The sequence below is a fragment of the Mustela erminea genome, chromosome 2 (genome assembly GCF_009829155.1).
Source record: "Mustela erminea isolate mMusErm1 chromosome 2, mMusErm1.Pri, whole genome shotgun sequence".
Classification (NCBI taxonomy): domain Eukaryota; kingdom Metazoa; phylum Chordata; class Mammalia; order Carnivora; family Mustelidae; genus Mustela; species Mustela erminea.
In genome coordinates, this window is record NC_045615.1 from 153,237,608 (window position 1) to 153,309,696 (window position 72,089).

The following is a 72,089-nucleotide window of genomic DNA, read 5'->3' on the forward strand; positions in this document are numbered from 1 at the left end:
CCTCCATGTGAGGAAGGAATCCATTAAAGTCCTTGAGGAGAACACAGGCAGAAACCTCTTTGACCTCAGCCACAGCAACTTCTTCCTAAAAACATCATGAAAAGCAAGGGAAACAAGCCAAAAGTGGACTTGATCAAGATCAAACCTTTTTGCACAGCAAAGGAAACAGTCTACAAAACCAAAGACAACCAACAGAATGGGAGAAGATATTTGCAAACGACATATCAGATAGAGGGCTAGTATCCAAAATCTCTAAAGAACTTATCAAACTCAACACCCAAAGAACATATAATCCAATCAAGAAATGGGCAGAGGACATGAACAGACAATTTTGCAAAGAAGACATCCAGTTGGCAAAATGACACATGAAAAAGTGCTCCACATCCCTTGCATCAGGGAAATACAAATCAAAAGCACAATGAGAGACCACCTCACACCAGTCAGAAGGACTAAAATTAACAAGTCAGGAAATGAAAGACACAGGTGAGGATGTGGAGAAAGGGGAACCCTCCCACACTATTGGTGAGAAAGCAAGCTGATGCAGCCACTATGGAAAACAGCATAGAGGTTCCTCAGAAAGTTGAAAATAGAGCTACCCTATGACCCAGTAATAGCACTAATGGGTGTTTACCCTTAAGATACAAATGTAGTGATCGAGTGGGGCACATGCACCTGAATGTTTATAGCAGGAATATCCACAATAGGCAAACTATGGAAAGAACCTAGATGTCCATCAAAAGATGAATGGATACAGAAATGTGGTACATATATACAATGGAATACTATGCAGCCATGAAACAAAATCTTGCTGTTTGCAATGACATGAATGGAACTATAGGGTATTACGCTGAGAGAAATAAGTCAATCAGAGCAAGACAATTATCATATGATCTCCCTGATATGTGGAATTTGAGATGCAATGTGGGAATTTGGGGAGGTAGGGAATGAAAAAATGAAACAAGATGGAATTGTGAGGGAGATAAACTATAAGAGACTCTTAACCTTACCAAACAAACCAAGGTTTGCTGGGGGGAGGGGCGTAGGGAGAGGGTGGATGGGTTATGGACATTGGGGAGGGTATGTGCTATGGTGTATGCTGTGAAGTGTGTAAGCCTGACGATTCACAGACCTGTACCCCTGGAGCTAATAATATATGTTAATTTAAAAAAATTGAAATGAAATAAAATGAGATAAAATAAAACAAAAAAAAAGTTAAAAAAAAGTACCTGTGGTTTGTAAATTAAAATATGTAAATATATATATTGTTCATAAAAATAGATACAAAAGAAAAAGTGCGATAGACATTCATCTCTAATATCACATCCACTCAATAATCATTAATAACTTTTTTAAAAGTTCTTATTTATTTATTTGACAGAGATCACAAGTAGGCAAAGAGGCAGGCAGAGAGAGAGGAGGAAGTTGGCTTTGTGCTGAACAGAGAGTCCAATGTGGGGCTCAATCCCAGGACCCTGTCATGACCCAAGGCAAAGGCAGAGTCTTTAAGTCACTGAGCCACCCACGCACCCAACCATTAATAACTTTTAAACTTAAGCCATTACAATATTTAACATGCATTTGTTTACTCTGTGCAGCTGCAAAAGTAATGAATGCAAATGTAAAAACTGATTTGGTCTCCTCAATCAATTAATCCTACCACACTCATGGAAACACTCTCTCCCAGAGTGCTATGGTCTAGTTTCTTATAATTTAGCAAGTTATTTGATCCCAGATTTTCCAAAAACATTGTGAAGTTTTTGAGAGTATGGCTCTTACTCTATCAGGTTCATGTTAAGAGCTTAATAATATTTGTGCATTAAATAAAAATATTTGCAAAAGTAACTGGAAATTATCGTAAAGTATGGAAATAGATATGTTCACCCTTCATTTTGGTTCATTTTTTCTTTGATGGAGAGGTGTTATTTTGAAAAAATTTAGACTAATAACATGTGTGTCCATACTTCCACAAGGTTTGTAAGTATTTAGTTAAGGAACTTGCAACCATGAGTAACTTCAAATTATAGGTTCCTGAGTTTGGGATAGAGCCTCTATACCTTTCAGTTCCGATGGAGCCTTCAAATAATATGGCAAAACAGTTTAATTTTTAAAGGAAACTAAATAAGGGGGAAACAATTTCCTTCAATGCTCCATGGATAGTTGTGCTAGAAATATGTAAATCTTAAGTCTAAATGTTTGCTTTGATAAAGATAGTTCATGAAATTTCCAATGCCTTCCATAAAAAAAAGTGTGGTAAAATTTATATGTAGAATGACTAGAAAGAGCATAGAGAATTTTTAGGGTACTGAAACTACTCTGTACTGCACTATAGTGGTGAATACATAACATTACTCATTTGTCCAGACTTATCAAATGTACAACCCCAGGAAGGAACCTTAACATGAACTATGGACTTTGGAGGATAATGATCTGTCCATTCAGTTTAATCAGTTGTAACACATGTCCTCCTCTGCTGGGAGATGTTGATAATACAGGGAGGGATGAATGTGGGGGGACAGGGCATTTAAGGTGAATCTCTACTTAATATTGCTGTGGACGTAAAACTCCTCCTTAAGGTAAAGCCTTATAAACAAATGAACAAGAACAAATACGTGATTGCTTCAATTTGTGGTTTATACTTGGAGTGTTTTTGTATTAGCAATGGGCAACAGGGTCTTAACTGACCTTATAATTTAAGCATTCCATAATACCTTGTGAGATTGACAGATCATTTTATCTGTTTATCTGTTTTCATCATTTTACTTATAAAAGACAATTTCCTTTAACTTTATACAAAGTTGCCTTCTGAGCCGCTTAGAATTAAGACTTCATGCTACCAGTTAAAAACATGACTTACCTAGTACTTCACTGTAAGACTGATCCCAACTCTTCTCATTAAATGTTTGGAACCAAAAGTCAAAATAAAGCACATATATCATACTTTCTTCTCTCTCCATGAGTGTCCTTTGCTCACTTAATTCTTATATAGTACCAGGTACATAAGATGGAGTGAAAGGAAATCCTCCTCTATACTTTTCAAATGCATACCCGGGAGAGAAGCAAAGACTGTGCACTAAAGATATTTTAAGTAGCTTAGCCAGGAGCACACCACAGGGTCCAATGGCATCTGCAAGAATGACATCAAATCTTGATTCTTATAGTTTTGTCATAACTTCCTTGTTTAAACTCTGCATCTTTTTTAAAAAAGATTTTACTTATTTATTTGAGAGAGAGAGAGAAGAGAATGAGTGAGCATGAGAGGGGGAAGGGCAGAGGGAGAAGCAGACCCCCTGCTGAGCAGGGACTCCTAATGCGGGACTATCCCAGGGCTCCAGGATAATGAGCTGAGCTGAAGGCGATTGCTCAAGCAACGGAGTCCCCTGGGCACCTTAATCTCTGCATCAAGACAGTGAGAACATTTCCAAATGGCTTCTTGCATTAGTGAAAAACATGTCCAAAATGTATATTTTGGTGGATCATATAAATCCATTTATTGACCAGTTGCATCATAGAAAACTCAGTATCAGATTTTTTGTTGGGATCAATAAGAACAGAACCTGAAGATGACATAACCATCACTTTCCGTCACTTCATGACCTCTCTGGACAAGTTCAACCAGGATTTTCTTTATATGGATCCACTGGCTATATTCTGTGGGTCAGAGCAGCACCTTTCCACAACTCCTAGAGCTCAAGTAACAGCTATAGCAGCAGCAGAACTGAAATCCTTTCCAAATCCTTCTTTTCAAATTCAACTTCTCTGTTGCCATTACTTGTATTTATATCCAAGGAGAAATCAATCAGGAAGTTAAAATATAATTCCTACATCTCAAAGTAAATACATTATATAAACTGTTTTTTATGGCAGGTGGAAAACTTAATATGTAAAAGGTAGATGTAAATGGTGTGTGTGGGCATGTTTTTCTTTCTCTTCCATTTATATCTAGAAGTAGAATTGTTGGGTCATATGGTAACTCTACGTTTGATGACTGAAACAATGTGAAAAAATTCCCACCTGTAACCTTCAGTGGTTTCAATTTTCTGTATCTTGCCACCACTTATTATTTATCTTTGATTATAGGCCTGCCTGTGGGGATGAACTCATATCTCATTGTAGTCATGCTTGTGGGATTTTGAGTTACTTTTCCCAGATGCCTCCACCTCCCCTCCCTTGAGAATGACCAATTTGCTCTTCTTTTTTTAAACAGTTGATTTTATAACCTGCCACTTTACTGAAATCATTGCTTAATTCCAAAAGTGTTTTCATAGCTTTTTTGGATTTTCTATTTTTAAGATCATATTATTAGCAAATAGTGATAATGTTGCTTCTTCATTCTCAATTTGGATGCCTTTTATTTCCTTGGCTGGCTTAATTGCTCTAATGAGTACTTCCAGTACTCTGTTGAATAAGAGTAGTGAGAATGGGCGACCTTGTCTTACATTTGATCACAGAAAAAACCCTTTCAGTTTCTCTCCATTGATTATAATGTTAGCAGTGGATTTATCACAAATAGCTTTTCTTATGTTGAGGTACATTCCTTCTTACTAAATCTGCTAAAGGTTTTTTTTTTTAATCAAAAAAAATTGTATTTTGTCAAATGCTTTTTCGGCATCTATTGAGATCATCCATTGCGTGATTTTTATCTTTTCTTTGTGATGTGATAAATTGCATTTATTGATTTGTATATGTTGAACTACCCTTACATCCAGAGATAATTCCCAGTGCTCATGGTGTATAATTCTGTTAATGTGTTCTTGAATTCAGATTGCTGATATTTTGTTGAGAATTTTTGCATCTATATTCATCAGGAATGTCAGTGTATTCTTTTATCTGGTTTTGGTATTAAGGTATTGTTGGCTTCATAGAAAGAGTGAAAATGTGTCCTCTTCTTTGACATTTTGCCAGAGTTTGAGGCTTGGTAGTCAGTTTTTAAATGTTTGGCACAATTCACCTGTCTGCCTCTGGAATTTCTGTGTTTAGAGCTTTTTGATTACTGACTTAATCTTTTGACTCATTATTGATATCTTTTCTTAATTTAAAACTCAATTGTCTTATTATTGAATTGTAGGTTTTCATATAGCCTGATATAAATCCCTAATGAGAGGTATAATTTGCAAATACATACTCAATTCTGTGGATTATCTTTTCACTTTCTTTGTGGTGTCCTTTATAGAATAGAAGTTTTAAAATTTGATAACATCCAATTTCTCTATTTTTGATTTGGTTGCTTGTGCTTTTGGTACCATATCTAAGCAAGCATTGCCAAATCCGAAGATCACAGTTTTAACCCTATGTTTTTTTTTTTCCCTTAAGATTTGTATAGTTCTAGTCCTACATGTAGATATTTAATTCATTCTGAGTAATTTTTGCATATGGTTTGATGTAGGGTGTCCAACTTCATTCTTTTACATATGGATAATCAGTTTTTCCAGAAGAATTTATTTAAAAGAGTCTTCGGGGCACCTGGGTGGCTCAGTGTGTTAAAGCCTCTGCTTTCCGCTCAGGTCATGATCTTAGGGTTCCTGGGATTGAGCCCCGCATTGGGTGCTCTGCTCAGAAGGGAGCCTGCTTCCCCCCTCCCCCTGCCTTCCTCTCTGCCTACTTGTGATCTCTGTCAAATAAATAAATAAAATTAAAAAAAAAAAATAAAAGAGTGTTTATTCCCTTCTCAAAAATGAACTGGCCATCACTGTGTAAGACTATTTCTGGTTCTAAAATCTATTCTATTGATCCATATGTTTATCTGTATGTCCAAGTCACACTTTCTTGATTACAGTCATTTAGAATTTTTTTTCTTCCAAGTTTTATTTAAATTCCAGTTCATTAACATACAGTATAATAGTTTCACATGTAGGATTTAATGATTCATCACTTACATTCAACACCCAGTGTAGTGTAATTATTTTTAAAACCAGTGTAATTCTTCCAATTTAAAGATTGTTTGACTTTTTTTGGTCCTTTAATACACCTATATAAATTTTAAGACTGGCTTGTCAATTCATGTAAAAGAGTCAGCTGGGGTTTTGATAGAGATTTTGTTGAGCTGTATATCAATTGAAAAATTGCTATTACAAAATGCTATTTAAATCCATGGATATTAGAAGACTTCCTTTTATTTAGAAATTTTAAAGTATCTTCCTGCAATGTTTTGTAGTTTCCATAGTATACATTTTGCACTTTCTTGTTCAATTTATGAAATATTTTGTTCTTTTGATGGTGTTGTAGTGGGACTCTTAATTTCATTTTAGATTGTTTATTGCAGTTGTGTATTATATATTATCCAGAGTATTTCCCCATATAAGATCATGGCATCTGCCCATTTAAATAGTGCTATATCTTCCTACCCAATGTGGATTTCTTTATTTTATGTTCTTGCCTAGTTAGTTGTTTTGGTTCGAACCTTCAGTACGATGCTGAAAGGGTGAGAATGGATGTCATAATCTTGTTCCTTATCTTAGGAAGAAAGCATTTAGTCTTAAGCAGGAAGTATGATGTCAGTTGTGGGTTTTTTGTAGATGCCTTTTATCCATTTGAAGAAGTTCCCTTCTATTACTGGTTTACTGAATATTTTTATCATGAGGGTATTTGTCGCTCTCGACCCGCAAGAATGACCCGTAGGCGAGGTGAGTGGCAAACTTCTTTATTCACAATCTTCAGCCGGGGACCCCTCATCCAGTCTAAGACCCCCAAGTATATATCCACCAAGTGCGAACTATATCCAATCAGAGTATACCACGACTAACAAAACTACCAATCAGAAGGACTATCTATGTGCATGCATCGTGCTCGTGAGCACGTACGTGACTCCATAGGTTTTCTTTGTTCTACAGATCATGCGCCTTTCCCTTGACTCCTGGTATCTATCAAACGTCACCCGCGAATGCACTCACAGTCCTTGGGTTAATCTCTCACTCCTCCCACTCCTCAGGCCTCGCTTAGTACGTGACTCCTTGCTCCTGCTGCATGGCTCTCCACAGGTATTGAATTTTGTAACAATTTTCTGCATTTATTGAGATAACCATGAAGGGTTTTTTTTTCATTCTATTGGTATGGGGTATAGTAATAATTGGTTTTTCAGTTGTTAAGGCAACTCTTGCTTTCTTGGGATATATCCCAGTTTTTCTTGGTGTATAATTCCTTTTGCATGTCCTTGGAACTGGCTAACTAGCATTTTGTTGAGGACTGTTGAATCTATATTCATAAGAAATATTGGTCTGTAGTGTTTTCTAGTGATGTCTTTATGTATTGGTAATATCAGGGCCTTATTGAATATATTGGCAAATGTTTACTCCTTTTATATTATTTGGAAGATCTTTTTGAAGAACTGATACTGATCCTTTAAATTCTTAGAATTATCAGTGACATCATTTGGGCATGAAATTTACTTCCTAGGTAGATTTTTGATTGCAGATTCAATCTGTTTTTGTAATAGGCCTATTCAGATTTTCATTTTCATCTTGAGTCTATTTAATAGTTCATCTTATCTGCATCTACTAGCATCGGAGTTTCTGTTGAAACTAGTTGAGTGTGTGATGAAAGAGTGGGTCGTATTTCAAATGCTGTAGGTCCTTGCTGATCTTTTCTTCAAAGTTTTTATTTAAATTCCCATTAGTTAACATAGAGTATAATATTAGTTTCAGGTGTAGAATTTAGTGATTCACTGCTTCCATACAATACCTGGTGCTCATCATATCAAGAGCCCTCCTTAATGTCCATCACGCATTTAACCAATTCCCTACCCACCTCCCCTCATAACCATCAGTTTTTCTTCTGTAGTTAAGATTCTGTTCTCTGGTTTGCCTCTCTCTCTCTCTCTCTCTCTATCTTTTTTTTCCCCTTTCCCTATGTTAATGTCTTTCATTTCTTAAATTCCTCATATGAATGAAATCATATGGTATTTGTCTTTCTCTGACTTATTTTGCTTAGCATACTACTCTCCAGCTCCATCAATGTTAGTGCAAATGGCAAGATTTCATTCTTTTTTATGGCTGAGTAATATTCCATTGTATACATGAATCAGCTCTTCTTTATCCATTCATCAATCAATGAACATTTAGACTCTTTCCATTATTTGGTTATTCTTTTTTTTTTTAATTTTATTTCTTTTCAGAGTAACAGTATTTATTGTTTTCGCACCACACCCGGTGCTCCATGCAATACGTGCCCTCCTTAATTCCCACCGCCTGGCTCCCCCAACCTCCCACCCCCATCCCTTCAAAACACTCAGGTTGTTTTTCAGAGGCAACAGTCTCTCATGGTTCACCTCCTCTTCCAATTTCCCCCAACTCCCTTCTTCTCTCTATCTCCCCATGTCCTCCATGTTATTTGTTATGCTCCACAAATAAGTGAAACCATATGATAATTGACTCTCTCTGCTTGACTTATTTCATTCAGCATAATCTCTTTGAGTCCCGTCCATGTTGCTACAAAAGTTGGGTATTCATCGTTTCTGATGGAGGCATAATACTCCTTAGTGTATATGGACCACATCTTCCTTATCCATTCGTCTGTTGAAGGGCAACTTGGTTCTTTCCACAGTTTGACAATGGTGGTCATTGCTGCTATAAACATTGGGGTACAGATGGCCCTTCTTTTCACTACATCTGTATCTTTGGGGTTATTGTTGATAACAATAAACATAGTGGTGTGTGTATTCCTTCAAATCAGTATTTTTGTGTTCTTTGGGTCAATATCTAGTAGAGTAATCCCTGGATCATTGGGTAGGTCTATTTTTAACTTTCTGAGGAATCTCCATATTGTTTTCCAGAGAGGTTGCCCCAGTTTGCATTTCCATCAACAGTGCAAGAGGGTTCCCCTTTCTTTACATCCTTGTCATCATCTGTTGTTTCCCATGTTGTTGATTTTAGCCATTCTAACAGTTGTGAGGTAATATCTCATTATAGTTTTGATTCATATTTCTTGATGGTGAGTGATGTTGAGCATCTTTTCATGAGCCTATTAGCCTTCTATATGTCTTCTTTGGAAAAATGTCTGTTTATGTCTTCTGCCCACTTTTTAACTGAATTACTTTTTTTATTGTTGTTGTTTTTGGTGTTGAGTTGTGTAAGTTCTTCACACATCCTTCAGTTCTTCAATTTCTTTCAGGAGTGTTCTATGGTTTTCAGAGTACACATATTTCACTCATTTGATTAGATTTATTCTTAGGTATGTTATAGTTTTTGGTGCATTTATAAATGGAATCGATTCCTTGATTTTTCTTTCAACCACTTCATTATTGGTGAATAGAAGTGCAACAGATTTCTGTACATTGATTTTATGTTCTGCAACTTTGCTGAATTCATGTATCAGTTCGAGCAAATTTTTGGTAGTCTTTTGTGTTTTCTCCATAGAGTATCAGTTCATCTGCAAAGAGTGAAAGTTTGAATTTATCCTTGCCAATTTGGATGCCTTTTATTTCTTTTTGTTTTCTGATTGATGAGGTTAGGGCTTCTAGAACTATGCTGAACAACAGTGGTGAGAGTGGACATCTTTGTCATGCTCCTGACCCCAGAGGAAAAGCTCTCAGTTTTTTCCTATTGAAGATATTAGCTTTGGGTCTTTTGTCTATGAGGTTTATGACGTTGAGTTATGTTCCATCTGTATCTACTTTGTTGAAGTTTTAAAAATGGTTGCTGAATTCTGTCAAATGCTTTTTTTGTATCGATGGAGAGGATTGTGTATTGTGTATAATATTGATTGATTTCAAAATATCATGCCACCCCCGAAGCCCAAGGAATAAATCCCATTTGATCATGGCAACTAAATCTGTTAATGTGCTATTGGATTTGATTTGCTACTATCTTTTTGAGAAGTTTTACATCCATGTTCATCAGGCGTATTGGCCTGTATTTCTCCTTTTTAGTAGTGTCTTTGTCTGGTTTTGGAATCAAGGTAACGCTTGCCTGGTAAGATTAAGTTTGGAAGTTTTCCTTACATTTCTATTTCATAACAGTTTGAAAAGAATCGGTATTAACTCTTCTTTAAATGTCTGGTAGAATTCCCCTGGGGAGCCATCTGGCCCTGGCCTTTGTTTGTTGGAGAGTTTTTTTTTGTTTGTTTGTTTTTGTTTGTTTGTTTTGTTTTTTTTTGCAAGTGAGATCTGGCTTTATTGGAAACTCAAGCCTTAAGAATCTTGAATTGGACCTTATTAATTTTCTGACTTGTGCTTTTTTTTTTTTAATAAACATATAATATATTTTTATTTTTATCCCCAGGGGTACAGGTCTGTGAATCACCAGGTTTACACACTTCACAGCATTTACCAAAGCACATACCCTCCCCAGTGTCCATAACTCCACCCCCCTTCTCCCAACCCCCATCCCCCAGCAACCCTCAGTTTGTTTTGTGAGATTAAGAGTCACTTATGGTTTGTCTCCCTCTCAATGCCATCTTGTTTCATTTATTCTTCTCCTACCCCCTTAAGCCCCCATGTTGCATCACCACTTCCTCATATCAGGGAGATCATATGATAGTTGTCTTTCTCTGCTTGACTTATTTCACTAAGCATGATACACTCTAGTTCCATCCACGTTTTTGCAAATGGCAAGATTTCATTTCTTTTGATGGCTGCGTAGTATTCCATTGTGTATATATACCACATCTTCTTTATCCATTCATCTGTTGATGGACATCTAGGTTCTTTCCATAGTTTGGCTGTTGCGGACATTGTTGCTATAAACATTCGGGTGCATGTGCCCCTTCAGATCACTACGTTTGTATCTTTAGGGTAAATACCCAGTAGTGCAATTGCTGGGTCATAGGACAGTTCTATTTTCAACATTTTGAGGAACCTCCATGCTGTTTTCCAGAGTGGTTGCACCAGCTTGCATTCCCACGAACAGTGGAGGAGGGTTCCCTTTTCTCCGCATCCTTGCCAGCATCTGTCATTTCCTGACTTGTTAATTTTAGCCATTCTGACTGGTGTGAGGTGATATCTCATTGTGGTTTTGATTTGTATTTCCCTGATGCCGAGTGATATGGAACACTTTTTCATGTGTCTGTTGGCCATCTGGATGTCTTCTTTGCAGAAATGTCTGTTCATGTCCTCTGCCCATTTCTTGATTGGATTATTTGTTCTTTGGGTGTTGAGTTTGCTAAGCTCTTTATAGATTTTGGACACTAGTCCTTTATCTGATATGTCATGTGCAAATATCTTCTCCCATTCTGTCAGTGTCTTTTGGTTTTGTTAACTGTTTCCTTTGCTGTGCAAAAGCTTTTGATCTTGATAAAATCCCAATAGTTCATTTTTGCCCTTGCTTCCCTTGCCTTTGGTGATGTTCTAGGAAGATGTTGCTGTGGCTGAGGTTGAAGAGGTTGCTGCCTGTGTTCTCCTCCAGGATTTTGATGGATTCCTTTCTCACATTGAGGTCCTTCATCCATTTTGAGTCTATTTTCTTGTATGGTGCAAGTAAATGGTCCAATTTCATTTTTCTGCATGTGGCTGTCCAATTTTCCCAACACCATTTATTGAAGAGGCTGTCTTTTTTCCATTGGACATTCTTTCCTGCTTTGTCGAAGGTTAGTTGACCATAGAGTTGAGGGTCTATTTCTGGGCTTTCTATTCTGTTCCATTGATCTATGTGTCTGTTTTTGTGCCAGTACCATGCTGTCTTGATGACGACAGCTTTGTAATAGAGCTTGAAGTCCGGAATTGTGATGTCACCAACTTTGGCTTTCTTTTTCAATATTCCTTTGGCTATTCGAGGTCTTTTCTGGTTCCATATAAATTTTAGGATTATTTGTTCCATTTCTTTGAAGAAGATGGATGGTACTTTAATAGGAATTGCCTTAAATATGTAGATTGCTTTAGGTTGCATAGACATTTTCACAGTATTTATTCTTCCAATCCAGGAGCATGGAACATTTTTCCATTTCTTTGTGTCTTCCTCAATTTCTTTCATGAGTACTTTATAGTTTTCTGAATATAGATTCTGTGCCTCTTTGGTTAGGTTTATTCCTAGGTATCTTATGGTTTTGGGTGCAGTTGTAAATGGGATTGACTCCTTAATTTCTCTTTCTTCTGTCTTGTTGTTAGTGTAGAGAAATGCAACTGATTTCTGTGCATTGATTTTATATCCTGACACTTGACTGAATTCCTGTACAAGTTCTAGCAGATTTGGAGTGGAGTCTTTTGGGTTTTCCACATACAGTATCATATCATCTGCGAAGAGTGATAGTTTGACTTCTTCTTTGCTGATTTGGATGCCTTTAATTTCCTTTTGTTGTCTGATTGCTGAGGCTAGGACTTCTATACTATGTTGAATAGCAGTTGTGATAATGTACATCCCTGCCTTGTTGCTGACCTTAGCGGAAAAGCTTTCAGTTTTTCTCCATTGAGAATGATATTGCGGTGGGTTTTTCATAGATGGCTTTGATAATATTGAGGTATGTGCCCTCTGTCCCTACACTTTGAAGAGTTTGATCAGTAAGGGATGCTGTACTTTGTCAAATGCTTTTTCAGCATCTATGGAGAGTATCATATGGCTCTTGTTCTTTCTTTTATTGATGTGTTGTATCACATTGATTGATTTGCAGATGTTGAACCAACCTTGCAGCCCTGCAATAAATCCCACTTGGTCGTGGTGAACAATCTTTTAATGTACTGTTGAATCCTATTGGCTAGTATTTTGGTGAGAATTTTTGCATCTGTGTTTATCAAGGATATTGGTCTATAGCTCTCTTTTTTGATGGGATCCTTGTCTGGTTTTGGGATCACGGTGATGCTAGCCTCATAAAATGAGTTTGGAAGTTTTCCTTCCCTTTCTATGTTTTGGAACAGTTTCTGGAGAATAGGCATTAGTTCTCCTTTAAATGTTTGGTAGAATTCCCCCGGGAAGCCGTCTGGCCCTGGTCTTTTGTTTGTTTGGAGATTTTTGATGATTATTTCAATCTCCTTACTGGTTATGGGTCTGTTCAGGTTTTCTATTTCTTCCTGGTTCAGTTGTGGTAGTTTATATGTTTCTAGGAATGTATCCATTTCTTCCAGATTGTCAAATTTGTTGGCGTAGAGTTGCTCATAGTATGTTCTTATAATTGTATTTCTTTGGTGTTAGTTGTGATCTCTCCTCTTTCATTCATGATTTTATTTATTTGGGTCCTTTCTCTTTTCTTTTTGATAAGTTTGGCCAGGGGGTTTATCAATTTTATTAATTCTTTCAAAGAACCAGCTCCTAGTTTCTTTGATTTGTTCTATTGTTTTTTTGGTTTCTATTTTCTATTTCTATTTTTCATTGATTTATGCTCTGATCTTTATGATTTCTCTTCCCCTACTGGGTTTAGGGTTTCTTTCTTGTTCTTTCTCTAGCTCCTTTAGGTGTAGGGTTAGGTTGTGTACCTGAGACCTTTCTTGTTTCTTGAGAAAGGCTTGTACTGCTATATATTTTCCTCCCAGGACTGCCTTTGTTGTGTCCCACAGATTTTGAACCATTGTGTTTTCAGTATCATTTGTTTCCATGATTTTTTTCAATTCTTCTTTAATTTCCTGGTTGACCCATTCATTCTTTAGAAGGATGCTGTTTAGTCTCGATGTGTTTGGGTTCTTTCCAAACTTCCTCTTGTGGTTGAGTTCTAGCTTCTCAGCATTGTGGTCTGAAAATAGGCAGGGAATAATCCCAATCTTTTGATACCAGTTGAATCCTGATTTAGGACTGAGGATGTGATCTATTCTGGAGAATGTTCCATGTGCACTAGAGAGGAATGTGTATTCTGTTGCTTTGGGATGAAATGTTCTGAATATATCTGTGATGTCCATCTGGTTCAGTGTGTCATTTAAGGCCTTTATTTCCTTGTTGATCTTTTGTTTGGATGATCTGTCCATTTCAGTGAGGGGAGTGTTAAAGTCCTCTACTATGATTGTATTATTGTTGATGGGTTTTTTTATTTTGTTATTAATTGGTTTATATAGTTGGCTGCTCCCACATTGGGGGCATAGACATTTAAAATTGTTAGATCTTGTTTTTGGACAGACCCTTTGAGTATGATATAGTGTCCTTCCTTATCTCTTATTATAGTCTTTGGCTTAAAATCTAATTGATCTGATATAAGGATTGCCACTCCTGCTTTCTTCTGATGTCCATTAGCATGGTAAATTCTTTTCCACCCCCTTACTTTAAATCTGGAGGTGTCTTCGGGCTTAAAATGAGTTTCTTGTAGGCAACATATAGATGGGTTTTGTTTTTTTATCCATTCTGATACCCTGTGTCTTTTGATTGGGGAACTTAGCCCATTAACATTCAGGGTAACTATTGAGAGATATGAATTTAGTGCCATTGTATTTCCTGTAAGGTGACTGTTACTGTATATTGTCTCTGTTCCTTACTGATCTACCACTTGTAAGCTCTCTCTTTGCTTAGAGGACCCCTTTCAATATTTCCTATAGAGCTGGTTTGGTGTTTGCAAGTTCTTTCAGTTTTTGTTTGTCCTGGAAGCTTTTAATCTCTCCTTCTATTTTCAATGATAGCCTAGCTGGATATAGTATTCTTGGCTGCATGTTTTTCTCATTTAGTGCTCTGAATATATCATGCCAGCTCTTTCTGGCCTGCCAGGTCTCTGTGGTTAAGTCTGCAGCCAATCTAATATTTATACCATTATATGTTACAGACTTCTTTTCCCGGGCTGCTTTGAGGATTTTCTCTTTTTCACTAAGACTTGTAAATTTTACTATTAGGTGACGGGGTGTGGACCTATTCTTGTTGATTTTGAGGGGCGTTCTCTGCACCTCCTGAATTTTGATGCTTGTTCCCTTTGCCATATTGGGGAAATTCTCCCCAATAATTCTCTCCAGTATACCTTCTCGTCCCCTCTGTCTTTCTTCTTCTTCTGGAATCCCAATTATTCTAATGTTGTTTCGTCTTATGGTGTCACTTATCTCTCGAATTCTCCCCTCGTGTTCCAGTAGCTGTTTGTCCCTCTTTTGCTCAGCCTTTTTATTCTCTGTCATTTGGTCTTCTATATAGCTAATTCTTTTTTCTGCCTCATTTATCCTAGCCGTGAGAGCCTCCATTTTTGATTGCCCCTCATTAATAGCTTTTTTTATTTCAACTTGGTTAGATTTTAGTTCTTTTATTTCTCCAGAAAGGGCTTTTATATCTCCTGAGAGGGTTTCTCTAATATCTTCGATGCCTTTTTCGAGCCCGGCTAGAATCTTGAGAATTGTCATTCTGAACTCTAGATCTGACATATTACCAGTGTCTGTATTGATTAGGTCCCTAGCCTTCAGTACTGCCTCTTGTTCTTTTTTTTTGTGGTGAATTTTTCCACCTTGTCATTTTGTCCAGATAAGAGTATATGAAGGAGCAAGTAAAATACTAAAAGGGTGGCAACAACCCCAGGAAAATATGCTTTAACCAAATCAGAAGAGATCCCAAATCGTGAGGGGAGAGATAGTGGATAAATAGAGGTTCAGAAAGAAAGAAAGGAAAAAAAAAAAAAGAAAGTTAGGAAGAAAAGAGAAGAATTTAAAAAAGAAAACGAATTAAGAAAAGTATAAAAAAGAAAAAAATATATATATTAGATAAACTAGTTAAAAATGTTAAAAAGAAAAAGGGTAAATGTTAAAAAAAAATTAGCAGAAGAAGAGAAAAAAATGAAAAAGAAAAAAAATTAACGGCAAGACTAAAGAATCATAGGGAGAAAGTCATGAGTTCCGTGCTTTGCTTTCTTCTCCTCTGGAATTCTGCTGCTCTCCTTGGTATTGAAACTGCACTCCTTGGTAGGTGAACTTGGTCTTGGCTGGATTTCTTGTTGATCTTCTGGGGGAGGGGCCCGTTGTTGTGATTCTCAAGTGTCTTTGCCCCAGGCAGAATTGCACCGCCCTTACCAGGGGTCGGGCTGAGTAATCCGCTTGGGTTTGCTTTCAGGTGCTTTTGTTCCCTGAGCACTTTCTGTAGAGTTCCAGAGGACAGGAATACAAATGTTGGCCTCCTGGTCTCCGGCCAGGAGAAGCTGAGAACCTGGGGCCCCACTCCTCAGTGCGCCCTCAGAGAACAGCGCCCAGTAACTCCCGTCTGCCTGACCTCTGGCTGCGCTCTGAGCTCACCAAGCCTGTGACCGGTTCAAGGTAACCCCGAGCTGTGAGCTCACTGTCAGCTCTGTCTCTGTAGCCAACTTCCCCGTTCTAATACCTGTAAGCTATGTGACACTCAGACACCCCCAATCCTTCTGTGACCCTGCGGGACCTGAGGCCACACTGACCCCGCATGGGCCTCACCCCGGTTTAGCCTCTGGAGCAATGTCCCTCAGTGGAACAGACTTTTAAAAGTCCTGATTTTGTGCTCCATTGCTTCGCTGCTTGCCGGGAGCCGGCCCCTCCCCCCGGGTTCTATCTTCCCGTCGCTTTGGATTCACTTCTCCGCCATCCTACCTTTCAGAAAGTGGTTCTTTTTCTGTTTCTAGAATTGCTGTTCTTCTTCTCTTTGATCTGCCGATGGAGTTGTAGGTGTTTGCAATCTTAGATAAGTTATATAGCTGATCTCCTGCTAGCTGAAGTAGTCTCAGCCTGCTATTTCTCTGCCATCTTGACTCCTCCCCTTGTTGGGAGAGTTTTGATTATGATTCAATTTCTTTCCTGGTTATGGGTCTGTTCAAATATCCTACTTCCTCCTTTTTCAGTTTTGGTAGTTTGTATGTTTCTAGGAATATATCCATTTTTTCCAGATTGCCCAACTCGTTGGCATATAATTTTTCATACTGTTCTCTTATAATTGTTTGTATTTCTGTGGTGTTGGTTGTATCCTTTCCCTTTCATTTGTGATTTTATTTATTTATTTGGGTCCTTTCTCTCCTTTTTTGATAAATTTGGCTAGAGGTTTATTAATTATATTAATTCTTTCAAAGAATCAGCTCTTATTTTCATTGATTTGTTTTTTTCTATATCATTTATCTCTGCTGTAACCTTTATTATTTCCCTTATTCTGCTGGCTCTAGGCTTTAAATGCTCTTCTTTTTTTATCTCCATTAGGTGTAAGGTTAAGTTGTGTGTTTGAGACTTCTCTCTTTTCTTGCTTCTTGAGGTAGACCTGTATTGCAATATACTTCCCTCCTATGAACTGTTTTACTGCATCCCAAAGGTATTTGACTGTTATATCTTTATTTTCATTTTTTTCATCTAAAATGTCTTATTTAATTTCCTCTTTGACCCATCCTTTCCTTAATAGCATGCTCTATAACTTCCATGCATTTGTGGTCTTTCCAAAATTTTTCTTGTGGTTGACTTCATGTTTCCTTGTATTGTGGTCAGAAAAGATCTCAATCTTTTTGTACTTCTTGAGGCCATATATATCACCTAGTATGGGATCTTTTCTGGAAAATGTCCCATGTGCAGTTGAAAAGAATATATATTCTGGTGCTTTAGGATGAAATGCTTTGAATATATCTGTTAAGACCATCTGGTCCATTGTGTCATTCAAAGCTGTTGTGTCATTCAAAGTGTCATTCAAATCTCAGCTCTTGCTGAGCTTCTGCTGAGGTGATGTGTCCATTATTTGTGTGTGGGATGTTAAAGTCCCCTACTGTTATTGTTTTATTATCAATGAGTTCCTTTATGTCTGTTATTAGATGTTTTATGTATTTTGGTCTTCAAAGTTAGGGGCATAAATATTTACAATTGTTAGATCCTCTTGTTGGATAGCCCCCTTTTTTATGATATATTGCCCTTCTTTATTCCTTGTTACAATCTTTGGTTTAAAATCTTATTTGTCAGGGCGCCTGGGTGGCTCAGTGGGTTAAAGCCTCTGCCTCAGCTCAGATCATGATCCCAGGGTCCTGGAATCAAGCTCTGCATTGGGCTCTCTGCTCAGCAGGGAGCCTGCTTCCTCCTCTCTCTCTGCCTGCTTCTCTACCTACTTGTAATCTCTATCTGTCAAATAAATAAATAAATAAAAATCTTTAAAATCTCATTTGTCTCCTACATGTATTACTACTCTTTTTTGTTTTTGTTTCTATTTTTTCATTCATTTGCATGTTTTTTTAAAATTTATTTTCAGCATAACAGTATTCATTGTTTTTGCACCACACCCAGTGCTCTATGCAATCTGTGCCCTCTCCAATACCCACCACCTGGTTTCGCCAACCTCCCATCCCCCACCCCTTCAAAACCATCAGGTTGTTTTTTACAGTCCATAGTCTCTCATGGTTCACATCCCTTTCCAATTTCCCCCAACTCCCTTCTCCTCTCCATCTCCCCTTGTCCTCCATGCTATTTGTTATGCTCCACAAATAAGTAAAACCATATGATAATTGACTCTTTCTGCATGACTTATTTCACTCAGCATAATATCTTCCAATCCCATCCATGTTGCTACAAAAGTTGGGTATTCATCCTTTCTGATGGAGACATAATACTCCATACTATTTATGGACCACATCTTCCTTATTCATTAGTCCATTGAAGGCCATCTTGGTTCTTTCCACAATTTGTTGACCATGGCCATTGCTGCTATAAACATTGGGTACAGATGGCCCTTCTTTCCACTACGTCTGTATCTTTGGGGTAAATACCCAGTAGTGCAATTGCAGGGTCAGAGGAAGCTCTATTTTTAATTTCTTGAGGAATCTCCACACTGTTCTCCAAAGTGGCTGCCCCAACTTGCATTCCCACCAACAGTGTAAGTGGGTTCCCCTTTCTCCACATCCCCTCCAACACATGTTGTTTCCTGTCTTGCTAATTTTGGTCATTCTAAGTGGTGTAAGATGGTATCTCAATGTCTCCCTGATGGCTAGTGATGATGAACATTTTTTCATGTGTCTGATAGCCATTTGTATGTCTTCATTGGACAAGTGTCTGTTTATATCTTCTGCCCATTTTTTGATATGATTATCTGTTTTGTGTGTGTTGAGTTTGAGAATTTCTTTATAGATCCTGGATATCAACCTTTTGTCTGTACTATCATTTGCAAATATCTTCTCCCATTCCATGGAGGATGGGCCTTCTTCAACAGAGCTAATGGCTATCAACATAGACAATATGTCGGAAAAAGAATTCAGGCTAACAATAATTCAGGCAACAGCTAGGTTGGAGAAAGTCATGGATGACCAAATGGAATTGATTAGGGCCGAGCTGAAAGCAACCAGAGATGATGTTTACAATGTTAGGGAAGAGCTGAAAGCCACCAGGGATGAGGTTCACAATGCTCTAAGTGAGTTCCAATCTAGTCTAAATTCTCTTAAAACTAGCGTAACTGAGACAGAAGATAGAATTAGCGATCTGGAGGACAAACAGATAGAGAGAAAGGATGATGAGGAAGTGGAACAAACAGCTTAGAAGCCACGAAAACAGAATCAGGGAAATAAATGATGCCATGAAATGTTCCAGTGTCAGAATTATTGTTATCCCTGAAGGGGAGGAGAAAGAAAGAAGTCTAGAAGATATAGTGGAACAAGTTCTTCATGAAAATTTTCCCAATCTCGTGAATGGAATCAGTGTTCATGTACTAGAGGCCGAATGGTCTCCATCCATGATTATAGATTCCCGAAAAACATCAAGGCACTTGATAGTCAAATTCAGGAATCATAATTGCAGATATAATCTCTTGAAAGCTGCTAGGACAAAGAGGCTCCTTACTTACAGAGGAAAGCCCATCAGAATAACGTCAGACCTGTCCAGAGGCCTGGCAAGGCAGAAAGGGCTGGCAAGATATATTCAGGGCACTAAATGAGAAGAACATGCAGCCAAGAAAACTTTATCCAGCAAGACTGACATTCAAAATGGATGGAGAGATAAAGAGTTTCCAAGACTGGCAAGGCTTAAAAGACTATGCAACCACCAAGCCGATACTGCAGGAAATATTAAGGGGGGTTCTATAAAAGAGGAAAAAGCCCAAGAATAGCATTGAACAGAAATATAGAGACAATCTACAGAAAGAAAGACTTCAAAGGTAACATGATGTCAATAAAAACGTATCTATCAATAATCACTCTCAATGTGAATGGCCTAAATGCACCTATAAAATGGCACAGGGTTGAGAGTGTATAAAATGACAGGACCCATCCATATGTTGTCTATAAGAGACCCATTTTGAACCTAAAGATACACCCAGACTGAAAGTGAAGGGATGAAGAAGCATCTTTCATGCCAATGGGCCTCAAAAGAAGGCTGGGGTAGCGATTCTCATATCAGACAAATTAGATTTTAAACTAGACTGTAGTCAGAGATAGAGAAGGACACTATATCATTCCTAAAGGGACTATTCACCAAGATGATCTAATAATTGTAAATATCTATGCCCACAATATGGGAGCAGCCAATTACATAAGAAAACTGTTAATCAAGATAAAGAGTCATATTGATATGAATACATTAATAGTAGGAGACCTTAACACGCCTTTCTCAGAAATAGACAGATCATTGAATGACACATTGGACCAAATGGGCCTCATAGATATATACAGAACATTCCACCCTAAAACAACAGAATACTCATTCTTCTCAAGTGCACATGGAACCCTTCTCCAGAATAGACCACATACTGGGTCACAAATCAGGACTCAACCGATACCAAAAGACTGAGATTATTCCCTGCACATTCTCAGATCACAATGCTTTGAAACTGGAGCTCAATCACAAGGAAAAGTTCAGAAGCAACTCAAACACCTGGAAGCTAAAGAACACCATTTGCATGTTTAATATTCCTCTATTCCCTCACTTTCAATCTGTAGGTGGATTTAGGTCTAACATGAGTTTCTTGTAGGCAGATTACAGATGGGTCTTTTCTTATAATTTTAGTCCATCTACCTTCAAAGTAATTATTGATAGATCTGTATTCAGTGCTATTACTTGTTTTTTCATTGTTTCTTGTGATTTTCTCTGTTCCATTCTAATCTTGTCACTTTTGGTCTTTCTCTCCCATTCAAAGATTCCCCTTTATTATTTCTTGCAGGGCTAGTTTAGTGGTCACAAACAAACTTCTTCAGTTTTTGTTTGTACTGGAAACTCTTTATTTCTCTTACTCTGAATGACATTCTTGTTGGATAAAGTATTCTTGACTGCATATTTTTCCTTTTCAGTTTGTTGAATATATCATGCCACTCTCTTTTGGTCTTACAAATTTCTTTGAGATCTGCTGCTAATTGGATTTGTCTTGCCTTGTAGTTTAGGGATTTCTTTGCCTTCACTGCTTTCAGAATTCTTTCCCTATCTTTATATATTGCAAATTGCATTACAATAAGTCGTGATGGTGGCCTGATTCTGTTGATTTTGTTGGGTGCTCTCTGTGCCTCCTGGATTTGGATATCTGCTTCCTTCCTCAGATTAAGGATGTTTTCAGCTATATTTTACTAAAATAAACCTTCTACCCCTTTTCCCCTTTCTTCTTCTTTGGGATTCATATGATAAGAATGTTACTACACTTTCTGCAGTCACAGAGTTCCCAAAGTCTACATTCATATCCAATATTTTTCTTTCACTATTCTTTTCAGCTTCATTATTTTCCATAATTTTATCTTCTATATCACTTAGTCATTCTTCTGACACTTCCATCCTTATGGTCATTACATCCAGGTGGTTTTGCATCATGTTTAGAGCCATTTTCTTTTTCTTTTTTTCCTTCCTTTGGTCTGACTAGCTCTTATCTGTGAGGTAAGGGACTCACTGGTATCTTGTATGCTTTTCCTGATCCCAGCTAGTATCTTTATGATGGTTGATTTAAATTCCAGTTCAGGAATATTACTTATATCTGTGTTGATTAGATCCATGGCTGTGATGTCTTATTGTTCTAACTTTAAGGGTGAATCTCTGTCTTGGCTTTCTGTATAGGTCTCTGTCTTCTCTGTGTTAGGAAAGCCTGTTTTGCTTCCTGCTCCTGAGAGTAATGGCTATATTAAGAAGAGGTCTATACTGTCCAGGGTCTGGTGCTTCAGGGAGTGTCTCTGGTGTATGCTGAGGGCATTCTAAGCTACAGTTATTTTCAAAATGTAACATTTGTAGCTCTCATTTTTTTAAAGCTATTTCTTAGTTGTGATATTGTCACATGTGTATAATTTTTTAAAAATGTGGAAATGTCATTTCTGAGTTCTTTCTCTTCAGAACAACTTGCCCCCATATGTAGGGGCCTACAACATCAATAATCTTTTTATTATTATCTCTCATATTTCTGAGTGTCAGCTGGGCTCAGGCAGTAGGTTCTTTGCATTGATTCTTGGGTTTCTCAGTGGGTTACAGTTATATAATGGCTGGGATATAATCATCCAAAGGATCTTCATTCACACATCTAATGATAATTAGAGAATACTCAAGTTGCTGCTATTTGCAGTCATGATTTAAAATTACCATAAAATAATCTTTTTATTAACATATAATGTGTTATTGTTTTAGGGGTACATGTCTGTGATTCATTAGTCTAACATAATTCACAGCACTCATCATAGCACATACTCTCCCCACTGTCCATCATTCTATAATCTTTTGGAAGTCCGCCAGCAGAGGTCACTAAGCTACTGTAAAATTCATATAATACTGACATTAAAAACACAGTAACATCGTTAAGAATTGTGCATTTAGATCTTCACATGTATTGAAATTTTTAATAATTATTCTAATATATTTATTACTAGGTATTTTAGATGAAGGATTTCTTAAACATGAAAAAGGGGCCCAAATTTGTAACAATAGATGGTATATGAGATTTTGGTCAATTCAAGTATTCTGAATAACATTACTGACCTGATAGTGCAACAGCAAAATCTTGGAACTTGTTATATTGAAATCATATGTTTATTTCATTAGCAGATTTTTTTTTATTCAGTATAATTAATACATGAAAACCATGCTGTGAAATGTCAAAAGATTAAGACATGTATAAATGTCTAAATTACCATCATTTGATGTTCTGGGTGTTCTTTCAGAATGTTTCTTTTGTGTTTGTACAAAATGCATGTATTTTATTTTATTTCTGGAACTTGTTCATTTAGCAGTGTGATGTGGGGAACATGCAACAATATTGCTTACAACAAAATCTTCCCTGTAATTACTGTATACATTATGTCTTTCATTGGAGGTATGTTTGATAGATATTTAGGTACTTCTGGGAATATGCTGTCCATAAACATGTGCATGTGTATTTCTACATGACTGATTCCTAGAGGTAGAAATGCATGATTAAACAGTATGTTTAAATTTTATTTGAGGGTGCCTGGGTGGCTCAGTGCGTTGAGACTCTGTCTTTGCTGTGGTCGTGATCTTGGATTCCTGGGATGGAACCCCACTTTGGGCTCTCTGCTCAGCGGGGAGCCTGCTTCCTCCTCTCTCTGCCGGCTGCTCTGCCTACTTGTGATCTCTCTCTCTGTCAAATAAATTTAAAAAAAACCTTTTTTTTAAAAGATTTTATTTATTTATTTGACAGAGAGAAATTACAAGTAGATGGAGAGGCAGGCAGAGAGAGAGAGATAGGGAAGCAGGCTCCCCACTGAGCAGAGAGCCTGACGTGGAACTTGATCCCAGGACCCTGAGATCATGACCTGAGCCGAAGGTAGCGGCTTAACCCACTGAGCCACCCAGGTTCCCCAATAAATAAAAACTTTTAAAAAAATTTTATTTGAAAACTCATTCTGCATTATACTTCATAAAAACAGTTTTCTCAGATTCTTGTTTTTTTTTTATCTTTTTTAGCAGAAGGGAATTTCTTTAATTTGATAGACTATTTATCTACAGTAAGGCAATATCAGGGAATATTGGTGAAACAGTGAAAGGTTTTCACTGAGATTGTGAAGATTAGAATGGTCACAATTCCACCTCAATTCAGTATTGTACTTAAAATAAAGTATTACATGTGTTCAAATAAGATGGACCCTGACATTAATTTAAAAAAACATAGCCATTTATAAGAGAAACTGACAGAATATAAAGATGGTTTCCTTAGCTTGCTAAGTAGTAATTATCTCACTCTGGCACTAATTAGAATATTTACTATAATGACCACTTCACAGATAAGTAAAACAATTTACATTTTAAACACTCACTTCTGTAGGATATATTCTACCATTTGAAGTAGAAATAAAAGCCAAAGAATGTCTTACTAGACAACATGCTGACCTTAAGTATTTCTTAGCCAAGGCTCAGGAGCCATAGAGAGCTTCACAGTGTGCCACTCCCTGCAAGCCGCATGTGGGGTTGTGGCTTTGCAGCTCAATACAGCATCAGTGTCCTCTGAAGGCATCAGAGAAGAACAGGCTGCCATGTCAAGAGAGGCCCAGGCCTGCGGTGATCCATGCCCCCTTTCAGAGCTTGCAGACAGCAAGGATCTCAGTAATGGCACCAAGAACCCAGACATTTATCTGCATGGTTGGTCACCAGTCTTTGCTGGAGGTGCGAATACGAAGCCATGGCAAGGCCCACTGAAGGAGTGGTGGGCTGTGATTGGACCCTCTAAGCTCAGGGCAGTGGCCCATAGCAGAAGACATGTGCCTAGCACACAAGAGATGTACACCAGGTAGCGAATGTACCGTCATCTATGCAATCAGCCACATGCCCCAGTAGCAGACTAGAAATAGCAGCGTCCGGCTAGGTACCATGTAGGGCATTTATGCCTTTGGGTGAACTGAGGCACACAGCCTGGCTGGGGTTGTAAAGACTGGGTTGACTGAGGGCTGCTAGCCATGCAGCACTTTATGGGCCAGGCTGTTCATTCTCTCTATGTCGTAGTCCACAGGGTACAGGGGGCCTGGGCTGGGTTGCCGAGTACCGGAACAGGTCTGGGGGCAGCCAACTCCATGACAGCCCACTACTAGCACGGAGCCCAGCTGAGGCAGCACCTTGTTGTGGGCTTTGGAGCCCCATCCTTCTGGGCCACAAGAACCAGTCATCAGACTCTGGCCACCAGCCTCTGCTTCAGCGGATCAGGTACTCCTCCTAATGGGCCTCTTTGGCCTACAAGCTGATGACTCCCTCCCTGATAGGCATGGCAGCCCCTTCCCTCTCAATGGGAGAGAGTGAAAGTTCAGTAAGTTCCTTTAGGGAGCGTGTCCTCTATTATCCAACCTACAACTGAGACTTTGCATCCATTATCAAAGGGTAGAATGAGCGTGGAAGCCACTAGGTGAATCTTTTTAAAGGACTGTGAGGTAAAGAGAATAAGCTAATGAAACAAAGTCTGTCATAAATAGCTCAATTTTAGTTTTTTTTTTTAAGATTTTACTTATTTAGGAGAGAGAGTATGCCGGAGCAGGGAGAGTGAGAAGCTGAGGGAGATAACCTTCAGCAGACTAGTTGCTAAGCCCAGAGCCCAACTCTGAGGTTAGATCTCTTGATCTCACTGCCCTGAGATCATGACCTTTGCTGAAACCAAGAGTCAGAAGCTTAACCAGTTGAGCAGCTCAGTTTTATAACAGGAAATGGGTAGCTAGTAGATTTCTAAATTCACATACATTCTGCTGGAAAGTGACAAGCTGGATGAAACCCAACCAAGAACTTGCCCTGTTCATAGGTAAGGAGGCTGAGGCTGGATCTTACTGTGGAGAATTAGTGGTCTTCCAAAACAAAATGGGCGAGTAAATCATTTTACACAGTTTTAACTAACTGTCGTTTCTCTAGCAAAGGACAAAACTACAAAATTCTAGCCCCAAATTAAGTTAACATATTCTGATATTTGCACAATAATAGAGATATTGCGAATAGCTTTCATAATATTCTTGTGTCCATACCCAATGTTTGAAACACAGTTAAGATCAATAACTTTTGGAAGGAGATGACTTTTGATTTAGAATAATAAGTTTCAATAAGTACCCATACGGTTTTATTTTTATTTTATTTATTTTTTTCCAGTTTTCCTTTTGGCATGACATTTCTAACTCCTAAATAGGCTTTGAATCCCTTGAAAGCAGATTTTGATCTGAGAAGCTAAGTGGTGAAAAGTCATTTGTCACAGGAGGAAGAAATTTTCTATCACAACTTCTTGCTGGAATAAACTGGATGAGTCCCATTTGTGAGGCATACCAGCTTGAGGCCCCCGATGTAACTACTGCTTTTTTTCCTTCTTCCCTGTTTTTGCAAATTTCCGGTAACAAAGCAGACAACACTGTGTGGTGACAAATATAGCAGCTGCCACACAGGCCAGCAGGAACCCAATCACATCCAGAGAATGGTACTGGAACCAGGTGAGGTCATGGGAGGCCGGCCGCAGGTGTTTGGCTCCTTTGTGGCGCATGACAAACTCTATCCAGAAGAGGGCTCGATCCAAGGGCTTTATAGGCTGATCGTGGTGAATCCTTGATAATCTCATAGCGTTCTCTTTGTATCTAAACAGAAACATAAAGATACCGACATTGAAAGGAAGCTCATTTGCCTAATCGTATAATTCCCATGTAAGGTTTTTGAAAGGGCCATACAAATGGTTCAAAATATATGTCATAGAGTTACAGAAGCCGTATGTTTTTTATTTGGATCCGCACTGGAGATTTGGCATTTAAATTGGAATTTTCCCATCACCAACTATTCTAAGAAGTGAAAATGGAAGTGCAGTGAGGATAGTTTGATCTTTTCTAACAGAGGAAATGCTATGGGCCCTTGTAACAGCTGTAGGTGAGATGGTGGGAATGCTCTTGTAGAATGACCTCATGAAGCAGCAAAGGGAATTGTGTCATGGTAAGTAAAATGCCACCTCACTGGTCTCTGTCTCCACTCTTCTACCCTCTACTCTTTATTTTCCATCATGTAGCCAGTCTGATTTTTGAAACCGATATCAGATCACAGCACTTCCCTGCTCAAAATTTCCATCTGGCTTCTCATTACCTTTAGAATAAAATCCAGCTATGGGTTTTGGACTATAGGATCTTATAGATATGGGTCCCTGGCAACCTCTCCTCTTGTCACTTTGTCCCATGTACACTCTATTGTAGTCATAAAGGCCTGCTAGGAGTTCACTAAAGTTGCCAAACATGTCCTCACTTAAGCACCTTTGCACTTTCTGGCCCCTCTGTCTCTGTGCTGGACACTCTTTCCTGCAACACTCCAAAGCTGCTTCTACATCTTGATAGATGATCAGCTTTGTGTTCCATCTCAGGCTTTTCTGGGCCACACTATCAAAGCACCCTTAGACATTGGGGATGTGTGTGTGTGTGCATGCATGCATGTGCTACTCTTTGAAACCTAGAATTTTGAAATATATTTTCCGTAATAACATTTAAATATATAACATAAGAAAAATGCACATAGTCTTAACTGAATAGCTCATAAATTCAAAATTAGCTAGATTATTATTGTGAAGTGGATATAATAATACACCTACTACGAAGATATTGATATGGGGTATCACATGTTATCTAGGAGGATCCCATCTTCTCTGACCCTTTTAGTCATCATAGATTAGCCTTTATTATTTATGTATCAGAATAACAAGATAACACTCATTTCCTTTTGTCTTTTGTCTAATAGTTGTCGGTTAATTCTATTACTGTATAGTATTCCATTGTTTGGCAATACCACAGAGTATTTCTTCATTTAACGATCAGTGGACATTTGTGTTAACAATTTTTTAGCCGTTATTACTAAAGCTTTCATAAAAATCTTGTGTATTTCTTTAGATTTACATGTTCATACAGTTGTGTTAGTATATAATGTGAAAGTGGAATAGCTGAGAAGAAGGTTATTTAGGGTTGTGATTTTTTATTGACTGAATTATGTAGAAGTATATTGCTTAATTTCCAAAATTTAGAGATGTTTCCATTATCTTTCTTTTTGACAATTTCTAAGTGACTTCCAGTAAGGCTGGACAGTATACTGCTGATGATTTATATTTTCCAAATTTACTCTTGGTATATAGCCCAGCATATGGTTAATTCCAGTATCTATTCCATCCTTGAAATATATGTATTCTCTGTTGTGTTGTATATTATGATGTATATGTATGTGGGATAGGTTATATTTCAAATTGAATCCTTTAAACATGTAGGAATTAAGTCATTCCATCATCTTTCTGTCCCTCCATCTTTCCTTTCTTCCTTTCTTCTTTCTTTCTTTTTTGTCTTCTTTTTCTATGTTATTGAGAAAGATGTTTGAAAACTCAATATTATGACTGTAGAGTTGTGTGTTTGTTCTTTTGTTTGTGTCTGCTGCATTTTGATATTTTCATAGTAGGTGTCACCAGCTACTAATTTGTGTTGTTTTGACAGATCAGTCTATGTATCGTTATGAAATATGTATCTTTATTTTTATTAGTGATTCTGGAGTACTGTGTCTGATAGTCGCATAGGCACAACATCTTTCTACATGGTTACTGCTAAAATAGATCATTTTCTATATTTGTATTTAAAATCCTCTTCTACATTTCTGTTTGAACATGTCTTATAAACAGTATATAGTTTTCAAAATTCATTCTGACAATCTTTGTCTTTAAATTATGTAATCTGTTAAAGTTTAATAAATGTGCTGGCATATTTATATTTTTACCTACAGTCTTATTCTCTTTTTTCTGTTCTATTTCCCCAACCTGCCATATATTTCTTTTTCTTCCTTCCTTATCTATTTAAATTATTTTATTAATTCATTGTTCTACCATTTTCTTCTTGATAACACATTTTCGCTATTTCTTTAGATGATACCCTCCTAATATATATTTTTTTAATTTTTTATTTCTTTTCAGCAAAACAGTATTCATTGTTTTTGCACCACACCCAGTGCTCCATGCAATCCATGCCCTCTCTAAAACCCACCACCTGGTTCCTCCTAATATAATATTAATACTGATAGTAGTAACAAATACCGAATTCGTGGTTGCTATGCTAATAATACATAATAATAATACAAATACCCACGCATTATTTTCCTGTGTAATATAGAAAATTTCTTTATTTGTCTCACCATCTTTAAAAAGTTTTCTATTTAAAGGATACAATCAAGAAAGTGAAAAATCAAGGCAACCAGAATGGAAGAAGACATTAATAAATCATGTATCTGTTAATGTGTTATATTCATAACACATAACAAATTCTTTAATAAGGTGAGACAAATAATAAAATTTAAAAATTATCAAAGAATTGGAATAGACATTTCTCTAAAGAGGACACGTGGATGGCAATTGGTATATGAAAAGATGCTTAATAACTTGGGCTCTAAGGGAAATGCTAATCAAGAGCACAAGGAGAGACCACTTCACACTCACTGGGATGTCTACAATGAAACAGATGATAGGGGCACCTGGGTGGCTCAGTGGGTTAAGCCTCTGCCTTCAGCTCAGGTCGTGATCTCGGGGTTCTGGGATCGCGACCCACATCAGGCTCCCTGCTGAGCAGGAAGCCTGCTTACCTCCCTCTCTCTGCCTGCCTCTAAGCCTACTTGTGATCTCTGCCTATCAAATAAATAAGTAAATAAATCTTTAAAAAGCCCCAAACCAGATGATAACAAGTGTTGGTAATGATGTGGAGAACTTGGATCTCCCATACTCAGCTGGTGGAAATGTAAAATGGTGCATCTCCTTTGGATACCAATTTGGCAGTTCCTTACAGAGTTAACATATGATCAGCAATTCTAGAATTCCAAAAATTTCCTTTCATTTCCAAAAGAAGTAACAAATTTTGTTCATACATAACATATGTAGTAATATTTATGATTCCTAAATGTGGAAATAACCAAAATGTTCATGAACTGATGGATGAATAAATAGATTGTAATTTATCCATACCATAGAATATTATTCATCAATGCAAAACTACCACATCAGTGAAACTTGAAACTCGAAACATGCCAAGTGAAAGAAGCCACATGCAATAGGGCCATAATTTTATGATTCCATTTATATGAAATATCCAGAATACAATTAGTAGAGCCAGAAAGTAGATTGTTTACTTAAGGCAAGAGGAATGGGAAATGACTTCTAAGTCATATGCAATTCCTTTTTGGGTTAATGAAAATGTCCCAAACTTAGATTATAGTCATGGCTTCATAATTCTGTAACATAGTACATATGTTTGATTTTTTGTACCTTAAATATTATGGTACATAAACCACATACTATAAAATATATTAAAATAAAAATAAAAATTAATTCTTGGGCAAAAAGTTTTATAGTTTTGGATATTCTTGGTACTGAATTGAAAGTTATTTTACATAACTGAAAAGTCTTCATTCTTTCATTTTAGGAATTCTATCATATTTTTAAATATGTGTCCTTACAATTCCATATATAACTTTTGCATTTGCTCATATAGAAAATTGTTGCAGCCCATTAAATCAATGGGGTTAAAAAGCAACTTTGCAATAAATGTCTGGTTGAAAATAAAGGTAAGTTTAAGATCAGTTATACATATTAATATTTCAAAATTAGCTTCTTAAATACATGATGAAATGCATAGTCATCATTAATAGAAGAACCTATCTCTAAATACTATTAATGAAAAAAAATATAATACTCACGAAGGGTTATTAATGACCATCCTCAATGCATTGAGCAAATCTGTACTAGACAGTGTGTGGAAATCCAGACTGACAGCTGCTCCCTTGGCCTTCATGTGAGCAAGGTTATCAGGTTGATCCGCAAACAAGGGAATGCCCACCATTGGAATCCCATGATGGATCGCCTCATAGATGCCATTGGTTCCACCATGAGTTACAAAGGCTTTGGTTTTTGGATGACCTAGGATTGGATGAATCTCAGCACATTAGTAATTATAATTCTTAGGAAAAAAAGGAGAGGTTAGCAACATAAGGCACATAGTACAATACATATGAAATAGCATTAAAACGTCTTTTAGATCTCAGAGCAAGAAGAGCAAAAATCTGCTGGAGAAGTCAGTGAAAATTGGTGTGGTAGTTGTAACTTGAAAAATGGTTACAAGACGGCTGAACAGACAGATTGAAAAGGAAAATTCTGGATAAAGAATAGCATGTGCAAAAAGAAAGAAGAGAAAAGAAAAGGAGGTGGCATATTAGAATATATTCTCTTAAAGAGTAAAGCCACTGAATTTAACATGTAGAGTGTCAAGGCAACAGGAAGTATGATAGTGGTGGTTCAAATCAGGGGAAAGACTGCACTTTATCATGAAATGTGTTATGACTTCATGAAAAAGATTATGGTGTTTTCCTGGAGAAAGTGTAGAGTCACTGGTCATAATTTTTCACTAGCACTGAATAGTCATGTAGAATGAGAAAAGATAGGAATAAAGTGGGAGAATTAGGAGCCAAAGTGATGATCCATTTCATTACTAAAAATTTATTGGGAGAGGCAAGATGGTTCAAGAGTAAGGGACCTCATTTCATCTTGTCCCAGAATTTAGGCAGTAACTATCAAACCTTTCTGACCACCTATGAATTCAACTTGAGATGTAAGAGTAGAATTACTGAAATTCTACAAATAGAAAATTGGGCACTTTTTGCAAGGTGGGAGGTGCAGCAAAATGAATCTGAGAGTATATTCGGAAGATAGATGGTAGGGGGAGGGAGTGTCCACAAGCTGGCTACCAGAAAGTGATTTAGCCCTGGGAGCAAATTCAGACTCTTTAGAAGTCTGTTCCAGGGAGAGATGTCCCTGCCTGAAAGGTGCTCAGGTGGCAAAGTGGGGCAGAATCCTAGGTGGGACAGTGTGGTCTCAGGATCCCTGCCATCACAGAAAGAACAGGGGTGCCTGAGCTGCAGAATTCCCAATCCATTAGAGGAGAGAAACCAGTTATGTTCAGTGAGACAGAGAGGGGGCTCTCAGCTCAGTTTGCCATAAGCTGCAAACTGCACCATGATCAGGTGACCATTCTCCGTGTGGGGGGCCTCCAAAGGGCAGAAATGTGATGACCCTCCCCTTTCCCTGGGAGGATCAGTGTGGGTGCACACCACACGGGTCTGCAGTTTGGCACACACAGACCTGAAAACTGCTTATCCCTGAAGTTTTGCTGAAGAGAAGGGGCTGTGATCTTTCAGCTCCAGGGCCGGAGACTGGCATGCAGCCATTTTTATTTTCATCCTCCAAAGAGAGAGAGAGGGTCTTCAGTGAACAAAAGCCACATAGAGCAATCAGAAAGCTGACACAGCCCAGCCCCTGGCAAGGTATTGTGGATCTGCCCAGGTAAAGATACCTGAGAATCAGTGCATCTGGCCCTTCCCCTAGAAGACCAGTGGAAACAACAGGGAACAACCAGTTTTTGGAGCACAGAGGACTATAAGACTCCAGCACCGGGAGAAAATATATATAGAATTCAGTTTTTCATCATTTAACTCTCAGTATAAAATCTCTTGTTCTTTTATTTTTTTTTTTCCTTTTCAACTGGTTTTTTACTTTATTTTTTTAAAATATTGTGTATATGTGTGTGAGAGAGAGAATGAGCAGGGAAATCGCAGGGGGAACTAGAGAGAAAAGCAGTTTCCATGCTGAGGAGGGAGCCGGATGCAGGGCTTGATCTCAAAACCTGGAAATCATGACCTGAGCCAAAGCCAATAGCTGAAGAGGCTGAGCCACCCAGGCATGCCGGCTGGTTTCTTATTTTATCAATTCTTTGTTTTTAAGCATTTTTTAAATTTCATTTTTAAATTTGCATTTTATAGATTTATTCTTCATTTTTGGCTTCCTTGCACTGTTTCTGTTTTATTTTTGTGTTTACATGAGTTTTTCTTTCTTTAAAATTTTGGGATTTAGTGTCTTCCAACAGACCAAAATACACCCAGAACCAAGGTGATCACCATGTTTTGTCCACCTGAGAGATTATAATCTCTCTCCCTACCCCCCCGCTTTTTAAAAAAATTTCTGAGCTCTCTGGATTTGTCTAGTGTGTGTTTCATTTGATTCGTGGTTGATCTTTTTTGTTTTGTTGTCTCATTCTTCCATTCTTCTTTGGTTAAAATGACTAGAAGGAGGAAATCACAACAAAAGAAAGAACCATAGGTGATACTCTCTGCCACAGATATAATCAAAATGGATATTAGTAAAATGCCAGAGCTGGAATTCAAGATAATGATTATAAAGTCTAAGTTGGCTTGAAAAAAAGCCTAAAACACACTAGAGAATCTCTTAGTGCAGAAATAAAATCTAATCAGGCTTAAATTAAAAATACTTTAACTGAGATGCTATCTAAAATAAATGTTCTTACAGCTAAGGTAAATGAGGCAGAAGAGAGTCAGTGACATAGAGGACAAGATGATGAAAAGGAAGGAAGGAAGGAAGCCAGAGAAAAGCAAGAAAAACAACTAATGGACCCAGAGGGTGGGGGAGATTTGATAAATCAGTGATCCTATGAAGCAAAATAATATTAGAGTTTTTGGGGTCTTAGAGGAAGAGGAAGAAAGGTCCATGAGGCATATTTGAGCAAATCATGGCTGAGAATTTCCCTAATCTGAGGAAGGAAACAGGCTTTCAAGTCCAGGAGGCACAGAGAACCCCCCTGAAAATCAAGAAAAGTAGGTCAACACCTTGACACATAACAATAAAACTTGCAAATCTCAGAGACAAAAAGAAAATTTTGAAAGCAGCTTCGGGCAAGAGGTCCATAACCTTCAAAAGCAGAGATATTAGACTCAGAGCAGACCTATCCACAGAGATCTGGCTTGCCAGAGAAGACTGGCATGTAATATTTAGTGTGCTAAATAAAAAAAAATATAAATCAAGAATACTTTATCCAGCAAGGCTGTCATTCAAAATAGGGAGAGAAAAAGCTTCCAGGACAAACAAATTCAAATAATTTCTGATCATTTTACCAGCTCTTAAAGTAATATTAAAGGAGATTCTTTAAGTGAAGAGAGAGTCCAAAAGTAACAGACCAGAAAGGAACAGAGACAATCTACAGAATCTGTGACTTTACAGATAATACAATAACACTAAGCTCATATCTTTCAATAGTTATTATGAATGTAAATGGGCTAAATGGACTAACTGAAAGACACAGGGTATCAGAATACATAAAAAAAGCAAGACACATCGATATGCTGTCTGCAAGAGACACATTTTTGACTCAAAGGCACTTCCAGATTAAAAGTGAGGGGGTAGAAAAACATTTTTCATCCTAATGGGTATCAAAAGAAAGCTGGGTTGGCAATCCTCATATCAGAAAAATCAGATTTTAAACCAAAGTCTGGTTTGGGATGAAACCCCAAGGATGAAAGGGATGAAGAGAGACACTATCTCATAATTAAAGGGTCTTTCCAATAAGAAGATCTAACAATTATAAATATGTATGCTTCTAACTTGGGAGCAGTGATTTATATAAATATATTAATAAACAAATTAAAGTAACACCTTGATAGTAATACAATAATAGGGAATTTCAATATTTCACTCACTATAATGGACATCTAAGTGAAGATCAACAAGGAAACAAGGGCTTTGGATGACACAGAGGGCCAGATGGGCTTCACAGATATATACAAAGCATTCCATCTAAAGCAACAGGATACACATTCTTCTCAAGTGCACATGGAATATTTTCCAGAGTAGATCACATACTGGGTCACATATTGTTTTTCAACCCATACCCAGAGCTTGGGATTATCCCCGGCATATTTTCAGAGCATGATGCTTTGAACTTGAACTCAATTACGAGAGGATGGTTGGAAGGAACTCAAACATTTGAAGGTAAAAGAGTATCTTCCTAAAGAATGAATGGGTCAACCAGGAAATAAAAGAAGAATTAAAAGTTTCATGGAAACCAATGAAAATGATAACACAACTGTTCAAAACCTTTAGGATGCAGCATAGACGATCCTAAGAGGGAAGTACATAGCAATGCAAACCTTTTTCAAAAAAAAATTAGAAAGGTCTTGGGCGCCTGGGTGGCTCAGTGGGTTAAAGCCTCTGCCTTCAGCTCAGGTCGTGATCCCAGGGTCCTGGGATTGAGCCCCGCATCGGGCTCTCTGCTCCGCAGGGAGCCTGCTTCCTCCTCTCTCTCTGCCTGCCTCTCTGCCTACCTGTGATCTCTGTCTGTCAAAAAAATAAATAAAATCTTAGAAAAAAAAATTAGAAAGGTCTTAACTACACAAGTTAACTTTAAAAAAGCTGGAGGAAGAACAGCAAATAAACCTTACACCAAGCAGAAGAAAAAATACTAACGATTAGGACACAAATCAACAAAATAGAAACCTAAAGAGTAGAGCAGATCAATGAAACTGGAAGCTTGTTCTTTCAAAGAGTTAATTACATCAATAAATCCCTAGCCACATTATCAAAAAGAAAGAGAAAGGAATGAAAGAGGAGAGATCATGAATGAAAGAGGAGAGATCATGCTCAACACCAAGGAAATACAAATAATTTTAAGTACATATGATGAGCAGCTATTTGCCAACAAATTAGGCAATCTGGAAGAAATGGCCACATTTCTGGAAATGTATAACCTACTAAAACTGAAACAAGAAGAAATAGAAAATGTGAACACACTGATAACCAGGAAGGACACTGAAGTAGTAAGAAAAAATCTCCTAACCAACAAGAGACGAGAGCTGATGGCTTCCCAGAGGAATTCTACCAGACATTTAAAGAAGAAATAATACCTATTCTTCTGAAGCTGTTACAAAAAATAGAAATGGAAGGAAAACTTCTGAACTCATTTTATGAGGCCAGCATTAACTTGATCTCCAAACCAAAGGCCCTACCAAAAAGAATTACAGAGCAATACACCTGATGAACATGGATGCAAAATTTCTCAGCAAGATACTAGCCAATAAGATCCAACAGTGCCTTAAAAGGATTATTCACCACAATGAAGTGAGATTTACTCCTCTGCTGCAAGGGCTGTTTGCACTCACAAACCAATCATTGCAATACATCACATTAATAAAAGAAAGGGCAAGAACCATATATGTCCCTCTCTATTGATGTAGAAAAATCATTTGACAAAACACAGCATGTTTCTTGATTAAAACTCTCCACAGTGTAGACATAAAGGAAACCTACCTCAATATCATAAAAGCCATCTATGAAAAGCCCACAGTGAATATCATTCTCAATGGGGGGAAAACAGAGCTTTTCCTCTAAGGTCAGAAATATGACAGGGATGCCCACTCTCACCATTTTTGTTCAACATAGTACTGGAAGTCCTAGCCTCAGCAGTCAGACAACAAAAAGAAAATAAAATGCATTCAAATTGGCAAAGAAGAAGTCAGACTCTCACTCTTTGCTGATGACATGATACCTTATGTGGAAAACCCCAAACACTCTATCCCCAAATTTCTGGAACTGATGCAGGAATTCAGCCACGTGGCAGGAAATAAAATCAATGCACAGAGATCCGTTGCATTTCTATACACTAACAATGAGACAGAAGAAAGAGAAATTTTGGGGTCTATCCTATTTAAAATTGCACCCCAAACCATAAGATACATTGGAATAAACCTAACCAAAGATGTAAGGGATCTGTACACTAAAAATTACAGAATACTTGTGAAAGAATTTGATTTGAGGAATACACAAAGAAGTGAAAAAATATTCCATGCCCATGGATTGGAAGAATAAATGTTGTTAAAAGTCTATGGTACGCAGAACAATCTACACATTCAGTGCAATCCCGACCAAAATATCATCAACAATTTTCAAAGAGCTGTTACAGATAATCCTAAAATTTGTATGGTTCCAGAAAAGACCCCAAATATTGAAAAAAAAATGTTGAGAGAGGAATGTTGAAAGGAATGTTGAAAAAAGGAATGTTGAAAAAGAAATCCAAAGTTGGTGGCATCACAATTATGGACTTCAAGCTCTATTACAAAACTGTAATCATGAAGACAGAATGGTATTGGCACAAAAACAGATACTTAGATCAATGGAAAAGAATAGAGAACCCAAAAATGAACCCTAAACTTTATGGTCCAGTAATCTTTGACAAAACAGGAAAGAATATTCAATGAAAAAAGGACAGTCTCTTCAATTGATTGTGCTAGGAAAATTGGACAGCCACATGTAGAAGAATGAAACTGGACTATTTCTTACATCATGCACAAAGATAAACTCTGAAGGAGCACTGCTATAAACCCCAGTGTTTATAGCAGCAATGTCCGCAATAGCCAATCTGTAGAAAGAGCTGAGATATCCATGGACAATGAGTGGATAAAGATAAAGTGGTATATTAATTCAATGGAATATTACTTAGCCATCATAAAGGTTGAATACCTACCATTTACACTGACATGGATGGAACTGGAGGGTATTATGCTGAATGAAATAAGTCAGTCAGAGAAAGACAATAATCTTATGCTTTCACCCATATGTGGAATATAAGAAACAGCACAGAGGATCAAAGGGGAAGGAGGGAAAACAGAATGGAAAGAAATCATACAGGGAGACAAACCTATGGTGTACTATAGTTTACCCTTATAGGGAGCAAACCAAGGGTTGCTGGAGGGGAGGTAGCTGGGGGATGGGGTAATTGGGTGATGGACATTAGGGAGGGCATTTGATGTGGTAAGCACTGGGTGTTACATGCAATTGATAAATTATTGAACAGTACAACTGAAACTAATGATGCACTCTATGTTGGCTATTTGCATTTAAATTAAAAATTAGAAAATTATGCTTGAGAAGTAATTACACCTGAAATAGGGATACTTTGATTCTAGTCATAAGGAATGTGGCTGTGTGTAATAACATCCCGTATCTGATCTTTTTCCCCCCGAGCACGGCAAAATAAATGTAATGAAGTTAAGTTTTGTTTTTGAATTTTTCAATAATGAATGCTCAATAAATTTATTTCTTGGGAACTCTTATCATTTTGTTTAGCATTACGTTTAATTCAGTGTTTTCCAGAGTCTTACCAAGAAGGTCATTCTGGGGGATCCAGTCATACAGCCGAGTATTTGGTCCTAAGTTGTCTGGTTTCTTGCCAGCAAATCTCCATAGAACCTGTTAAAGAAAATCCCTTATTTCATGAGTTGAAACTTTGAAGTTATAGCACATTAGAATTTTAAAGAAATTAAGAGATAATCTAGCTAGACCCCTTTCACTAACTGATAAGTAATAGGACAAAAATATTATAAATACCCACATTTTTTACTTTTTTTTACATTCAATCAAGTATGAATGTAATCAAGATGTTTCACACATAGAGATTAGACAAATGAGATTAATGTGACAAATATAAGTATTTAAGAATTTTTTAGGTAGTTATTACAATTCTAGTGCAAACAATCAGAAATTACTAAGTTCTACACATTCACTTTGTTTTATCTATTGTAACCGCTATCAGCTTCCAATGTAATATTACCTATTTATTTCTTTAAAATGTTACAGGAGGGAGTTCATGTATATCCACTTGTTCCATATGTTATTTTACTAGAGTTTTACATCTTTTGATATACAAAAAAGCTAAGTATGCAATCTGTTGTTTGTGAGAAATAAATATTTCTGCTTACCAGCAATTTATTAATATGAATAACTTCTCTTAGTACCTATAATTTCTTTTACATTACTAATTTTTAGACACTACATCCAAGAAAAAGGTAATTTTTTACATGAATCTAGATTATTATTACTATTTCTTGGTTTGGAAATTCTTTAAATGTTACAAAGAAGAGCCTATTGGAACTTCAGAAATAACAGTGCAGTTGTTGAAAAACATCCCAAACTGTGATGATGATACATTTTATTTAACTGATTCTTAACACTTCATAGATGCAGTACAAAACATTGATAGCATGAATTAATATGAGTTCTATACCCAAGCAATTTCCATTCCCAGTACCAAAATAGATTTGTTTTAGAACTCCCCAGCAATCCACATAAACTGGATGATGGTTTACATTGGTTAACATATATTTGTTATGTGAATGTTCAAGTAACATTAGATATTAAGTGAACATTAGCATAAAAAGAAACTATATCAGTAAACCAAAAAGTAGTTCACACATACCCAAATACTCCAGGTGCTTTCTATATACTGGAAAATAATTTATTACTATATTTTACATAGAAAGAGGCATCTGAAACTTTCCCTTCCTAGGCTTGTTTCTGGTTGACTCCTTAATATATTTCCATTTCCTTCCTTAATCAGGTGGAGTTACTATTCTGGCAAGTTAAAGTCCTTTTGGAACCACTATTACTAAGCACAGGGTCACCTTGAAGGTGTGGACTCATCTCCTCCCTTTTCATTTATTTTACTCTTTTACTCTTAGCCGGGTCCACTCCACCAGTCATGTCAGTTTTCCTCTTTCCCTGAATCATCTAGGCTGGACGATTGCCAAAACATAGCTTGGTGTGCCCTGGGCATCCTTTCTCTGAAGAGCATACTGAGTTGGCTTTTCTCGAAAAGCTAGTGGAAGGAAAAGTAACCTGGATTATCCAGCAAGCATAAACTGCATGAAGCTTTTCAGACTTTTATAGTTCCTGGTTAACATAACTGTTGAAATTTAACTCCTTTCAGAGAACATCTATGCGTTTTTCAGTGCCCTTGAAAATCCTTTAAGGAAAAGGAGTGAATGACAGGACAAAATTGGTGATTTCTGCATCTGCCCATGATACATTATAATAGCAAATGTTACACTGTATCGCCTAAATATATTCCTCCTAAATATCTTTCTTTCTGATCTCAGTGTTAATGCCAAAGTTATTGTCAAAACACCTTCTGTACTACTTTACCATCTGCCATGTATATTTTGCTCATCTCTGAGATAAATTGGAGCTATCATCATGGTTTCCATGTCATGAAGGAAAGGGCAAACAAACTCTTGACACAGTTTAACAGACTCATTAAGTAGTTGTATAGGATTAAGTTACTTTATCTAACCTTTTGTGGAATCTGTGCAAGGGCTGATGCAATCACATTGGCTTTTTCCTCTGGCAGGTTAGTGATCATAGACCCTAGTGTAAACACCACAATACCATTTTCTCCAGAGCTCTGGACAAACTCTTCCATTTCCTGTGAAGAAAGAATTTGTTCCATTACAAAAGAGGAACACCACAGCAAACACTATTAAACAAATTTCTACAGGGGTGCCTGGGTGGCTCAGTTAAGTATCTGACTCTTGATTTTACCTCAGGTCATGATCTCAGGGTTGTAAGGTTGAGCCCTGGGTCTGGCTCTACACTCAGTGGAGAATATGCTGGGTCTTCTGTCTCTCCCTCTTCTCCCCTCCCCTATCCCCCATCTCTCTCTCTCAAATAAATAAATCTTAAAAAAAAAAATCTGCAAACGGCAAAAGAGAGATACCAAATAGTATCAGGAATTTTAGAGTAATGTCTGTTTTTATCTTTAAATTGTGGTGAAATACACAAAAAATTGACCATTTTAACTATTCCTGGGCATGTAGTCAATAATATCTATATTTACACTGCTGGGTAACAAATCACCAGAATTTTTCATCTTGATAAACTGAAATTCTGTGCTCATTATATAACAATTCCCCATTCCCTCCTTCACCATCTTTAGCAACCATCATTATACTTTGTATTTCTATGAATCTGACTAATCTACATACCTCCTATCAGTGGAATCATACCATATGTGTCTTTTTGTGATTACCCCCTTTCACTTTCTGTAACATCCTGAAGCTTTTCCACCACAGAGTATGTGTTAGACGTCTCTTCTGTTTTGTGACTAATATTCCATAGTGTGTAAATACATTATATTTATGGATTTATCTGTTCTGGACACTTGTGTTAGACTGAACAGAACATTTGCTAGTTTTACCTCAGGATTCAGACTTTGAGAAAGTTACCATACACACTTAAACATTTTGTAATCAAAATTGGTATTAGGTTAACCCTCAAATAAGATCTTAGTTTCATCTTATTACCAATAAAAAGGTGGACAACAAGATTTTGAAAAGACCATAAAATCATTCAGTAAGGGATGCTTGTTTTTCTTATGTCTTAAAGGTAAAGTATCATCTTAAAACATATTACCTTATTGCTTTCTTTCATAAAGTACCATCATATACACTAACAGAATTATTTTGCAATTTTATACTATGAATATTTTTCAGCTCTAAGTGGATGAAATTATTTGGTCCTTATTAAATATGCAGGATTTGTGGTACTTATTATATACAAAATGCAGTTTTTTCTGTGCTCATTTTGTCAGTCAGCTATTATGTTCCCCCAAAGATCCTTTTTTTTTTTTTAAAGATTTTATTTATTTGTTTGTCAGAGGGAGAGAGCACAAGCAGACAGAGTGACAGGCAGAGGGAGAAGCAGGCTCCCTGCTGAGCAAGGAGACCAGTATGGGTGTCTATACCAGGACCCTAGGATAATGACCTGAGCAGAAGGCAGCCCCTTATCTGACTGAGCCACCCAGGCATCCCTCTCCCAATGTTCTTTACTGAGTTTTTGTCTAGCCTTGATATGTGGCAGAAAACATATGTTCTCATCATTAAGCAAATCCATTAATGCTCTAATATGTCAAGCCTTGGTATCTCAAATGAGGAATTGTGTAAATGTTGGAGTGACAGCAAGTGAACATTGGATTTGACTCCAGATATTGTTTGAACACACAGACATTGTTGAGGAATGATATTTCTAAGTAAAATACTGGTTAAATGCCTCCGAGCAAATAAAACAAAAGAGACAGGAATCACTTACCTTAGGCAGGGGTTTGGCAGGTTTACAGTGGAGTCCTCCAACAAACTCAACATTTGGTAGCAATGGGCGAGGAAATTCAATATCCCAGTAGGTTCGAATGAGCCATATTTGAGCCTTTCCCCTTAACTCAGATAATGTAGTGGGTCTTCCTGAAGGGGGAAAAAAGCAAAACAAACATCACATTAGTAAGAGAAAGGAGAAAAATCATATGATCATTTCCATGTATGCAGAAAAAGTATTTGACAAGGTACACATACATTCATGATAAAAACTCTCAACAATGTTGATTTAGAGGGAACACACCTCAACAAAATAAAGGCCTTATACGGAAAACCCACAGTGAACATCATATTCAATGGGGAGCAGCTTAGAGATTTACTCTAAAGTCAGGAACAAGACAAGGACATCCACTCTTACGAGTTTTATTCAATGCAGTACTATATGTTCTGGCTATTGCAATCAGACAACAAAAGGAAATAAAATCCACTCTAATTGATAAGCAAGAAGCAAAACTTTCACTATTTGCAGATGACAAGATATTATAGAAAACCCTAAAGAAATAGTTAGTATCCAAAATATATAAAGAAGTTATACAACTCAATACCCCAAAACCAAATAATCCAATTTAAAAAATGGATAGAAGTCATGAACACACATTTCTCCAAAGAAGGCATACACCTGGCCAACAGACACATGAAAAGATGCTCAACACCACTCATCATCAGGGAAATGCAAATCAAAACTCCAATGAGATATCACCTCACATCTTTCAGAATGGCTAAAATCAAAGCCACAAGAAACAAGTGTGGAGGTTTCTCAAAAAGTTAAAAATAGAAGTACCTTATGATTCAGCAATTGCACTATTAGGTATTTACCCAAAGCATACAAAAATACTTATTCAAAGGGATACATGTACCCCAATGTTTACAGCAGCATTATCTACAGTAGCCAAATTATGGAAACAGCTTAAGTGTTCATCAGCTGATCAATGGCTACAGAAGAAGTGGTATATTCATACAATGAATATTACTCAGCCATAAAAAAAGAATGAGTTCTTAAAGCACCCAGCTGGCTCAGTTGGTTAAGCATCCAACTCTTGGTTTTGGCTCAGGTCCTGATCTAGTGGTTGTGGGATAGAGCCCCAAGTGGGGCTCTGTGCTCAGTGTGGAGTATACTTCAGATTCTCCCTCTCTCTTTCTTCCACTCTCTCTCTCTCTCAAGGAAAGAAATTAAATATTTTTTTAATAAATGAAATCTCACAATTTGCAGTGACATGGATGTAGCTAGAGACTATTATGCTAAGTAAAATAAGTCAGTCAGAGAAAGGCAAATACCATATGATTTCACTCATATGCGGAATTTAAGAAACGAAACAAAGGAGCAAAAGACAAAGATAGAGAGAGACAAACCAAGAAAAAGACTCTCAACTATAAAGAACAAACTGTTAAGAGGGGCAGTGGGTAAGTGGATGGTTTCAATAGATGATGAGGGATTAAGGAGGGCACTTCTGACGGGCACAGAGTGATGTCCAGAGTTGTTGAATAACTATATTGTACACCCGAGACTAATATAACACTCTCAGTTAACTATACTGTAATTAAAATTAAAACAATGCAAAATAAAATTAAATAAATAAATAAGTAAAAAAACCCTACAGCAAACAATAGGGAGTGGAAATGAGGTAATGGTAATCGTAATGGTAATGTAATGTGAATATACTAGGGAATTTTCTGAAAGGAATTTGGAAAAATTTAGTTAAAAATGTTTAAAAGTATTTGTAGTTTGATAATAGAACACATATATGATACAAACATCTATAATGATGCAAATATATATTTACATATTTATATATGTTTTTCATATGTATATATGAAAGACAAAGTGTAAGTCTTATTTCTAATATCACAGTAGTGCATTCACAATCATAAACAATTATTAAACCTAAGCCACTATCAAATTAAACATACATTTATTTCCTTTGATATGCTGCAAATCTAATAGATGTAAATGTAAACAATTATTTGAGCTCCCCAATCAATTAAGCAATGGAAACACCTTCCTCAGAGTACTCAGTCTCATTTCTATAATTTAGCAAGTTATTACCTTGATTGTAGATTTTCCAAGAAAACTATGAGATTTTAAAGTACGGCTTGACTCCTTGTACTTACCATTGCACTTGGTTCACATTAGAAGCATAATAATATCTGTGTATTAAATAATATTTGCAAATAACAGCTGGAATATTTTCATCAAGTATGGAAATAGATATGTGCACTATTAATTTTGACTAATTTTTTCCTTAATGCAGTAACATATGTGAACTATTAATGTGTTGTGCTCCCTTCAACAAGATTTTAGGCCTTTAAAGCATGATTTATAAGCCCTGGTGAAAGAATTTGTCTTCATTAGAAACTTCTAGCACAGGATCCCGAGTCTGGGATAGAGCCAATATTTCTTCCAGTTATGAAGCAATCTTTCAGGTAATATGACAAAACATTTTTATTTTTAATTTAAAAAGGGAAACAAGTGGAAATAATATTCTTAATACTCTATAGACAGTTGTACGAGAAAAATGTGACTCCTCAATTAACATCTCTGCTTTCATCAAGATAGTGAAATTTCTAATGTATTTTTTAAAAAAGATTTTATCTGTTTTACAGATAGAGAGAGCAGAAGCAAGGGAAGAGGCAGGCAGAGCAAGAGAGAGGAACAGGCTCCCTGCTGAGAGAGAGCCCAATTCAGGGCTCAATCCGAGGACCCTGGGATCATGACCTGAGCTGAAGGCAGATGCTTAAACAACTGAGCCACCCACGAACCCCTCTAATTCCTTTTTTTTTTTAAATGGGAAAAGTAAAGTAAAATGGATATGTAAGAAATAGGCACAGCAAAGAGAATTTCGAAGGCAGTGAAACTACTCTGATATAATAGTGGTGTATACATATCATTATAAATTTGCTAAAACCTATAGAATATACACTACCAAAAGTGAACTCCACTATAAATTATAGACTTTGGATGGATAATAACGTGTCAGTGTGGGTTCATCAGTTGTAACAAATGTACCACTCTGGTGGGGGATGCTGATAATGGGGAACCTTATGCATGTGTGGGGGCAAGGGTTATCTGGGAAATCTTGACTCCATGTGCTGTCATTTAAAATTATTCTAAAAAGTAAAGCATATCAAAAGTAATATTTTCAACCTGTATTTAATAAATAACAAAGGAGGTTTAAAACACGTTATCCAGAAAGATTTAAAAAAAATTAAATCATTACAAACAAACACACAATGAATAGATATGTAATTGCTTCAAGAAATCCTTAGTGCTTTAATTTGTGGTTATTGAATTCCTGGAGTGTAATGTACTCAATAATGGATGACATGGTTGGAACTGGTCCTGTCATATAAAAGTGTTTCCATAATATTTGTGAGACTGGAAGATCATTTTATATTATCCTTTCATCATTTCATTTATAAAAGACAAATTCCTCTGACTTAATACAAACTCACCTTCCTAGGCACTAGGAATTAAGACTTCATGCTACCAATTAGAAACATGACTTACCTAGTACTTCACTGTAAAACTGATCCCAACTCTTCTCATTAAATGTTTGGAACCAAAAGTCAAAATAAAGCACATATATCATGTTTTTTACTCTTTCCATGAATGTCATTTGATCACTTAATTCTGACAAAATAACAGGCACATAGGACGGAGGAAAAGAAAGTCGTCCACTTTGCTTTTCAAATTCATAGCCAGGAGAGAAGCGAAGACTGTACACTAACGGTATTTTAAGTAGCTCAGCCAGCAGCTCACCACAGGGTCCAACGGTGTCTGCAAGAATGATGTCAAACCTCGATTCTTGTAGTTTGGTCATGAGCTTCCTGTTCAAAACTACATCTTCACAGAGCTTTTGAATACAGTCAGAATATTGCCACAAAATTTCTTGCATTTGTGAAAAATATGTCCAAAATGTGTCTCTTGGCAAGTTATATATCCACATATTGAGCATTTTGCTGAAAAAATCCATAAAATCATCTTTAAGTATGGATGCAGGGAAAATCTCATATTTGATAGCAGATGATTCATTTGGATTAACAAGAATGGAAGCTGAAGATGTCAGAACAGTAACTTCATGACCTCTCTGGACAAGTTCATCGAGCATTGTCTTTATATTGATCCAGTGGCTATATTCTGTGGGCCACACTAGCACCTTTCCACAACTCCCAGAGCTGAAGTAACAATTGAGCTGTAGCAGCAGCAGAACAGAAATCCACTGTGTAGACATCCTGGTGGAATTCAATGCTTCTTTTCAAATTATTGTTTCCTTGTCCCATTGCTTGTATTTATAGTCAAGGAGAAATCACTCAATAAGTTAAAGTATAACTCTTACATTTCAAAGTAAACAGATTATGTGAACAGTCAGATTATTTGGATGGCAAATGGAAAAAGGTAAAGGCAGATGATTTCATCTGTACACAAATGTGTTTAGTATTTGTTGATGCTTATAAGTTCTATCATCTGGCTTAGAGCCAATGACCTAACATGTGCAAGTCACCCGTCTTATGTAATATATTTTGGAAGAATGTCAGTGCCAGTGGTGAGAGGTCACTGTCTGCAGTCCCAGTGACGGAAGAATTAAAGTTATTTTACAGGTGAATATTATTTCTTGGATATGATGGTTCAAGAGATTTTTGTTTTGTTTTGTTCATAAAAATTTGGTTGACATGTAATTCATATGCTATATAATTGTCAGATTTTAAGTGTACAATTCAGTGGTTCATAGTATATTCACAGAATTGTGTGACCACTATGATGATCAATTTTTGAGCACTTTTGTCACCCCAAATGGGAACTTTAACCTCTAATGAAATGCATTTTCTGTATCTCTCAGCCTTAGTCAATATTTTATCTACTTTTTGTCATATTTACCATCTGTTCTGTGCATTTCATATAAATGAAATTATGCAACATGTTGTCTTTTGTGACTGGCTCCCTTAATTAGCATAATCTTTTATGTTAGGAATTTGTTTTCTGACTTTATTGAGATATCATTATTATAACATTGTGCATGTTTAAGGTGTACAACATGCTGACCTGCTTCACTTATATACTGTGAAATGTTTGCACCACAGGATTATTTAACACATCCAACACCTCATGATTTTGTGTGTGTGTGTGTGTGTGTGTGTGTGTGTGTGTGTGTGTGCGCGTGTGTGGGTGGGTGGTGAGGGCTTTTTAAAAATCTTTTTTTATTACTTTTTTTAAAGCATAGTTAACACACAATGTTACATTAGTCTCAGGTTACGAAATAGTGACTCAGCAAGTCTATCTGCTATGCTATTCTCACAAGTGTAGATTCCATTTGTCAGTACACAGCTATTACAATAACTTTGATTATATTCCTTATGTTATACCTTTTATCCTCCTGACATTCATTTAATAACTGGAAGCCTGTATCTCCCACTCTCCTTACCCATTTTCCTTTCCTTCTCTTTTTTTTTTTTTTTTTTTTTTTTTTTTTTTTTTTTTTTTAAGCAACCATCATTTCTCTGTATTGATGAGTCTTTCTGTTTTTGTTCTTTTTCTTCTTCTTTTTTTTTTTAGGTTCCATATGTAAGTGGTAACATATGATATTTGTCTTTCTCCCTCTGACTTACTTCTTTTAGCGTGATACTCTTACAGTCTGTCCATGTTATCACAAATGGTAAGTTAACTTTTTTTTACAGTGGAATAATATTGCATTGTCTACATATACTACATCTTCTTTAAATATTGATTTATTAACAGACACTTGGGTTGCTTCCATATGCTGGCTATGGCAAATAATGCTACAGTAAACATGGGGTGCATATACCTTTTTGAATTAGTGTTTTTGTTTTCTTTAAGTAAATGCCCAGTAGTGGAATCACTGGATCATATGTTATTTTTTTTCCTTTTCCTCTAGCTTTACTGTAATAATACAGTATATAATACATAGCACATTCAAAGTACGTGGAGTTTTTTTATGTGCCCCCCTTTATTTCTCCTCCTCCTCCTCTTCCTTCTTCTCCTTCCTCCTCTGAAGAAGTTTCCTTGTCCAATGTGGGGCTTGAACTCATGACCCTGAGATCAAGAGCTGCATGCTTTACTGACTGAGCCAGCCAGGCATCCCTTCCTCTCTGTCTTCTTTGGGAAATGTCCATTCAGATCCTTTGCCCATGGTTTAATGGGATTATTTCATTTCTTGGTGTTGCATTGTATAAGTTCTTTACATATTTTGGACATTAACCCCTTATTGGGCATATCATTTGTGGATATCGTCTCTCATTCTGTTACTTGCTTTTTTGGTTTGCTGATGCTTTTCTACACTGTGAAAAAACTTATTTTGGTATAGTCCCAATAGTTTATTTTTGCTTTTGTTTCCCTTGCTTGATGAGATATTAGAGAAGAATGTCACTGCAAACAATGTCAGAGAAATTGATGCCTTTATTTTCTTTTAGTAGCTTTATGATTTCATGTCACACATTTAGGTCTTCAATCCATTTTGAGCTTATTTTTGTGTATGGTATAAGAAAGTGGTCCAGTTTTATTTTTTTACATGTATCTGTACAGTTTTTTCAGCACCATTAATTGAAAGGACTCTTTTCCCCATCATTTCGTCTCCATGCCTTTTAGATTAACTGACCATATAAGTGTGGGTTTCTATCTGAGCTCTCTATTCTGTTACACTTATTTTTGTGTCTGTTTTTGTGCCAGAACCATGCTGTTTTGATTAGTATAGTTTGTAGTATATCTTAAAATCTTAAAATGTGGGATTGTGATACATCCAGCTTTGTTCTTCTCTCTCAGAATTGCTTTGGTGATTTGGGGTCTTTTGTGGTTCCATACAAATTTTAGTATTCTTTTATTTCTATAAAATATGCTATTGGTGGTATGATAGAGATTGCTTTGACTCTGTAGATTGCTTTGAGTAGTATGGACACTTTAAAATTATTACCTCTTCTAATCTGTGATATTGAATGTTTTTCCTTTTGGTTGTGCAATTTTTAATTTCTTTTATACATTTTTTATTAACATATAATGTATTATTTCCCACAGGGTTATAGGCTTGCACATTTCACAGCATTCACGGTAGCACATACCCTCCCCAAAGTCCATAATCCAGCCACCCTATCTCTACCTCTCCACCCTCTAGCATCCCTCAATTTGTTTCCTGATCCCATCTTACTTCAGTTTTTCCTTCACTGCCCACCCCAAATGCCCAAACTTTTCTCTCAAATTCCTCAGATCATAGAGGTCACATGATTATTGTCTTTCTCTGATTGACTTATTTTGCTTAGTATAATACCCTTTAGTTCCATCCACGTCATTGCAAATGGCAAGATTTTGTTTCTTTTGATGGCTGGATAGTATTCCATTGTGTATGTGTGTTTGTGTGTGTGTGTGTGTGTGTGTGTGTGTGTGTGTGTGTGTGTGTGTATTTATATATATATATCACATCTTCTTTATCCGTTCAACTGTTGATGGATATCTAAGTTCTTTCCATAGTTTGACTATTGTGGATATTGCTGCTATAAGCATTCAGGTGCACATGCCCCACTGGATCACTACATTTGTATCTTAAGGGTAAACACCCATTAGTGCTATTGCTGGGTCATAGGGTAGCTGTATTTTCAACTTTTTGAAGAAACTGCATACTGTTTTCCAGAGTGGATGCATCAGCTTGTTTTCTCACCAACAGTGTAGAAGGGTTCCCCTTTCTCCACATCCTTACCAGTGTCTGTTGTTTCCTGACTTGTTGATTTTAGTCCTTCTGACTGGTGTGAGGTGATATCTCACTGTGTTTTTGATTTGTATTTCCCTTGATGCAGAGTGTGTTGAGCACTATTTTATGTGACATTTGGCCATCTGGATGAACACTTTGTAGAAATGTCTGATCATGTCCTCTGCCCATTTCTTGATTGGATTCTTTATTCTTTGAGTGTTGAGTTTGATAAGTTCTTTGTAGATATTCAAAACAAACCCTTTATCTGATATGTGATTTGCAAATACATTCTCCCATTCTGTTGGTTGTCTTTTGGTTTTATTGACTGTTTCCTTGCCTCTGGAAAAGCTTTTTTAAAAAATATTTTTAATTTTTTTATAAACATATAATGTATTATTAGCCCCAGAGGTACAGGTCTGTGAATCGCCCAGTTTACACACTTCACAGCACTCACCATAGCCCATACCCACCCCAATCTCCATAACCCTATGACCCTCTCCCTACCCCCCTCCCCTCAGCAACCCTCAGTTTGTTTTGTGAGATTAAGAGTGTCTTATGGTTTGGGTCCCTCCTGATCCCATCTTGGTTCATTATTCTTTTCCTAACCCCCCCAAGCCCCCCATGTTGCATCTCCACTTCCTCATCAGGGAGATCATATGACAGTTGCCTTTCTCTGATTAAGTTATTTTGTTAAGCATAATACCCTCTAGTTCCATCCACATCATCAAAATGGCAAGATTTCGTTTCTTTTGATGGCTGCATAGTATTTCATTGCTTATATACATACCACATCTTCTTTATTCATCCATCTTTTGATGGACATCTAGGTTCTTTCCATAGTTTGGCTATTGTGGACATTGCTGCTATAAACATTAGGGTGCACGAACCCTTTCGGATCACTACGTTTGTATCTTTAGGGTAAATACCCAGTAGTGCAATTGCTGTATCATAAGGTAGCTCTATTTTCAACTTTTTGAGGAACCTCCATGCTGTTTTCCAGAGTGGTTGCACCAACTTACATTCCCACAGAAAGTGTAGGAGCATTCCCCTTTCTCCGCATCCTCGCCAGCATCTGTCATTTCCTGACTTGTTGATTTTAGCCATTCTGTCTGGTGTGAGGTGGTATCTCATTGTGGTTTTGATTTGGATTTCCCTGATGCCGAGTGATATGGAGCATTTTTTCATGTGTCTGTTGGCCATCTGGATGTCTTCTTTGCAGAAATGTCTGTTCATGTCCTCTGCCCTTTTCTTGATTGGATTATTTGTTCTTTGGGTGTTGAGTTTGCTAAGCTCTTTATAGATTTTGGATACTAGCCTTTTATCTGATATATCATTTGCAAATATCTTCTCGCATTCTGTCAGTTGTTTTTTGGTTTTGTTGACTGTTTCCTTTGCTGTGCAAAAGCTTTTGATCTTGATGAAATCCCAATAGCTCATTTTTGCCCTTGCTTCCCTTGTCTTTGGCGATCTTCCTAGTAAGAAGTTGTTGTGGCTGAGGTCCAAAAGGTTGCTGCCCATGTTCTCCTCAAGGATTTTGATGGATTCCTTTTTCACATTGAGGTCCTTCATCCATTTTGTGTCTATTTTTGTGTGTGGTGTAAGGAAATGGTCCAGTTTTATTCTTGGGCATGTGGCTGTCCAATTTTCCCAACACCATTTGTTGAAGAGGCTGTCCTTATTCCATTGAACGTTCTTTCCTGCTTTTTCGAAGATTAGTTGGCAATAGAGTTGAGGGTCTATTTCTGGGATCTCTATTCTGTTCCACTGATCTATGTGTCTGTTTTTGTGCCAGTACCATGCTGTCTTGATGATGACAGCTTTGTAATAGAGCTCGAAGTTCGGAATTGTCATGCCACCAACTTTGGCTTTCTTTTTCAATATTCCTTTGGCCATTTGAGGTCTTTTCTGGTTCCATATAAATTTTAGCATTATTTGTTCTATTTCTTTGAAAAAAAAAATGGATGGGATTTTGATAGGGATAACATTAAATGTGTAGATTGCTTTAGATAGCATAGATAATTTCACAGTATTTGTTCTTCAAATCCAGGAGCATGGAACATTTTTCTATTTCTTTGTGTCTTCCACAATTTGTTTCATGAGTACTTTATAGTTTCCTGAGTATAGAGTCTTTGCCTCTTTGGTTAGGTTTATTCCTAGGTATCTTATGGTTTGGGGTGCAATTATTAATGGGATTGATGCCATAATTTCTCTTTCTTCTGTCTTGTTTTTGGTGTAAAGAAATGCAACTGATTTCTGTGCATTGATTTTATATCCTGACACTTGTCTGAATTCCTGTACAAGTTCTAGCAGATTTGGAGTGGAGTCTTTTGGTTTTTCTAAATATAGTATCATATCATCTGCAAAGATTGATAGTTTGACTTTGCCGATTTGGATGCCTTGAATTTCTTTTTGTTGTCTGCTGAGTCTAGGACTTCTAGTACTATGTTGAATAGCAGTGGTGATAACGGACATCCCTGCCGTGTTCCCTGACCTTAGTGGAAAAGCTTTCAGTTTTTCTCCATTAAGAATGATATTTGCAGTGGGTTTTTCATAGATGGATTTGATAATATTGAGGTATGTGCCTTTATCCCTACACTTTGAAGAGTTTTCATCAAGAAAGGATGCTCTACTTTGTCAAATGCTTTTTCAGCATCTATTGAGAGGATTATGTGGTTCTTGTTCTTTCTTTTATTAGTATATTGTATCTCATTGATGGATTTGCAGATGTTGAACCAACCTTGCAACCCTGGAATAAATCCCACTTGGTCATGGTGAATAATCCTTTTAATGTACTGTTGGGTCCTATTGGCTAGTAGTTTGGTGAGAATTTTCGCATCTGTGTTCATCAAGGATATTGGTCTGTAATTCTCTTTTTTGATGGGATCCTTGTCTGCTTTGGGGATCAAGGTGATGCTGGCCTCATAAAATGAGTTTGGTAGTTTTCCTTCCATTTCTGTTTTTTTTTTTTTTTTTTGGAACAGTTTCAGGAGAATAGGAATTAATTTTTCTTTAAATGTTTGGTAGAATTCCCCCAGGAAGCCATCTGGCCCTGGGCTTTTGTTTGTTTGGAGACTTTGATGACTGTTTCAATCTCCTTACTGGTTATGGGTCTGTTCATGTTTTCTATTTCTTCCTGGTTCAGTTGTGGCAGTTTATATGTCTCTAGGAATGCATCCATTTCTTCCAGATTGTCAAATTTGTTGGTGTAGAGTTGCTCATAGTATGTTGTTATAATTGTTTGTATTTCTTTGGTGTTGGTTGTGAACTCTCCTCTTTCATTCATGATTTTATTTATTTGGGTCCTTTCTCTTTTCTTTTTATAAGTCTGGCCAGTAGCTTATCAATCTTCTTAATACTTTCAAAGAACTAGCTCCTAGTTTCATTGATTTGTTCTATTGGGTTTTGTTTGTTTGTTTGTTTGTTTCTATTTCATTGATTTCTGCTCTGATCTTTATGATTTCTCTTCTCTTGCTGGGTTTAGGGTTTCTTTCTTGTTGTTTCTCCAGCTCCTTTAGGTGCAGGGTTAGGTTGTGTATTTGAGACCTTTCTTGTTTCTTGAGAAAGCCTTGTATCACTATATATTTTCCTCTCAGCACTGCCTTTGCTGTGTCTCACACAAAGAACCGTTGTGTTTTCATTATCTTTTGTTTCCATGATTTTTTTTTCAATTCTTCTTTAAATTTCCTGGAGGAACAATTCATTGTTTAGAAGGATGCTGTTTATTCTCCATGTATTTGGGCTCTTTCCAAATTTCCTCTTGTGATTGAGTCTAGCTTCAGAGCATTATGGTCTGAAAATAGGCAGGGAATGATCCCAATCTTTTGATACCGGTTGAGACCTGATTTATGACCCAGGATGTGATCTATTCTGGAGAATAGTTCCATGTGCACTGGAGAAGAATGTGTATTCTGTTACTTTGGGATGTTACTTTGTGATGTCCAATAGGTCCAGTGTGTCATTGAAGGCCTTTATTTCCTTGCTGATATTTTGCTTGGATGATCTGTCCATTTCAGTGAGGAGAGTGTTAAAGTCCCCTACTATGATTGTATTATTGTTGCTGGGTTTCTTTTATTTTGTTATTTATTAGTTTATATAGTTGGTTGCTCCAACATTAGGGGCATAGATATATAAAATTGTTAGATCTTCTTGTCAGATAGACCCTTTGAGTATGATATAGTGTCCTTCCTCATGTCTTATTAGTTTTTGGCTTAAAATCTAATTGATCTGATATAAGGATTGCCACCCCAGCTTTCTTTTGATGTCCGTTAACATGATAAATTGTTTTCCACCCCCTTATTTTAAATCTGGAGGTGTCTTTGGGTCTAAAATGAGTTTCATGTAGGCAGCATATTGATGGTTTTTTTGTTGTTGTTGTTTACTGTTTTAAAAAAGATTTTATTTATTTGTTTGACAGACAGAGATCACAAGTAGGCAGAGAGGCAGACAGAGAGAGAGGAAGGGAAGCAGGTTCTCTGCTGAGCAGAGAGTGCGATACAGGGCTTGATTCCAGGACCCTGGGATCATGACCCAAGCCGAAGGCAAAGGCTTCAACCCACTGAGCCACCCAGGTGCCCCCCCTTTTATTTTTTTTAAAAGCACAAAATCTGACCAACTCTAACCTCATCTTTTAGGAGTGAAGAGAGATTTATTCTCTCCTAGATAAGGTTATGAAGATAAGGTTATGGAGAAAATCTGTTTCCTCCATAACCAACAGAATTTTATATCTCATATCTAGTTAAAAATTCAGTAATCAAAAAAGATCCTTAATGTCTTGGAACAAACATCATGCCCCCTTTATAGATCTTCAAGGTCATACTCTTCTTTGTTGTTTTGAACACAAAGTGAAATTTCCCTTGTTTTCAAATGTGTATCTGACCTCTTATCAAAAAATATATGATTAGGATTCTTGGGTGGCTCATTTGGTTAAGTGACTGCCTTCGGCTCAGGTCATGATCCTGGCGTCCCGGGATCAGATCCCACATCAGGCTCCCTGCTCCACAGAGAATCCGCCTCCCCCCCCCCCCCCCGCCTTGCCTGCCACTCCCCCTCCCCCCCCTCCCGCACTTTCTCTCTCACTGTCAAATGAATAAGTAAAATCTTAAAAAAAAAAAAAAAAAGATGAGAGTGTCAAAGATGACCAGTGACTCCCTGGTTTAAAATGTATATCCCTACAAATAGATATATATATGCTAGTACCTTCTCTTTTTTTTTTTTTAAGATTTTATTTATTTATTTATTTATTTATTAATTTATTCATTCATTTACTTATTTATTTTTTAGGATTAGAGATAATTTTTATTTTTTCAAGTTTGTTGACATATCTGTTCAATATTTTTTTTTTTTATAAACATATATTTTTATCCCCAGGGGTACAGGTCTGTGAATCACCAGGTTTACACACTTCACAGCACTCACCAAAGCACATACCCTTCCCAATGTCCATAATCCCACCCCCTTCTCCCAACCCCCCTCCCCCCAGCAAACCTCAGTTTGTTTTGTGAGATTAAGAGTCACTTATGATTTGTCTCACTCCCAATTCCATCTTGTTTCATTGATTCTTCTTCTACCCACTTAAGCCCCCATGTTGCATCACCACTTCCTCATATCAGGGAGATCATATGATAGTTGTCTTTCTCTGCTTGACTTATTTCGCTAAGCATGATACGCTCTAGTTCCATCCATGTTGTCGCAAATGGCAAAATTTCATTTCTTTTGATGGCTGCATAGTATTCCATTGTGTATATATACCACATCTTCTTGATCCATTCATCTGTTGATGGACATCTAGGTTCTTTCCATAGTTTGGCTGCTGTGGACATTGCTGCTATAAACATTCGGGTGCACGTGCCCCTTTGGATCACTACGTTTGTATCTTTAGGGTAAATACCCACTAGTGCAATTGCTGTATCATAAGGTAGCTCTATTTTCAACTTTTTGAGGAACCTCCATGCTGTTTTCCAGAGTGGTTGCACCAACTTACATTCCCACAGAAAGTGTAGGAGCATTCCCCTTTCTCCGCATCCTCGCCAGCATCTGTCATTTCCTGACTTGTTGATTTTAGCCATTCTGTCTGGTGTGAGGTGGTATCTCATTGTGGTTTTGATTTGGATTTCCCTGATGCCGAGTGATATGGAGCATTTTTTCATGTGTCTGTTGGCCATCTGGATGTCTTCTTTGCAGAAATGTCTGTTCATGTCCTCTGCCCTTTTCTTGATTGGATTATTTGTTCTTTGGGTGTTGAGTTTGCTAAGCTCTTTATAGATTTTGGATACTAGCCTTTTATCTGATATATCATTTGCAAATATCTTCTCGCATTCTGTCAGTTGTTTTTTGGTTTTGTTGACTGTTTCCTTTGCTGTGCAAAAGCTTTTGATCTTGATGAAATCCCAATAGCTCATTTTTGCCCTTGCTTCCCTTGTCTTTGGCGATCTTCCTAGTAAGAAGTTGTTGTGGCTGAGGTCCAAAGGTTGCTGCCCATGTTCTCCTCAAGGATTTTGATGGATTCCTTTTTCACATTGAGGTCCTTCATCCATTTTGTGTCTATTTTTGTGTGTGGTGTAAGGAAATGGTCCAGTTTTATTCTTGGGCATGTGGCTGTCCAATTTTCCCAACACCATTTGTTGAAGAGGCTGTCCTTATTCCATTGAACGTTCTTTCCTGCTTTTTCGAAGATTAGTTGGCAATAGAGTTGAGGGTCTATTTCTGGGATCTCTATTCTGTTCCACTGATCTATGTGTCTGTTTTTGTGCCAGTACCATGCTGTCTTGATGATGACAGCTTTGTAATAGAGCTCGAAGTTCGGAATTGTCATGCCACCAACTTTGGCTTTCTTTTTCAATATTCCTTTGGCCATTTGAGGTCTTTTCTGGTTCCATATAAATTTTAGCATTATTTGTTCTATTTCTTTGAAAAAAAAAATGGATGGGATTTTGATAGGGATAACATTAAATGTGTAGATTGCTTTAGATAGCATAGATAATTTCACAGTATTTGTTCTTCAAATCCAGGAGCATGGAACATTTTTCTATTTCTTTGTGTCTTCCACAATTTGTTTCATGAGTACTTTATAGTTTCCTGAGTATAGAGTCTTTGCCTCTTTGGTTAGGTTTATTCCTAGGTATCTTATGGTTTGGGGTGCAATTATTAATGGGATTGATGCCATAATTTCTCTTTCTTCTGTCTTGTTTTTGGTGTAAAGAAATGCAACTGATTTCTGTGCATTGATTTTATATCCTGACACTTGTCTGAATTCCTGTACAAGTTCTAGCAGATTTGGAGTGGAGTCTTTTGGTTTTTCTAAATATAGTATCATATCATCTGCAAAGATTGATAGTTTGACTTTGCCGATTTGGATGCCTTGAATTTCTTTTTGTTGTCTGCTGAGTCTAGGACTTCTAGTACTATGTTGAATAGCAGTGGTGATAACGGACATCCCTGCCGTGTTCCCTGACCTTAGTGGAAAAGCTTTCAGTTTTTCTCCATTAAGAATGATATTTGCAGTGGGTTTTTCATAGATGGATTTGATAATATTGAGGTATGTGCCTTTATCCCTACACTTTGAAGAGTTTTCATCAAGAAAGGATGCTCTACTTTGTCAAATGCTTTTTCAGCATCTATTGAGAGGATTATGTGGTTCTTGTTCTTTCTTTTATTAGTATATTGTATCTCATTGATGGATTTGCAGATGTTGAACCAACCTTGCAACCCTGGAATAAATCCCACTTGGTCATGGTGAATAATCCTTTTAATGTACTGTTGGGTCCTATTGGCTAGTAGTTTGGTGAGAATTTTCGCATCTGTGTTCATCAAGGATATTGGTCTGTAATTCTCTTTTTTGATGGGATCCTTGTCTGCTTTGGGGATCAAGGTGATGCTGGCCTCATAAAATGAGTTTGGTAGTTTTCCTTCCATTTCTTTTTTTTTTTTTTTTTTTTTTTTTGGAACAGTTTCAGGAGAATAGGAATTAATTTTTCTTTAAATGTTTGGTAGAATTCCCCCAGGAAGCCATCTGGCCCTGGGCTTTTGTTTGTTTGGAGACTTTGATGACTGTTTCAATCTCCTTACTGGTTATGGGTCTGTTCATGTTTTCTATTTCTTCCTGGTTCAGTTGTGGCAGTTTATATGTCTCTAGGAATGCATCCATTTCTTCCAGATTGTCAAATTTGTTGGTGTAGAGTTGCTCATAGTATGTTGTTATAATTGTTTGTATTTCTTTGGTGTTGGTTGTGAACTCTCCTCTTTCATTCATGATTTTATTTATTTGGGTCCTTTCTCTTTTCTTTTTATAAGTCTGGCCAGTAGCTTATCAATCTTCTTAATACTTTCAAAGAACTAGCTCCTAGTTTCATTGATTTGTTCTATTGGGTTTTGTTTGTTTGTTTGTTTGTTTCTATTTCATTGATTTCTGCTCTGATCTTTATGATTTCTCTTCTCTTGCTGGGTTTAGGGTTTCTTTCTTGTTGTTTCTCCAGCTCCTTTAGGTGCAGGGTTAGGTTGTGTATTTGAGACCTTTCTTGTTTCTTGAGAAAGCCTTGTATCACTATATATTTTCCTCTCAGCACTGCCTTTGCTGTGTCTCACACAAAGAACCGTTGTGTTTTCATTATCTTTTGTTTCCATGATTTTTTTTTCAATTCTTCTTTAAATTTCCTGGAGGAACAATTCATTGTTTAGAAGGATGCTGTTTATTCTCCATGTATTTGGGCTCTTTCCAAATTTCCTCTTGTGATTGAGTCTAGCTTCAGAGCATTATGGTCTGAAAATAGGCAGGGAATGATCCCAATCTTTTGATACCGGTTGAGACCTGATTTATGACCCAGGATGTGATCTATTCTGGAGAATAGTTCCATGTGCACTGGAGAAGAATGTGTATTCTGTTACTTTGGGATGTTACTTTGTGATGTCCAATAGGTCCAGTGTGTCATTGAAGGCCTTTATTTCCTTGCTGATATTTTGCTTGGATGATCTGTCCATTTCAGTGAGGAGAGTGTTAAAGTCCCCTACTATGATTGTATTATTGTTGCTGGGTTTCTTTTATTTTGTTATTTATTAGTTTATATAGTTGGTTGCTCCAACATTAGGGGCATAGATATATAAAATTGTTAGATCTTCTTGTCAGATAGACCCTTTGAGTATGATATAGTGTCCTTCCTCATGTCTTATTAGTTTTTGGCTTAAAATCTAATTGATCTGATATAAGGATTGCCACCCCAGCTTTCTTTTGATGTCCGTTAACATGATAAATTGTTTTCCACCCCCTTATTTTAAATCTGGAGGTGTCTTTGGGTCTAAAATGAGTTTCATGTAGGCAGCATATTGATGGTTTTTTTTGTTGTTGTTGTTTACTGTTTTAAAAAAGATTTTATTTATTTGTTTGACAGACAGAGATCACAAGTAGGCAGAGAGGCAGACAGAGAGAGAGGAAGGGAAGCAGGTTCTCTGCTGAGCAGAGAGTGCGATACAGGGCTTGATTCCAGGACCCTGGGATCATGACCCAAGCCGAAGGCAAAGGCTTCAACCCACTGAGCCACCCAGGTGCCCCCCCTTTTATTTTTTTTAAAAGCACAAAATCTGACCAACTCTAACCTCATCTTTTAGGAGTGAAGAGAGATTTATTCTCTCCTAGATAAGGTTATGAAGATAAGGTTATGGAGAAATCTGTTTCCTCCATAACCAACAGAATTTTATATCTCATATCTAGTTAAAAATTCAGTAATCAAAAAAGATCCTTAATGTCTTGGAACAAACATCATGCCCCCTTTATAGATCTTCAAGGTCATACTCTTCTTTGTTGTTTTGAACACAAAGTGAAATTTCCCTTGTTTTCAAATGTGTATCTGACCTCTTATCAAAAAATATATGATTAGGATTCTTGGGTGGCTCATTTGGTTAAGTGACTGCCTTCGGCTCAGGTCATGATCCTGGCGTCCCGGGATCAGATCCCACATCAGGCTCCCTGCTCCACAGAGAATCCGCCCCCCCCCCCCCCCCCGCCTTGCCTGCCACTCCCCCTCCCCCCCTCCCGCACTTTCTCTCTCACTGTCAAATGAATAAGTAAAATCTTAAAAAAAAAAAAAAAAGATGAGAGTGTCAAAGATGACCAGTGACTCCCTGGTTTAAAATGTATATCCCTACAAATAGATATATATATGCTAGTACCTTCTCTTTTTTTTTTTTTAAGATTTTATTTATTTATTTATTTATTTATTAATTTATTCATTCATTTACTTATTTATTTTTTAGGATTAGAGATAATTTTTATTTTTTCAAGTTTGTTGACATATCTGTTCAATATTTTTTTTTTTATAAACATATATTTTTATCCCCAGGGGTACAGGTCTGTGAATCACCAGGTTTACACACTTCACAGCACTCACCAAAGCACATACCCTTCCCAATGTCCATAATCCCACCCCCTTCTCCCAACCCCCCTCCCCCCAGCAAACCTCAGTTTGTTTTGTGAGATTAAGAGTCACTTATGATTTGTCTCCCTCCCAATTCCATCTTGTTTCATTGATTCTTCTTCTACCCACTTAAGCCCCCATGTTGCATCACCACTTCCTCATATCAGGGAGATCATATGATAGTTGTCTTTCTCTGCTTGACTTATTTCGCTAAGCATGATACGCTCTAGTTCCATCCATGTTGTCGCAAATGGCAAAATTTCATTTCTTTTGATGGCTGCATAGTATTCCATTGTGTATATATACCACATCTTCTTGATCCATTCATCTGTTGATGGACATCTAGGTTCTTTCCATAGTTTGGCTGCTGTGGACATTGCTGCTATAAACATTCGGGTGCACGTGCCCCTTTGGATCACTACGTTTGTATCTTTAGGGTAAATACCCACTAGTGCAATTGCTGGGTCTTAGGGCAGTTCTATTTTCAACATTTTGAGGAACCTCCATGCTGTTTTCCAGAGTGGCTGCACCAGCTTGCATTCCCACCAACAGTGGAGGAGGGTTCCCCTTTCTCCACATCCTCGCCAGCATCTGTCATTTCCTGACTTGTTGATTTTAGTCATTCTGACTGGCGTGAGGTGATATCTCATTGTGGTTTTGATTTGTATTTCCCTGATGCCGAGTGATATGGAGCACTTTTTCATGTGTCTGTTGGCCATCTGGATGTCTTCTTTGCAGAAATGTCTGTTCATGTCCTCTGCCCATTTCTTGATTAGATTATTTGTTCTTTGGGTGTTGAGTTTGCTAAGTTCTTTATAGATTTTGGACACTAGTCCTTTATCTGATATGTCGTTTGCAAATATCTTCTCCCATTCTGTCAGTTTTCTTTTGATTTTGTTAACTGTTTCCTTTGCTGTACAAAAGCTTTTGATCTTGATGAAATCCCAATAGTTCATTTTTGCCCTTGCTTCCCTTGCCTTTGGCGTTGTTCCTAGGAAGATGTTGCTACGGCTGAGGTCAAAGAGGTTGCTGCCTGTGTTCTCCTCAAGGATTTTGATGGATTCCTTTCGCACTTTGAGGTCCTTCATCCATTTTGAGTCTGTTTTTGTGTGTGGTGTAAGGAAATGGTCCAATTTCATTTTTCTGCATGTGGCTGTCCAATTTTCCCAGCACCATTTATTGAAGAGGCTGTCTTTTTTCCATTGGACATTCTTTCCTGCTTTGTCGAAGATTAGTTGACCATAGAGTTGAGGGTCTATTTCTCAGCTCTCTATTCTGTTCAATTGATCTATGTGTCTGTTTTTGTGCCAATACCATGCTGTCTTGATGATGATAGCTTTGTAATAGAGCTTGAAGTCCGGATTTGTGATGCCACCAACGTTGGCTTTCTTTTTCAATATCCCTTTGCTATCCGAGGTCTTTTCTGGTTCCATATAAATTTTAGAATTATTTGTTCCATTTCTTTGAAAAAGATGGATGGTACTTTGATAGGAATTGCATTAAATGTGTAGATTGCTTTAGGTAGCATAGACATTTTCACAATATTTATTCTTCCAATCCAGGAGCATGGAACATTTTTCCATTTCTTTGTGTCTTCCTCAATTTCTTTCATGAGTACTTTATAGTTTTCTGAATATAGATTCTGTGCCTCTTTGGTTAGGTTTATTCCTAGGTATCTTATGGTTTTGGGTGCAATTGTAAATGGGATTGACTGCTTTATTTCTCTTTCTTCTGTCTTGTTGTTGGCATAGAGAAAGGCAACTGATTTCTGTGCATTGATTTTATATCCTGACACTTTACTGAATTCCTGTACAAGTTCTAGCAGTTTTGGAGTGTAGTCTTTTGGGTTTTCCACATATAGTATCATATCATCCGTGATGAGTGAAAATTTGACTTCTTCTTTGCTGATTTGGATGCCTTTAATTTCCTTTTGTTGTCTGATTGCTGAGGCTAGGATCTCTAGTACTATGTTGAATAGCAGTGGTGATAATGGACATCCCTGCCGTGTTCCTGACCTTAGCGGAAAAGCTTTCAGTTTTTCTCCATTGAGAATGATATTTGCGGTGGGTTTTTCATAGATGTCTTTGATGATATTGAGGTATGTGCCCGCTATCCCTACACTTTGAAGAGTTTTGATCAGGAAGGTATGCTGTACTTTTTCAAATGCTTTTCCGCATCTATTGAGAGTATCATATGGTTCTTGTTCTTTCTTTTATTGATGTGTTGTATCACATTGACTGATTTGCAGATGTTGAAACAACCTTGCAGCCCTGGAATAAATCCTACTTGGTCGTGGTGAATAATCCTTTTAATGTACTGTTGAATCCTATTGGCTAGTATTTTGTTGAGTATTTTCGCATCTGTGTTCATCAAGGATATTGGTCTATAGCTCTCTTTTTTGATGGAATCCTTGTCTGGTTTTGGGATCAAGGTGATGCTGGCCTCATAAAATGAGTTTGGAAGTTTTCCTTCCATTTCTATTTTTTGGAACAGTTTCAGGAGAATAGGAATTAGTTCTTCTTTAAATGTTTGGTAGAATTCCCCCGGGAAGCTATCTGGCCCTGGGCTTTTGTTTGTTTGGAGATTTTTAATGATTGTTTCAATCTCCTTACTGGTTATGAGTCCGTTCAGGCTTTCTATTTCTTCCTGGTTCAGTTGTGGTAGGTTATATGTTTCTAGGAATGCATCCATTTCTTCCAGATTGTCAAATTTGTTGGCGTAGAGTTGCTCATAGTATGTTCTTATAATAGTTTGTATTTCTTTGGTGTTAGTTGTGAACTCTCCTCTTTCATTCATGATTTTATTTATTTGGGTCCTTTCTCTTTTCTTTTTGATAAGTCGGGCCAGGGGTTTATCAATTTTATTAATTCTTTCAAAGAACCAGCTCCTAGTTTCGTTGATTTGTTCTATTGTTTTTTTGGTTTCTATTTCATTGATTTCTGCTCTGATCTTTGTGATTTCTCTTCTCCTGCTGGGTTTAGGGTTTCTTTCTTGTTCTTTCTCCAGCTCCTTTAGGTGTAGGGTTAGGTTGTGTACCTGAGACCTTTCTTGTTTCTTGAGAAAGGCTTGTACCGCTATATATTTTCCTCTCAGGACTGCCTTTGTTGTGTCCCACAGATTTTGAACCGTTGTATTTTCATTATCATTTGTTTTCATGATTTTTTTTCAATTCTTCTTTAATTTCCCGTTTGACCCATTCATTCTTTAGAAGGATGCTGTTTAATCTCCATGTATTTGGGTTCTTCCAAACTTCCTTTTGTGGTTGAGTTCTAGCTTCAGAGCATTGTGGTCTGAAAATATGCAGGGAATATTCCCAATCTTTTGATACCGGTTGAGTCCTGATTTAGGACCGAGGATGTTATCTATTCTGGAGAATGTTCCATGTGCACTAGAGAAGAATGTGTATTCTGTTGCTTTGGGATGACATGTTCTGAATATATCTGTGATGTCCATCTGGTCCAGTGTGTCGTTTAAGGTCTTTATTTCCTTGCTGATCTTTTGCTTGGATGATCTGTCCATTTCAGTGAGGAGAGTGTTAAAATCCCCTAGTATTATTGTATTATGGTTGATGTGCTTCTTTTATTTTGTTATTAATTGGTTTATATAATTGGCTGCTTCCACGTTGGGGGCATAGACATTTAAAATTGTTAGATCTTGTGGTTGGACAGACCCTTTGAGTATGATATAGTGTCCTTCTTCATCTCTTATTATATTCTTTGGCTTAATCTAATTGATCTGATATAAGGATTGCCACTCCTGCTTTCTTCTGATGTCCATTAGTATGGTAAATTCTTTTCCACCCACTCACTTTAAATCTGGAGGTGTCTTCGGGCTTAAAATGAGTTTCTTGGAGGCAACATATAGATGGGTTTTGTTTTTTTATCCATTCTGATACCCTGTGTCTTTTGACAGGGGCATTTAGCCCATTAACATTCAGGGTAACTATTGAGAGATATGAATTTAGAGCCATTGTATTGCCTGTAAGGTGACTGTTACTGTATATGGTCTCTGTTCCTTTCTGATCTACCACTTGTAGGCTCTCTCTTTGCTTAGAGGACCCCTTTCAATATTTCCTGTAGAGCTGGTTTGGTGTTTGCAAATTCTTTCAGTTTTTGTTTGTCCTGGAAGCTTTTAATCTCTCCTTCTATTTTCAATGATAGCCTAGCTGGATATAGTATTCTTGGCTGCATGTTTTTCTCGTTTAGTGCTCTGAAAATATCATGTCAGCTCTTTCTGGCCTGCCAGGTCTCTGTGGATAAGTCAGCTGCCAATCTAATATTTTTACCATTGTATGTTACAGACTTCTTTTCCCCGGCTGCTTTCAGGATTTTCTCTTTGTCACTGAGACTTGTAAATTTTACTATTAGGTGACAGGGTGTGGGCCTATTCTTATTGATTTTGAGGGGCGTTCTCTGAACCTCCTGAATTTTGATGCTCGTTCCCTTTGCCATATTGGGGAAATTCTCCCCAATAATTCTTTCCAGTATACCTTCTGCTCCCCTCTCTCTTTCTTCTTCTTCTGGAATCCCAATTATTCTAATGTTGTTTCATCTTATGGTGTCACTTATCTCTCGAATTCTCCCCTCGTTGTCCAGTAGCTGTTTGTCCCTCTTTTGCTCAGCTTCTTTATTCTCTGTCATTTGGTCTTCTATATCACTAATTCTTTCTTCTGCCTCATTTATCCTAGCAGAGAGAGCCTCCATTTTTGATTGCACCTCATTAGTAGCTTTTTTGATTTCAACTTGGTTACATTTTAGTTCTTTTATTTCTCCAGAAAGGGCTTTTATATCTCCTGAGAGGGTTTCTCTAATATCTTCCATGCCTTTTTCGAGCCCAGCTAGAACCTTGAGAATTGTCATTCTGAACTCTAGATCTGACATATTACCAATGTCTGTATTGATGAGGTCCCTACCTTCGGTACTGCCTCTTGTTCTTTTTTTTTGTGGTGAATTTTTCCGTCTTGTCATTTTGTCCAGATAAGAGTATATGAAGGAGCAAGTAAAATACTAAAAGGGTGGCAACAACCCCAGGAAAATATGCTTTAACCAAATCAGAAGAGATCCCAAATCGTGAGGGGGAAGAAAGGGGATAAAAAGAGGTTCAAAAAGGAAGAAAGAAAAAAAGAAAAGAAAAGAAAAGAATTTAAAAAAAAGAAAACGAATAAAGAAAAATATAAAAAAGAAAATATATATATATTAGATAAACTAGTTTAAAAAACGTTAAAAAAGAAAAGGGTAAAAGTTAAAAAAAAATTTTACCAGAAGGCGAGAAAAAAAAAAAGAAAAATAAAAAAATTAAATTAACTGCAAGACTAAAAAAAAATCACAGGGAGAAAGCCATGAGTTCCATACTTTGCTTTCTCCTCTTCTGGAATTCTGCTGCTCTCCTTGGTATTGAAGCCACACTCCTTGGTAGTTGAACTTGGTCTTGGCTGGATTTCTTGTTGATCTTCTGCGGGAGGGGCCTGTTGTAGTGATTCTCAAGTGTCTTTCCCCAGGCAGAATTGCACCGCCCTTACCAGGGCCGGGCTGAGTAATCCGCTCGGGTTTGCTTTCAGGAGCTTTTGTTCCCTGAGCACTTTCCGTAGAGTTCCGGAGGACGGGAATACAAATGGCGGCCTCCTGGTCTCCAGCCCGGAGGAGCCGAGAGCCCGGGGCCCCACTCCTCAGTGCGCCCTTAGAGAACAGCGCCCAGTTACTCCCGTCTGTCTGACCTCCAGCCGCGCTCCGAGCTCACTGAGCCTGCGACCAGTTCAAGGTAACACCGAGCTGTGAGCTTACTGTCGGCTCTGTCTCTGTAGCCTGCTTTCCCGTTCCAATACCCGCAATCTCTGCCACACTCAGATACCCCCGATCCTTCTGTGACCCTGCGGGACCTGAGGCCACGCTGACCCCGCGTGGGCTTTGCCCCAGTTTAGCCTCTGGAGCGATGTCCCTCAGCGGAACAGACTTTTAAAAGTCCTGATTTTGTGCCCCGTTGCTCCGCCGCTTGCCGTGAGCCGGCCCCTCCCCCCGGGGTCTATATTTCCGTCACATTGGATTCACATCTCCGCCGGTCTTACCTTTCAGAAAGTGGTTGTTTTCCTGTTTCCAGAATTGCTGTTCTTCTTCTCTTCGATCTGCCGATGGATTTGCAGGTATTTGCAATCTTTAGATAAGCTATCTAGCTGATCTCCTGCTAGCTGAAGTAGTCTCAGCCTGCTACTTCTCCGCCATCTTGAATCCTCCCAGTGGGTTTTGTTTTTTTATCCATTCTGATACCCTGTGTCTTTTGATTAGGCTTTTAGCCCATTTATATTCAGGGTAAATATTGAGAGATATGAATTTACTGCCATTGCAATGCCTGTAAGGTGACCGTTACTGTATATTGTCTCTATTCCTTTCTGGTCTACTACTTTTAGGGTGTCTCTTTGCTTAGGGGACCCCTTTCAAAATTTCCTGTAGAGCTGGTTTGGTGTTTGCAAATTCTTTTAGTTTTTGTTTGTCCTGGAAGCTTTTCATTTCTCCTTCTATTTTCAATGATAGCTAAGCTAGATATAGTGTTCTTGGCTGCATGTTTTTCTCATTTAGTGGTCTGAATATATCATGCCCATTCTTTCTGGCCTGCCATGTCTATATGGATAAGTCTGTGGCCAATCTAATATTTTTACCATTGTATGTTACAGACTTCTTTTCCCTGGTTACTTTCAGTATTTTCTCTTTGTTGCTAAGATTTTTAAATTTTACTGTTAGATGACGGGGTGGGGACCTATTCTTTTTGATTTTGAGGGGCATTCTCTGTGCCTCCTGTATTTTGATGCTTGTTCCCTCTGTCATATCAGGGAAATTCTCTACAATAATTCTCTTCAATATACCTTCTGCTCACCTCTCTCCTCTTCTTCTGGAGTCCTATTATTCTAATGTTATTTTGTCTTATGGTATCACTTATCTCTTGAATTCTCTTTTCTTGGTCCAGTAGTTGTTTGTCTCTCTTTTCTTCAGCTTCTTTATTCTCTGTCATTTGGTCTTCTATATCACTAATTCTTTCTTCTACCTCATTTATCCTAGCAGTAAGAGCCTCTATTTTTTATTGCACCTCATTAACAGCTTTTTAAATTTCTACTTGATTAGATTTTAGTTCTTTTATTTTTGCAGAAAGGGCTTTTATATCTCCAGAGAGGGTTTCTCTAATATCTTCCATGCCTTTTTTGAGCCCACCTAAAACTTTGAGAACCGTCATTCTGAACTCTAGATCTGACATATTATCCATGCCTGTATTGATTAGGTCTCTAGCCTTCAGTACTTCCTCTTGTTCTTCTTTTTTTTTTTTTTTTGGTGAGTTTTTCTGCCTTTTAATTTTGTCCAGATTAGAATATATGAAGGAGCACAAAAATACTAAAAGGGTGGCAAAGACCCCAGGAAAATGTGCTTTAACCAAATCAGAAGAGAACCCCAATTTTTTCTTTTCTCTAGCTGGGTTTAAGCTTTCTTTGCTGTACTTTCTCCAGCTCCTTGAGGTGTAGTGTTAAGTTGTATAATTGAAACCTTCCTTGTTTCTTGAGAAAGGCTTGTATTGCTATATACTTTCCTCTAAGGGACACCTTTGCTGTGTCCCAAAGATTTGGAACAGTTTTGTTTTCATTTTCATTTGTTTCCATGAATTTTTTCAATTCTTCTTTAATTTCCTGGTTGAACCATTCATTCTTTACTAGGATTATCCTTAGCCTCCAAATATTTGAGTTTTTTCAACTTTCCCCTTGTGATTGAGATCTAATTTCTGAGCATCATGATCTGAAAATATGCAGGGAATGATTCCAATCTTTTAGTACTGGTTGAGACCTGATATGTGATCCAGGATGTGATCTGTTCTGGAGAATGTTCCATGTGCACTAAGGAAGAATGTGTGTTCTCTTGCTTTGGGATTGAATGTCCTGAATATATCTGTGATGTCCGTCTGGTCCAGTGTGTCATTTAAGGCCTTTATTTCCTTGTTGATCTTTTGCTTGGATGATCTATCCATTTCAATGAGGGGAGTGTTAAAGTCCATTAATATTATTGCATTATTGTCAATGTGTTTCTTTGATTTTGTTATTACTGGTTTATATAGTTGGCTGCTTCCATGTTAGGGGCATAGATATTAAAAATTGTTAGATCATGTTGGACAGACCCTTTAAGTATGATATAGTATCCTTCCTCTTCTCTTATTATATTCTTTGGTTTAAAATATAATTTATTTGGGGGTGCCTGGGTGGCTCAGTGGGTTAAAGCCTCTGCCTTCAGCTCAAGTCATGATCTCAGGGTACTGGGATCGAGCCCTTCGTCAGACTTTCTGCTTGGCAGGGAGCCTGCTTCCTCCTCTCTCTCTCTCTCTCTCTGCCTCTCTGCCTATTTGTGATCTCTGTCTGTCGAATAAATAAATAAAATCTTCTTAAAAAAATCTAACTTATTTGATATAAGGATTGCCACCCCAGCTTTGTTTTGATGTCCATTAGCATGGTAAATTGTTTTCCACCCCCCATTTTAAATCTGGAGGTGTCTTTGGGTAAGATGAGTTTCTTGTAGACAGCGTATTGATGGGTTTTGTTTTTTAATCCATTCTGATACCCTGTGTCTTTTGATTGGGCATCGAGCCCATTTACATTCAGGGTAACTATTGAGAGATATGAATTTAGTGCCATTGTATTGCCTGTAACATGACTGTTACTGTATATTGTCTCTGTTCCTTTCTGGTCTGTTACTTTTTAGACTCTCTCTTTGCTTAAGGACCCCTTTCAATATTTCTTCCAGGGCTTGTTTGGTGTTTGCAAATTCTTTTAGTTCTTGATTGTCCTAGAAGCTTTTTATCTCTCCTTCTATTTTCAATGACAGCCTAGCTGGATATAGTGTTCTTGGCTGCATATTTTTCTCATTTAGTGCTCTGAATATATCATGCCAATCCTTTCCTGCATGCAAGGTCTCTGTGGATAGATCTGCTGCCAATCTAATATTTCAACCATTGTATGTCACAGACCTCTTTTCCCGAGCTGCTTTCAGAATTTTCTGTTTGTCACTCAGAATTGTAAGTTTTACTATTAGATGACGAGCTGTTGACCTATTTTTATTGATTTTGGGAGAATCTTTGTGTCTGCTGGATTTTGATTCTTGTTCTCTTCACCATATACAAATCAAAACCCCAGTGAGATACCACCTCACACAAATCAAAATGGCTAAAATTAACAAGTCAGAAAATGACAGATGTTGGTGAAGATGAGAAGAAAGTGGTACCTCCTACCCTGGAATGTAAGTTGGTATAGCCACTGTGGAAAACAGTATGGAGGTTCCTCAAAAAGCTGTAAATAGAGCTACCCTATGACCCAGCAATAGCACTAATGGGTGTTTCCCCTTAAGATACAAACATAGTGATCCAAAGGGGCATGTGCACCTGAATGTTTATAGAAGCACTGTTCATAATAGCCAAAACCTAGATATCCATCAACAGATGAATGGATAAAGAAGAAGTGGTATATATATACAATGGAATACTCTGCAGCCATCAAAAGAAATGAAGTCTTGCCATTTGAAATGACATGGGTGGAACTAGAGTGTAGTATGCTAAACAAAGTCAATCAAAGAAAGATGATAATAATATGATCTCTCTGATATGAGGAATTTGAGAGGCAGGGCCTGGAGTTGTGTGGTAGTGAGGGAAAAAATGAAACAAGATGAGGACCGGGGATGGAGAAAAAGCATAAGAGACTCTTAACACTAGAAAACAAATTGAGAGTTTTGGGGAGGGTGAAGGTGAGGGATGAGGTGGCTGGATTATGGACATTGGGAAGGGTATATGCTATGGTGAGTGCTATGAATTGTGTAAGTCCGATGATTCACAGATCTGTACCCCTGAATCAAATAATACATTATATTTTAATAAAAAAATAAAAAAAATTGCTGAGTAACTCTCTGTCTTTATAGTGAGTATTCCAAATACTTTCTGGTCTTACCTGAAAATTGGGTTTTCCCTATAATCTTTTAAGTGTATTCTACTCATTCTACCATACCTATATTAATGAAGATCCAGGTATAGGCTTGATCTACTTTCTCCTCCCTTCTGACCACATTTCCAAAAATTTCCTTTTGTAAGCTTTAAAAAAATATCCTCAACATTATGTTTTTAATCTGTGCTATCAATGACCCATGCTCCCTAATGCCAACTGTCAAGCTTTTAGGAAAAACTCCCATTCACAGAGGCGTCTGGCTCCTAGTCTTGTGCTCCACCTATGTTCTGGTTTTCCTCTGGGTAGCTTAATTTTCATGATAAGGACCCAGAAAAAAATCATGTCAATTTATTCAATGGCATTCTTAATTTAAAACCACTGTTTATGGAAAAGATAGAACTATGGAGACAATAAAAAACAATCCTGAGATTTTGAGGTAGGGAGGGATGAATAAGTGACACACAGAAGATTTTTGGAGCAGTGAAACTATTTTGTATGATACAAGAGTGGATACATGACATTATATATTTATCAAAACCTACAAAATGTATTACACAAAGAGTTAACTTTAAGCTATGGAAAGGGGTTGATACTCATGTGTAAACCTTGATTAATTGATTGTAACAAGTATGCCACACTGGTGTGAGGTATTTATGGTGGGGAAGCTGTGTGTGGGAAAGGGGTGGGTGAAGAGTGGGAACTCTGTACCTTCTGCCCAATTTTGCTGTGAATGTAATTTGTCTCTAAAAATAATGTATCAATTAAAAAAAAACCCCACAAACTCTGTGTAGGCTGATTCCCTGAGATTAAGACACTGACTTAATATTTGCTTATCTACATTGCATTTGTGCCTCAAATTCAGCATGCCAAAATATAAACATATTATTTTTCCCTCACAACTGCTCCCCTTCATTTCTTCACCTTAGTAAATATCAGTATTTACTTCTAAATTGCCAGTAAGAAACAAAGAAAGGCTTATAGAAATAAACGAAAAGCTAAAGATTCATTCTTGAACCCTCTCCTTTCATTTCCACCTCCAAGAAACCACCCAATCTTATTTACTTTCTTTGTATGTACTTTTTAAACCTCTCTATTTCTAATAAAAAATTATTGTCATATTCTAGTTTGTATCTCTATAATCTCTTGCAAGAGCTATTGCATCTGTATTTCAGCTCATTTCTCTGTGTTAAATTTTGCTCCATGCCAAACATTCAATAAACAATATTTATGAAAAGGTAAGCTGTATCATTTTACTGTTTAAAAATTATACAGTGATCCTTCATTGATCCTAAATTTGAAATGAAGAATACTTAGTATTGCCCCTTTTTAAAAATTTAAATTATCTCCCAATTATCTATTCAGTCTAACTTCTCTTCTTTGTTCAAACCAAGCAGTTCATCATTACTGAACTTCTGCTATGTTTTTTGGATGGGCCATCATATCTCTATATGATATACTCTCAAAGTAATATAATTTACCTACTACTATCCATTTCTACAACTAGATTAGACTAAATGACATACAACTCCAAAACCTCAGTGGCCTAAAACAGTTTATTTATTTCTCATGCTGTATGTTCATCTATTGAGCTGCAGCTGGTATGTATATTCTTTAATCTAGAACTCAGGTTGATATATTAGCTATCATCTGGAATAAAGCCATCGGCATGACAAAGGAAAAGAGACTTCTGGAGTAACTGAATCTGGCAACTAAATGTTGGGCCTGGAAGACATACATTTCATTTTAGCTCAGACCATTGTGCAGAGAGTACTCCATGGTTCCACTAAACTCAGGGTCTAGGAATCTCATTCCTATCATATGTGTGGCAATGTCAGTAATGGTTGCCATGATAATGTTATAAGATATCTATGGTAGTGTAATTAACAGCTTAAGAAAATAATGTCCATTAATTGCTGTGATGTGTTTTCACTTAAGGGATCAAATACTAGAAATAAGAAGCTAGAAATAATTCCAGGAGATAAAAACATAAACAAGAAGAAATAAGCATATTTAATTACCTTAGGCAGGGGCTTTGCAGATTTGCAATGCAGTCCTGCAAGAAATTCAAAATAGGGATATAAGAGTAAGGAAATTCAAAATTCCAGTAAATTCAAATCAACCACATTTCAGCTTTCCTCATAATCTCACATAATGTGGTAGGTTTTCCTGAATAAAAATGAAGGATGATAAAGGGAAAATAAACTGATATGTTAAATGAGAAATATTTGACTATCTCATTTTCTAAGAAAAATCTTTAAGGAACAAATATTGGGCCTATGTAAATCATATAAAATTGATCCACCTTTCCCCGGCAAGAGTACATAGTAGTGAGATTATGAATAACCAATCAAACAAGGATTTAGGTCTACAACAAAGCCAAAAGCCTGCTGCTTTCCTCTTTGCCATGAGAGTCATCTGCTTGAGAGAAGCCTGACCTCCTTCATGCTCAGAATCACTAAATAATTCCCAGCAAAGACAAGAAACCAGTTGTAACTCTAAGCTCATTGTGGGAGTGTCTCTTGCTTTTCTGGAATATAATTTATCTCATTATTGTCACTCCAAAAGACTTTTGATGTCCGTAAAAAATATGACTTTTG

At 37.2% G+C, this 72,089-nt stretch overlaps 1 protein-coding gene across 1 annotated transcript; it reads right to left on the reverse strand.

The window, feature by feature from the left end:
* Positions 1-25,715: 25,715 nt before the first annotated feature.
* On the reverse strand, positions 25,716-45,678 carry LOC116585144 (UDP-glucuronosyltransferase 2B31-like). Its single transcript, XM_032334471.1, has 6 exons — positions 44,955-45,678; positions 41,391-41,539; positions 39,598-39,729; positions 37,631-37,718; positions 30,332-30,551; positions 25,716-26,220 (listed from the first exon to the last, which is right to left on the reverse strand). The coding sequence occupies exons 1-6, from the start codon at positions 45,676-45,678 to the stop codon at positions 25,941-25,943; spliced, it is 1,593 nt and encodes a 530-aa protein (XP_032190362.1). The 3' UTR covers positions 25,716-25,940.
* Between the last annotated feature and the right edge of the window lie 26,411 nt (positions 45,679-72,089).

What these genes read in the sequence shown, in the direction of transcription:
- LOC116585144 (XM_032334471.1), bottom strand. Translation starts at nt 45,678, where the DNA reads ATGTCTACACAGTGGATTTCTGTTCTGCTGCTGCTACAGCTCAATTGT. An exon ending in GTTTTACAGTGAAGTACTAG is followed by an intron (nt 41,540 to 44,954) that starts GTAAGTCATGTT and finishes TTCCCCCTTCAG; the next exon opens with GAAGACCCACTACATTATCT. An exon ending in TTGCACAGATTCCACAAAAG is followed by an intron (nt 37,719 to 39,597) that starts GTTAGATAAAGT and finishes TTTCTTTAACAG; the next exon opens with GTTCTATGGAGATTTGCTGG.